Source organism: Gymnodraco acuticeps, unplaced genomic scaffold (assembly GCF_902827175.1).
Source record: "Gymnodraco acuticeps unplaced genomic scaffold, fGymAcu1.1, whole genome shotgun sequence".
Taxonomy (NCBI): domain Eukaryota; kingdom Metazoa; phylum Chordata; class Actinopteri; order Perciformes; family Bathydraconidae; genus Gymnodraco; species Gymnodraco acuticeps.
In genome coordinates this window covers 787-72,875 of record NW_022990693.1, presented here as the reverse complement: position 1 = coordinate 72,875, position 72,089 = coordinate 787, and the positions used below count along the sequence as shown (strand labels likewise).

The following is a 72,089-nucleotide window of genomic DNA, read 5'->3' as shown; positions in this document are numbered from 1 at the left end:
ATGTGCATTTTGTTGGGATAATGTAGAAGGGCAGCTCTCCCAGCAACAGGCTACAAAGGGAGAGCCGGGGGCAAAAGTCTATTCACATGTTCCCCAGCGACAGGAGAATCCTTGAGTAATGTTTCTCATTAGGGCCTGAAACATGCTGCAGGACACCGCTCAGTGTGGGCCAGGGGCGGACTGGGACTACAAATCAGCCCGGGACTCTCGACCGGCCCACTTCGGTACCGGCCCATCGGGATTCGTCCCGATGGCCAATCCGCCCCTGGTGTGGGCCTTCCACCCTGCTGGAGAGGGAGAGAGAGGCATCAGCATGGGCTAGTTTTCCTCAGGCCTTTGATTATCTGAAATGTCTGTGAGAAAGAAGAATATAGCTTTATCCATTCAATCATTTTGAATGGATAACAGTGTTAACCAGACCTTGTGACCAGGAATTAAATGTATAAATAATTCCAAAGTACAACTTAAACTTTATTTGATTCAGGTGTCACAATTTAGGACTTATTTATAGTAAGTGGTTTTATTATGATGAATTATTTAAAAATGAGACATAAAAGTGGGAGATGCCAAAATCTTATGCATCAAGGAGAGTCTAAGATAGTTCTGTTTAACTTTCTCAAACAGACTTGGAGAATTATTCTATACAAATGTGCTGCTTGGGTTACTTCAACTTTAAATCATTTTGTAATGTGGGGTGATTTTATGGAATGGTTTGGAGCAGGAGTTCAAACAAAGCACAAGCATAGTTCAGTTTAAAAGGATGTACAGAAACACTTTTTTGGAAAACGATGAGAATGAAGAAGGTGATTGAAGATGAGAAATGATCGTATAAATGTAAATGTAATTAGGAATAACTTGCATAATGATTTAAAGGACAATCATTGATCAAGTAAGGGGTGGGAATTAATAAGCATTTGCTTCCTCCTACTCCCTTTCAGACACATATGATTATTATTAATATGAAGACTTTTTTTGTTGAATATATAAATATTATCATGAATGTGGATAAATACTGTATTTTAACAATACGTTATTCTGTTTTTCACATTTGTTATTTTTTTAATCTGTTCGAAATAAAGATTGAAATGAAAATGAAATGAAATAATCTGGTGAAGGAAAAATATTTATAGTTGAATGTTGGCTTTCACCTGTTGATAGCACTGCACCAATCCTCTCATTCAGCATCATGTCTACAACCTTTTGTTTTTATGTGATAAAGAATGACTGTGTTAAGGTTTACAGAAAAGGATACAACTGCTATGCATTTATAAATAGCGAAATGTATCTTTTTTTTTATTCTTTCATTCATTTTGTGGTAATGAAATGTAAAGGAACTGGCTTTCTATGATCAACCTTTATGACTGATTTGATGTTTTGGTATATTTCGACCATCCCCGCCTGCATCAGAAACAATTCAGTGAGACACATGCAGTCCAAACTGAGCAGACTTCTATGTGCTCGAGGTGTAGTCTTTTTGTGGAGGTGCACCAGCTCTGGCATAACGTTAGCACAAAGCCTCTGCAACTACTATTTTGATAATTGTTTAATTGTGAAAGTCAGGTTTCATGCAACAAATTACCAAAAATCCTCGTTTCCGCCTCTCAAATATGCTAATATTTAGTTGCAACCCTAGCCGCTATATACTGTTTCATTTCAACAGCAGTCAGTAATGGACCGTCTCATTCAGAGTCACACACACACACACACACACACACACACACACACACACACAGACACACAGACGAGTTCTCTGACGTGGGAGTGGAGAGAGGCCTGTGTGTTCACTGTGTCGTTCTTTGTCTCTCTGCCACTTATTCCTCTGAATGTCTCTGGTCTCATGATTGGCTGCGGCTGATAAGAGGAAGTTTCACACTGTGTAGAGTACAGAGTGGAGAGCTGTGACTTAGACTGTGTCGTGCAGTGGAGATGCAACAAGGCTGGCTATTTAAATATGTCAGCTAGACAATTATCAATTCCTCATTTCTCAAAGTCCACATTGCAACATAGCACATCTTTGTGTGTTTGTGTGAACGTACTTGTGTGCAAAAAAAAAGGGAGAGAAATATAGATGCACAATCTGGATAAATGGGTCATAGGTGGACAGACCAGACACATGAATCAAACCGTGCAGCACTGCCCTTATTGGAAGAAGAGACGGAAGAGGCGAAAACTTGGTCATTAGGTTGCTTTGTGTAAATCCTTGAAAAAAGCAGCGAGAGCTCTGATTAAAAGATGTCTGACAGCTGATGAATAACTCCAGGCTTTTTGGAATATATTGTATATATTTGTGTTTTGTCACGATAACTTTGGAGGCATTTACGTTTTTTAAACATGATCAGCACCTTCTGTGATGTAAGGCATCCGCACACGGCAGCAGCTGTGTGAGCACTTCTCCTCCATGTGCTTAGCGTTCCATGACTTCCCACAACTCCCTGGGAAGCTCAGGCTCAGGGATTAATACCTGGGTTGGCATGGCAACAGTGACGCGGCCATCGCCATGGGAGATAATAACCAGGAAGAGAGGGTGAACATAAAAAGCCAGGACAGTGAAGTTATTCTGTTGGATCTCTGGACAAATGTCAGCGTCAGACATGTTTGCTCTAACCAAGAATTCTTTATTTACCAAGTGTGATAAGAAAGGATATGTCTGCGACGCAGCACAACACCAGGATTGATTGAACTGCTCAATCAATACCAGTGACTCAGCACTTCATTTCATGGCCAGCTGCTGAGCTTTTTGCTTTCTTCGTCTCTTTTCAGCCATATATCAGCCTCATATGTTTTGGAAACATGTTTGTATTCTTTCTATATCTAACATCCCAAACAACATAGGTCACAGATTGCATTACTGTGAGTGGATAATGTATGCAGCGAAAAGGAGTATAAGAGAGTGGGGGAGAGAGTGAGAGGAAGACAGAGGTAAATGGGTGTATAGGAGAGGGGGGGGGGGGGGGGGGCTTAGCCAATAATTTCCTCTTACAGCTCAGATGAACAGCTGATGCACTTAGTTCAATTACACACTCTGTGTGTGTGTGTGTGTGTGTGTGTGTGTGTGTGTGTGGTGTGTTGTGTGTGTGTGGTGTGTTGTGTGTTGTGTGTTGTGTGTGTGGGTTGTGTGTGTGTGTGTGTGTGTGTGTTGTGTCTTCCCATTTTAAATCGCACTGTGTAGAAGAACTGACGGAGGAGAATGAACTAATGTGGAGAATTATTCTCTGATTCTCCAATACAACATTAGTCTTTTCTATATGAATTCACTTCATTGGTTTAAAAGCGATTGCCTAATCATTGCATGTACATGTTTGCCTTTTTATTGGATTACATATAAAATCAGTGTATGACTGAAACTAATGATTATTTTCATTCTTGATCAGTCTCTCAATTATTTTCCGCAGGTACTTTTAAAATGTTGTTAGTGTCTGAAGTAGTGTCTGAAGTAGTTTGTGTGTGTGCGTGTGCGCGCACATTTGTGATCACGTGTGGTTACGTGCATATGCCGTTATGTGCCCAATGCACACCTGTGTCCTATTTGAGTAATGCACATCTTGTCTACATGTGTAGTATATATATTTGCACTTCTACATATCTATGACACACACACACACACACACACACACACACACACACACACACACACACACACACACACACACACACACACTCACTAATTCATTCCAGTAGGAACAGTAAGCAGGGCGTACAGTATGTTAGCACTTAGTCCCCCCTACCTGGATTAGTACGATGAACATTCAAAAACATGCACTGGTTCAGCAACCAAGGTGTTGTTTCTTTTTCAATTTTATATTACTGCTGATACAGAAATAGTCCTGACACTCTTTAGCTTTGTCCTACAAACACACACACACACACACACACACACACACACACACACACACACCATGACTCGACACACACACACACACACACACACACACACACACACACACACACACACACACACACACATCATGACTCGACACACACACTCTACCTCAGGGTCAGAATGTCTCACTTTAACACTAATAACCAAACCAGAACAAGCAGTGATGGATGAAAGGCTTGATGTGTTAAACACTTCACACAGGCTGTTTGCAGACCCTTATGTGTTTTAAAGGTTCATGATTCATTCATTAAACACATGATTACTCTGTTTGATAGTTTAAAATCCAATTGCAATGGTCATTAACTTGAGATTTCACCTGGTATTCCAGATTTTCATCATGACTGTGGTGAAATTGCGGTTCAATTAATTGTAATTAAATCTGGAGTTAGAAGCAAACATCCTTTATGTGTACATCAGCATCGCTGCATCTTCCCTGGTGCTTTTACAAATGATACATTGATTGGACAGAGAGGGAGAGGGCATCAGAGGCAGCAGTCTGAAGCAGTGATGGATGAGGGGGGGCACACCCAGGGGAGGAGGCCACGCTGTCGGCCCTGCACTATTGAGACTCTCCCTTGGGTGGCCTGGGTCTAGAGGTGGTCGGAGAGATGAGTGGGGGGGTGTATACACCAGCTGTGGATCGTATGAATGAACTGAAGAACAATGCATTGGATGAATACATGGAAAATAAATCAGAGGAAGAAGGAGAAGGCTTCGCTTTCCCAAAACTCAGGTCATGCTCCTTCTTTTAAAATGGACTGTGTCCGACAATTCCATTTTTCAAAGTGTTTTTACTTAGTAGTGTTCATTGTGTCTACACTCAAAGTTTTCATTTCATAAATTAATATTTTGTCAACAGATTACACATAACTGTATTAGGTTAGTTGAAAGCAATAATATTAAGTTGAACCTTTTTTTATTTAAACTTCATATTATTGGTTTCAACTAACCTATTATAGTCATGTGTAATCTGTTGACAAAATACATTTAATTAAGTCAACTTTTCATATATTTGTTTGTGTACGTATATTGATTTTTACAAAAAAAGACTGCTATGTATGTGATTAACCATCTTGTGTCGTATGATTGGAAAAAGCCTAACCCTAACCCAAAATGTGTAACAGCATGAGATTCAGTATTAAGTGTTCTGGTTAGAGCCATTTTGTTCTAGAACAGCATTTTATGAAGCTAACATGAGTTTAACTTCATGTCTCCTTGTGTTTTCCAGCTGTTTCGAGAGGTACGCATCATGAAAACTCTGAACCATCCCAACATAGGTGAGTTCCGCTGCAGAGGATTCATCTACGTGTGTTTCCATGCTGGCCTTTGCTAACTCCTCTTCCTCTGTGTGTTACAGTGAAGTTGTTTGAGGTGATTGAGACTGAGAAGACTCTTTACCTGATTATGGAGTACGCTAGCGGAGGTGAGTGCCCCCCCCCCCCCCCCACGCTCATGAATGTTGCCAAGTAGTGAATGGTGCAAGTTAGAATGATCACTTTGACTGAACTATATAGTGACACTGATGGACTCATTCATTTAAGGTATCAAACTAACGGGTCCAATCCTTTTATTTTCATTTCCATTTGTGACATCTCTTGTCTCTGAACAAGGCAGAGAGCTCTCTTTCTTTTCCTCTTGTTCTTCAACACTGTTCCACTTTCCCATGCATTACTCTATTTTTCTATCTTCATTATTTGTTTTTCTTCCCCCTTGTAATCCCCTAATCTCTCTCCACTGCTCTCTCTTTATGTTGCGTGATCTCTTTCTTCCAATACCTAATAAGGAGGCAGCTCAAAATGCTGCTCTGTTAAACCCAGACCCCAGCCCGTGTTCTTTGTAAGGATATTTAGGATCAAATGTATGGCTGGAGTGCATACCTGTGTACAACACACATCTATATGGAGACCTGAAATAGGATTTAAGTGAACCAAGAATGTTGAGCAGTTTGGGAGTGTCAGTACTTTTTGATGTGTCATGTCCCAGAAAATAGCACAAGGTACGCTTGACCAATTTCCCCCGGGACAGTTATCAGGTTTCACCTCTTTATGAGATTGCAACATTTGCTCCTGCAATAATCTGGACACATGCCTCACTCCAAACTCATACACACCCAGAGTGTTGGAGAACTTATACACCTGATCTCACATAAATACATACTGAGGGAAGAAACCTACATTTACATCCATCTTCTGCAAGTGTTGGTGCTTAAGATATGTTATTATGGGAAGTGGGAAACCAAGATATACATTGATTTATAAAGATAGAAGGTACACCAAAACTGTTAATAAAGACAACGTAGTCGGTGGACCTTTCTGCTTTTTAGTCTAGTCATGGAATATGTTAATACATGCTTGCCTGATAGACAGTCTAACTTTTTTTCACCCCCTTTCAGGCGAAGTGTTCGACTACCTCGTGGCTCACGGCAGAATGAAGGAGAAGGAGGCCAGAGCCAAGTTCAGACAGGTCTGTAAATCATGGTTCTTTCTGTCTATATTTCTGTCTGTCCATTTGTTGCTGGCCAACCCAGAAGGGAGCATCACAAGGGCTCCCTTGACAAAAAGCAGTGGTAGTTTTCCAAAGGGTTTTTAAATATTGCACAAATGATTTAACCTGCAATATTCAGTATGTTCACTTTTCTTGCAATAATAACCTTTATGTGAAAGACATACATTGTTATAAATGTCCCAACATTTGTACAATATCTCAACAACTTAAATATTACCAATGTCACAGTTCTTTAAATTGCTGCTCCTAATTCTTTAGCCATGGATGTGTACTTATTTGTCTTATTTGCCATTTTTTGCTGTAACACAAATCTGATTAAGATTAAATCTGAGCTACTTGAGTGCAATATTAATGATCTTCTCTCATTTGTCTTATTATTATTCTCTCCCTCTCTATTATCTGTCCTCAGATTGTGTCTGCGGTGCACTACTGTCATCGGAAGAACATTGTTCACAGAGACTTGAAGGTGAACGTTCGTCTAACTCATTAACACTTATCTAACAGACTGTATATTACATTTGCACTTTTGTTTGTTTTTATGATGCCTCCTGTAGCACCTTGGGATTGCCGTTAGCAATGTTAGCTTTACAAATCGAATGTGTTATTATTATTATTACTGAAACAGGAAGTTACAGTCATTTGCTTTAAAGCTGATATCCATAACACTACAGCTAGATGTTATCGACATAATGTTCAAACTACTACTACCATTTCAATCAGGAGAGACGGTTTTGATGTAAGAATAGTAGAATACATATTTATTGCCAGGAATACACAAATGAATGTAATGGAGTTTTGGCGATTAGGCCCCGTTGTGCAGGAGTATCATTCGGGAGGGGAGAACTGATCCGATGAAACCCCCCTGGGGTCTAGACCCTGGTGGTGATGAATGGATAGTTGGGTTCGGTCTGAAGGGGAGGGGCTTAGCTTGACCCTGGATTCAGAGGGACAGGAGGTGAAAAGGGGGGGGAGGAGGGCTGCATCGAGTCACCTGAAATGACAGCTGTCAGAGGGGGAAGAGCAGATTCAAAAGGTTTAGCAGAGCGCTATGATAGGCTTGTGAGAATAGAGCGAAGTGATTGGTTAAGCTGGGGAGTGACGCCCCCGATCACTTATTGAGAGGAGAGAGAGTAGTAACATGGAAATAGTAAATGAATGAGTAATGACGGTCTTCCTGGTTGAACTTACGCTGAGCTTCATTTCTTTATATGTGCATGCCAGCCACCTATGATCCACTAATACTTGATTACAGTTGTCCTGTTTAGTTTTCTGTATATTAAGTGTCTATATGTTGTATGGTGCAGGCGGAGAACTTGCTACTAGACGCCGACTCCAACATCAAAATAGCCGACTTTGGCTTCAGTAATGAGTTCACTGCAGGCAGTAAACTGGACACCTTCTGCGGCTCCCCGCCTTACGCCGCCCCGGAGCTCTTCCAGGGGAAGAAGTACGACGGTCCAGAGGTGGACATCTGGAGCCTGGGGGTCATCCTGTACACACTGGTTAGCGGGTCCTTGCCGTTTGACGGACAGAACCTCAAGGTGGGTGACATGTAGGCTGTGTGGGAGCAAGATATATTTTATTTAAGGAGACTGAGCTCAAAGCAGAAATTATTTTAGATTGTGTCGTACTGCACTGGTGAGCATAAGTGAAGTGTTGGGATACACATACATGTCTTCATCACTTCATAATTATTATTATTGTTATTATTACTGGCTGCTGTCCCTTAGTCAGACAATTCAACTTCTGTAATACATCTGTAAATAACTGTGAAATATATACTTCCACCTGTAATACCATCACCTGGCTCCTATATCAAAACTTAACACATGCTACACTTGTTTTTTTAAGTACTGTTAATGGCACTGGATGTGTTTTTTCTTAATTGTAAATTGATTAATTTCAATTTTTTATCTTTCATATTTGTTGCATGCTTCCTAATTGATATGAAACTATCTGGCTCTTTACTTGCTGTAACAATGTAAATGTCCCCTCGTCGGAAGAATACATGTGTTCTAATTCTGATCAAATAATAATAGAGTTGTTATTCTAATTGAAGTTTAATGATATCAGGCTATCCAATTTGAACATTTCAAACATTCCTTTAGGGTTTAATTCGATTTTTTTTATGGAATATGTTTGAAATGACCCTCCAGAGTTTCAAAAACTCTAAGGCCACCGTTAATTCTAGATTGAGCATCATCACAGAAAAACACACAGAATGACACATTGCCTAGTCCTGATGTTTCATTCATTCAGTGTCTCTGTATTCATTGTGGTTCAATGTGTGTTGCGTTCAGGAACTGCGGGAGCGTGTTTTGAGGGGGGAAATATCGCGTGCCCTTCTACATGTCTACAGACTGCGAGGGAATCCTGCGCCGCTTCCTGGTCCTCAACCCTTCCAAACGCTGCTCGCTGGATGTGAGGAAAAGACATTCATACAGCATGTTCACTTTGACCACATCAGAGTCTAAATACTGCGCCTCTCTTTCCTCACCAGCAAATAATGAAAGACAAGTGGATTAATATCGGCTTTGAAGGCGAGGATCTAGTGCCCCACACAGAGCCTGAGGAGGACCTGAACAACACCAGCCGCATCGGTGAGAAACAAACACACCTTTATTTACCCTAATCATTGATGACAACATGGTTTACTGATCAGTTAGGATAAGCTGGGAACGTCTGGCTGAGTCTCACTGACGCTTCTGGAGGTTTTTTAATTGTTTTATTCTGTTTTTGTGGTTGAAAGTTATCAGTGGAAAAGCTTATGCCTGAGATCTGGCATGTTGCATCAACCAAAGTTTCAATAATAATTTAGTGACATAAAACGTAAAATAAGATCTTTTTTTGTATTTGTCTTAACATGTTCAGTGTTACATCCACAAAGGGGACATAAATAGAAGAACCCGAAATAGAAGAGCCCAGCAGGAGCTGCTGTAACAAGCAAGTCACTTACATGGTGCTCCAAACGCATTTAAATGGAACTAAACTTTTAGTTGGTGTTAAATTCAGGTTCTGATTATGAATCAAACACTGCAGGTTCACACTCATCAGGGCACTAGGAACTTTCATAATGTAACTAAAGGTTAACCTGTGTGATAATGCTTTTTTGACTTTTTGTAGAGCTTGTGAAATTACAATCTTTGTAATGTCATTTCTCTCGTTCCAGATGTGATGGTAGGGATGGGCTTCGCCAGAGAGGAGATCAGAGACTCGCTGTCTACTCAGAAATACAATGAGGTCACGGCCACATACCTGCTGCTGGGACGCAAGAACGACGTGAGTGTATAGGCTTTTTTTTTAATGTTTGGGTTCAACTGCACAAAAGCAATCTACCTTGATACATAGCACTGCAGGTAGGGGGGAACAAGGGCACCTTGTTAGTTCTTAATAACTCTGGGTTGATACACACATCAGACGCATTCAAAACCTTATTAATCACCACCAGTTGTTTAGTAAATGTCTGTGTCTGTCTCTCAGACGGATGTCAGTGAGTCTCGCACGGCCAGCAGTCTGAGTCTAGCTCGAGTCCGACCCAGCACCATCACCAATGGTACCAGCAAACACACCACCTCCTCCTCTGCTGCACCATCCTCTTCCTCCTCTGCCCACAAGCCTCAGCGCAGCGCCTCCACCTACCACCGCCAGAGACGGCACTCTGACTTCTGTAAGGACTGCAGACACCACTTTGTGATTAGGATCATTCATTGAGACGTTATGAAAAGCTGAGGGGAGTCTTCCTCACTGAGATCTTTTCTATCCCTCAGGTGGTCCAGCAGTTCCAGTGTCGACGCACCCCAAGCGGAGTCCTAGTGGTGTAGGCGAAGTGGCGGGGCTTAAGGAGGAGCGTCTGTCAAGCCGCAAGCCGAGCACGAGCACCATTGTCTCTCGGAGCATCCCGACCCCCTCCAGCCCCATGGTCAGCTCGGCTCATAACCCCAACAAAGCCGAGATACCCGACCGGCGCAAGGAAGTCACCACAACCCCAGTAAGACCCCAGGAGGAGGACCCTCAATCCCATTACCCAGATTACAGCACACTGACACAGACATATGAAGACTGCAAACATTAACACAGATTAGAAGAGTTTAACAACTGCATACATATGAATAAGGAACTGTAAATTCGCCCACAGGGAATATGGAGATTATGGTTGTTCAGTAAGATTAACTGAAGCAGCCAGATTAACCTGAGATGAACTCTTTAATAGTCTGTAAGTGTCTGTCTGAGGCAAAACCTTCAAGGCAGGGAAGCCTTCATTTGTTCACTCAGTAGAGCTTTTCAAAAAGTCCCACATAAAGTGTCAGGCACAATGCACGTGTTGCTCTTTAGAAGCCCTCCTTTCATTGTTTCAAGTTTTAAAACACATCACATCACCAGCTCATTTATCCTGATTCTTTCATTTGATTCTTTCTCCAGAACAACATTCCTGCCAGTGCCATGACTCGAAGGAACACTTATGTGTGTACAGACCGATCCAGCACCGACAGGAACACACTGTTGCAAAATGGCAAGGAAAACAGGTGAGAATATGGACTGTAGATGCTAAGATAAATGTCCTACCCGTCAGTCAAAGTAGGTCTCAGGGGCTCAGAGAGTTGTGTTCTTTGGACCACGTGGCCCATGTCCATGAATCATATTTGTATGCAATACTGAAGATGTAAGAATCATCACAACACTTGAGAACACAGATTCACTCACTCTTCACTCTTTTTTAAGTGCGGGTGCACACAAAGGCTATTCATTACTAGCCTTAATTCAATATAGAAATAGCAAGGTAAACATGAACAAGATGGATTCATTATACAACACAGTTTGAACGTGTTGTATCTTATTTAACCCAATGCAGGAAACACATTCTGCATATTTATATTGAATACAGTGAAACTGGTTCCTCTGGTCCAGCGCGTCTCCTTGCACACAGCTCAGTGTTTGGCTCTGAGTGTTAATCTCATACATAGTATCTCTTCAAGAGAGGATAAAGGGCTTAAATTGTGCATGAGTGGGTTAGTAAGTGTGTGTGTTTATACACCCAATATGATGTGTCTGTTCTTGTGACAGATGGTTGTCCGCCACCATCTCCCCTCTCTCACTATCTCACTTTCATTCTGTCTGACCTGTTTCCTCTGTCTCTTTATCACTCTGTAAGTGTGCCTCCCAGAGGAAGAGCCATAGACTTTCTGTCTGTTCAAACATTTGTTTTGGGACTTAGGTTCTTCAGGTCGAGTAGGCAAATTCTTCTTTAGTTTCTTTACTTCGGTGATTTTTACTATTCTACAGTATTGCAATACTACATGGTACAAGTGTTTGTCTACCGCCTTAACTGTTCCACCAGCTGAAAATCTGCTCAAAGACTGTAGGTCAGGGGTGCCCAACCTTTTTTGAACCGAGAGCTACTTTTAAAGTTGCCAGTCTGCTGAGATCTACCAGTCCAAATAGAGAGGCGTAGTTACTGACAGCCTACTACCAGGTAAATACACACTTCCACTTGTATAAAACTGACCTTTGTACGATTAATACTTCATAAAATACTGCAGATCCTTTATCTTACCTCGGCTCTTTCTAATCTACACACATACAAGTATTTAACTGAAGTTACACAACAGTGTTGTTGATACAGAGTTGGAGTTTATTCACACGTCACTACAGTGGGTAATGTTTTCAAGAAACATTGAACAGTGCTGCCACATATGACACAGGAACAAAAGAAAAGACTCTGAACCCTTTCTTTGCCATTATATAAAAATAGTGTTGCTACAAAAGTATAAATGAGGCTTACTAATAAGAAAACTCAGATCTGAAGCTACACAGGAATCTGCTGCCAACGTGCAATAAAAAAAGACTAAATTAATAGAATCAAACCCTTTTTTGTTGCATTTTAGTCGAGTATAAAAATAAATGCCTTTAATAGGATGCAAGCAACACTAGTTTCTTAACCTCAATTGATAATAGACTATAATCAATTTAAGTTTGCATTCTTATACCATTTTGTAGAATAATTATAATGAATAAGTTCAAACAAACTAAAACTCAGCTGATTAATAACGGTATCTAACTTGAGTTTTTATCATATCAAAAACCTTTTTGAATGCTACTGTTATTTTTATTGTCCCCCAAAAGCGCGTCGGCAGCCTCCAGGAATGCTTCTTTCACAACTTCGCCGTCTTTGAAAGACTTCATGTGTTTCTCAAGAACGTGACTGACACGATAAGATGCTCTGGTAGCAGCCTTGCTCTTGTTGTTGGGCCTGGTGAAAATGGACTGCTGTGCATTTAGCTGTCCTTTCAGGCCCCTCCCCTTTTGGAGCGTAGGGCAGAATTAGGAGGGAATTCCGTCTCGTAGCGTTTGTGCACTGTTTTGAAATGCCGCTCCTAAATTACCCTTCTTCGATAAAGCCACGCTCGCATTGCAGATGAGACAGATGGACTTTGAATTGGAATAGATACAAAAATAATCATCCTCCCACTCGGAGTGAAAATTATATATTTTGCGCTTATTTTGCTTCTGCCATAATTGCGGTCTTGTGTGTGTGCGGACTGTCACTCCTGTTGACACGGACAACGTCAGCTAACTAGTGCCCACTGCCCACCAGCCGCGCCCCGACACATGGGGTCACGCCGGCCAATCACAAAGCTTTGATGCGTTCAAGTGCATTATTCTGGCACAGGAAGATTAAGTTATAGGACATTAACGATAAAACAGAATATTGTTGTTCTATTTTTAGACACATCTCGCGATCGACTGGGAATCTCCCCGCGATCGACCGGTCGATCGCGATCGACTGGTTGGGCACCCCTGCTGTAGGTCAACCTTTTGAGAGACTCTAGGAATCAGCCTACCATAACAACATATTAACATCATCTCTCCCCCCAACATGTCCTGAACAGAATATGAACTGTTTCCATCAAATCAGAGGTACAGGGTCCCAGGATTTGATCAAGTTAGACTGAAGCACTCCTTTGTGCACGTCAATCCTAAAATAAAATACAGATTTAAATCCCAGGTCAAATGCACGTTAGAGAAAATGGAGCTGCTGTGATGCAAGGAAATGTCAGACTTCTGAAGATCTGACAATAAAGTATTATCGTAGCTTATATGGGAGGAGGGCTGGGGGCAGGTCAGGCAAACAATGTATCCAATGCCAAAAAAGAATAGAAAAAAGTATTGAATAGGAGGGCGGGCACCATGCCGACGTTACCCTCCACTTGCTCAGAGGCCTTGTCAATGTGATGCCATGCCAGAGTGGCTGATGGGAACACGTGCATGGACACACTCAGTCACATAAAAGGGGACATGGAAAGGGTGTGATCTATAATGGCAACAGGATTGCACTGATTATCTAAAGAACAGCATGTGTGTGAGTTACTGTATGTGTGACTGTATGTGTGTATGTGTATGTATGACCCACATTTCCATCCATTTATTAAAAACACTGTTGGGTATTCAAGTCCATGAAATGATACACGGGCAGTAATCTTTGATGACTTTGGAAGTGATCTTATACAGAGACAGAGTGTAGCTGCAGATAGTAAAACGCTTCATAAAGCTGTGGACTAATAGTTATAAAATAGTTTAAATGTTATAATAAGTAAAGACTATATAGTTATTCTAAATGCTTGCCACCGAGTGCAATTGAGACGCAATCATGCAGGTTCACAACAAGTGGCTGGTGCTCAGAAAACTCTATTGCTTTTGTCCACAAACACCACCAAAAATAAAAGTTCCTCGTAGTAATTGTATTAGATTTGCCCTTTTTTTGGCAGTTATTTTTATATACATACTGTTAAACTCTCAATTTAATTTAATTATACTTCTTGTTTTATCTTTACCTAGAAATAACAATAAACCCTCAAGTATAAATGTGACTACAGGTGTGACAGGGTTTCTTTGAAGGTCCAATGCAGTAGGACTGGTAATAACCAGAATCAGAATCCGCCATTCGTCCCACAGAGGAGATATATACATTGTTACGGCAAGTAAAGAGCCAAAGGTAGCTGGATATTCATTAAGAAGCATGTATAACATATTAAAGATACAATTAGAAACTACACAATTTAAAATGTGCAAAATACACATCCAGTCCCAGTAACAGTTGTGAGATAGCAGCTAGATGATAGTATTACATTAAACATTAAACACACCACAAAGTTTCACTCCAGATAGGCTTAACCCACCAATACAGGTATACCTTTAAAGCGGAAATCTCAGGAGTTCTCGGGTAGTCCCTTTCTACCATTTTCTTCCCTTCTTTTGTACATGTTCAGCCTCTCACCCTCCTCGTCTCCTCTCGCTATTCTTTCAGTCTTCATTACTCAGACACCCCCAACCCCCCATCCGCCCCCTGTGTGCCCCCCGCAGTGAGCCGCAGCTCATATTGACGTTAAATGATTTTGCTCTGCAGCGGCTGCGCTTCAACTTAACTCGTTGAATGGCTCTGCCCCACTTGAACCTTGTGTGTGGGAGTTATCTAGAGCGTTATGAAAAGCAGCCTCAGGCCACCAGCCACAGAGTGAGGGTGGTGTGTGTGTGTGTGTGTGTGTGTGCGTGTGTGTGTGTGCGTGTGTGCGTGTGTGTGTCAAAGTGTACGTGTAAGGGTATCGAAGGGGGGGGTGCAAAATGAGAGATCTCAATTGGAGACCACAAAGAGCATTTTGGGCCAATTTTAGATTAGGAATAAGTGTTATGATGAAGAGCAGATGGCTCACTCACTGTTCATTCATCTGCACACTTCTGAACAAGTTACCTGGGTTCAAGGGGATAGAAGTATTGAAGATCTTAAATGTACTTGACTGTTATCATAAAGAAACTTAAAGAAATTGCAAGTTTAGTTTAGTTTTTGGGGAATTTATTCTATCATAGTCAACTTCAATTTACTTGTTATTCCTTTTTTTATTTATTAAAATGATTGTTATAGCAGCAACTACCACTCATTGGTTTTTCTCTCCCTCCAGCTCCATATCCCACCGCCTGCCCCCCTCCTCCCCCTCCACCCACAGCATCGCCGGGGCCTCCGGGGTCTCGTCCTCCACGCCCTCCTCCCGCCTCTCCAGGGGCTCCACGGTGAGGAGCACTTTCCACGGGGGGCAGATCAGAGACCGCCGCCCTCCCTCCCATGCTCCCCCTGCTTCCCCAATGCCATCCCATGATGCCAGCCCCCTGCCCCACACCAGGACCCGGACCACCTCCACCCTGCTCAGCAAACTCACCTCCAAGCTGACCCGCAGGTAAGGGGAGAAGCCGGGAGAAGAGGAAGGGGAGGAAAGGATAGAAGGTTATACGAGTTGCATTGTGTTCAGAGACTTTAAGTAAAACAGGAAGACATGAAATGATAACCGATAGAATCATATCTAACAGCAGGATTGTAAATGTTGGATTGCTGCTAACCCTTCACGTGGTGGAGTGAGACTGTCAACAGTGTAACTCTTTTGCTCTGAACGTGTACATAAAGATCATTGAGCTAACCTTGCTGCCTCTCTCCGTCTCTTCCTTAACCAGCACTAACCTGCCAGCCTTTGTCCTCTACTGATGCAGCTTCACAGGCGTCAGACCTGGGTCTCATAGTGTGTCAACATGTTTGTGTTATTACCACCTGCTCCATTTACTATTAAAAATGTGTCCACCTCATCACATTGAAAACAACAAATGTTATAATTGTAAAATAGTTCATATGTGATGATATATACTAAAAGCCTATGCCTTAATTAGTGAAAACACATTTGGCATTATGATTAGAAATGGGATGGAACCGTAGATTCTGACCCTTTTCATGTTGTTTCCCTTAGCAGCAATAACACACAACACTGACAACTAGTGGATTTAAATACAAACTCATTTAGTTGGGGGGGTTTATGATCAAGGATGGTCATTATATTTGAATAAGGAGAATGGGCAACACTAAGTGAATGTAAAAAAAGAGTGTGTGACAAATAAAGAGAGATATATAAAAACGAATGTCCCTAAATGTGGGACTCTGTAACATATGGTTTAGTGGATAGCAATGTATGCAATAGTTTCATCCTGCACTATTGGAAATGACTGTAGGCCCTTTCTTATCTAAGCAGTTAGAAAGTATCTTCAGTTACAGAAAATGGTTAAAATGTCATAGTTGAGCTGAACTTCTCAGCTTCTGTCATAGCTGTTTCCCTGACACAAACAAACATTCAGCTATAAGACCCAGGTCTGCTGTTCAGGAGACATACTGTCTTCTTCTCTGCTGCTTACCGTTGCTTTATCTGTTGGTTTGTTTGATTCTTTAACAACTTTTCTTTTCCTTGCCAGTCACCTGCCAATCTGTTATCCTTCTTTTCTCCTGAACTACAGTACACAACGTTTGATACTGCCTCTTCTACCTGTGCTTCTTACTGTCTGGCATCTCTATTTTGTCTCCTCCTCACTTGCTCTCTCTTTTGTTCCATGTCTCTCTGACTTTCTGCTGTTAATTTCCCTTTTTTTCCATTCCTCTCATCTTCTCGTCATCTCCTTCTCTTCTTCCTCTTCCTCCTAGGGTCACTATTGACCCTTCTAAACGTCAGAGCTCAAACAAGTCCATGTCGGGCTGCACCCTCCCACAGGGGACAAAAACAGTTAGTAAGTCTTCCTTTCCCATGTTTTCTGGCTGCTTCTGTCTGACTGTCTGACTGACTGTCTGACTGACTGTCTGCCTGTCTGACTGACTGTCTGTCTGACTGTCTGTCTGACTGACTGTCTGTCTGTCTGACTGACTGTCTGACTGACTGTCTGCCTGTCTGACTGACTGTCTGTCTGACTGTCTGTCTGACTGACTGTCTGTCTGTCTGACTGACTGACTGACTGTCTGTCTGACTGACTGTCTGTCTGACTGACTGACTGACTGACTGACTGACTGTCTGTCTGTCTGTCTGTCTGTCTGACTGTCTGACTGACTGTCTGACTGACTGTCTGCCTGTCTGACTGACTGTCTGTCTGACTGTCTGACTGGTTGACTGACTGTCTGTCTGACTGTCTGACTGTCTGACTGACTGACTGACTGACTGACTGACTGTCTGTCTGTCTGTCTGTCTGTCTGACTGACTGTCTGCCTGTCTGACTGACTGTCTGTCTGTCTGTCTGACTGACTGACTGACTGACTGACTGACTGTCTGACTGACTGACTGACTGTCTGTCTGTCTGTCTGTCTGTCTGTCTGACTGACTGTCTGTCTGACTGACTGTCTGTCTGTCTGACTGACTGACTGACTGACTGACTGACTGTCTGACTGACTGACTGACAGACTGACTGACTGTCTGTCTGACTGACTGTCTGTCTGACTGGTTGTCTGACTGACTGACAGACTGACTGTCTGTCTGTCTGTCTGTCTGTCTGTCTGTCTGACTGACTGTCTGTCTGACTGACTGTCTGTCTGTCTGACTGACTGACTGACTGACTGACTGACTGACTGTCTGACTGACTGACTGACAGACTGACTGACTGTCTGTCTGTCTGTCTGTCTGTCTGTCTGTCTGACTGACTGTCTGTCTGACTGGTTGTCTGACTGACTGACTGACTGACTGACTGTCTGTCTGTCTGTCTGTCTGTCTGTCTGTCTGTCTGTCTGTCTGTCTGACTGGTTGTCTGACTGACTGACTGACTGACTGACTGACTGTCTGTCTGTCTGTCTGTCTGTCTGTCTGACTGTTTGCCTGCATGCCAGTGGCCCTGTCCCCCCCTCATCACTGTCTGTGACTTTAGTTACACAAACATTCATCTGAACTGAGACTATCGTTTATAGTAGTGACAATACAAAGAAGCTTTTGTTGCAAAGATGTGTGTGTGTGTGTGTGTGTGTGTGTGTGTGTGTGTGTGTGTGTGTGTGTGTGTGTGTGTGTGTGTGTGTGTGTGTGTGTGTGTGTGTGTGTGTGTGTGTGTGTGTGTGTGTGTGTGTGTGTGTGTGAAAGGTGTGTGTGTGTGAAAGGTGTGTGTGAAAGGTGTAATGGGTAACCACGGGTTACCCTGCATCATTGTAGCTTCCTACCTGTGACAGTAAATGTGTGAGCCTCGGCAGAATGCTAACAGCCGGCAGCAGTCATCCCTCTGACCCGGCGTCACAGCCGTTTAAATCAGGATTAGTTATGCAACCAGGATTGATCCTTTTCTTAAACAGGGATCTTCACAGCTGAGATACGAGCAGATTGTTCTGTTCCTCTGCTGCTAGCTTCTCTCACTCTGTCTCTCTGCTCTTCTTTCTCTCATTTTCTCACTTTCAGCCGTCCTCTCTCAGCTCAGATAATCCTTAACTCAATGCAGTGTGAGAGAATAGAGGCGAGCGAGTCTGCACTACATACTCAGATAGATTTCCCCATATGTATTCTGTCTTAAAGATGTGATACCACTAGCCTCGCTCAGGGTCACCTTGGCATCCGTATCCTTACTTTCTTGACCCAGTCAAAAAAAGAAAAGGTCATTTTCTAAAATGTAACACAATCAATTCTTATTTCCCAAAACATTTACTTTTGAGAACAGGAATATATTGATATAGCTTTTAAAAATATTTGAATAGCTATTTGTTCTGCAAAAATGTTTGCGTTACTAGTCAAATATTACCAACAGATTTGCTGTAATGAAGTTTATTATTCCTGATCCGACAGGAATTACCTTCAATATGTTTGCTAGGTAATTTTTTATTTTATAAACATTTATAAATGATAATTCTCATCCCATTGATTGATTGTGTGGATTATCAGGGATTTCTCCATGTACTTTAAGAGAGGTGAGAGTACAAACATCTGAGCCAGGGTCACATTAGAGACACTTTCACTAAATCCTTATTTTTGTACATATATTTTACTGCTCAATTCTCATACAACCACCAGTTCCTGGAAAAGACATCAGGTTGCCAGGTTGGTAGCTACAGAAAACAGCAACAGGGGCCCCTGGTGGCCATACAAGAGAAGTGCAATAAGAAGCCTCAAACTCCTGTAGCTGCAGTCTGCTGGGTCGAGTAAATAGTTATTTAGAAGAAACTTGAATACAAACCTACAGCAGGCATGATGTGGATGGCATGTGAAATGCAATATTCCATTCTGTAAATTGCAAAGAATGTCAAACACACCATTTGATAATAAGATTAGACTAGACGCATGGCCCTCAAGAAAGGACAAAAAAGGAACATCCCAGGTGATTTTCAAATGTAAGGAGAGTAAGAATAGAAGTGCTTGAATACAGTAAATAGAAAAATGGAGCATAACTAACAAACCAAAACAATAGAGAGTGTCAGGAATGTGTGCTAACATCAGGCTGCTCTGTTCAAATCTGGTCACCCTCAGGGTCCTGAAGGTAGACACTTGAGGAAGCAGGGGACCACATCATAAAGGATTCAACAACAATTGTATTGTAAGCATTGTAGAAGGTTACATACCATAAACCATACCAAATAAAAACATGTCAGTCAAAACGCATCAAACCAAAGTTGTGAAATGCAGTTACAAAGACTAAATAAAACCCTTAATCTGATGTCAAAAATATTTTCTGATCAGACAAAGAGCTAAATTGTACAGTATTATATTTATTTTACACGTGGCAAAACTGTGCATCATACTGTATCAGACATGACAGCTGATACTGTGTATCAGTGTGTTCCTATCAGAAGGAAGAAATACAGTTCTGGAGAGAGGCGCTGTAGCATCTCAAACCATGCCTGTACAGACGTTAGTCCCACATCAACATCTTAGCTTGGACAGCATTACAACCATGTACAAACAATAGTAGAATGCTTGTTATATTTTTCTAAATGAGTCTGGTGTCCTCTTTTAACACACAATGTGTGCTTTAATAAGCATCAGATTTGTACGCATGTGAGTCCGGCCACCGCTCATTTGTTTGTTGGTGACTTTGACATTTTGTTGTTTCACGTTCATCTGATGTTCCTGTGTGGTGAGTGTAGTTGTGAGGACCCATCTGTGGTTTGAAGACACGTTGTTGTGTTTTGTGTTGTGATTGTTGTGGATGACTGATGTAGCCATGCAGCTATTGCATTAAACAGGAAGGGGTGAGAGGTTGATGTCAACAGGCCTATTGATTCCTAACGGATACGTTTTTCTTCCTCTTGAGGGTCACAGACGAACCTGAGAGAATCAGCAGATCTCCGGTCACAAGGTGAGTCCACATTTACGCTTTGTCTGACACCGACAACCAGAATGCAACCATAGAATACAATTCAATTCTCAGTGTTACAGGCAGCCAACTCTTCTTCATTTATGAATCAATCAACATTAAGTCTAAATAAAATATAATTCCGTTTTGAACAGTCTGTGATAAAATGAATATTCTGATAACATATATTACAGTTGATTATTTGCAACGGCAAATTATGAAGTTGGTCCATTTCTATTTATCTATTAAGACAATTTTCAGCACATTTCTGATTTCTTAGGCCCAATCCCAAACCACGCCCTACACCCTAACCCTACACACTCCCCCTCCGTAACGGAGTGAACTCCGTGGAGTGACACTCGCATCTCAACGAGGCTCTCTCCTGTCAGATGGAGGGAGTAAATACAGTGGCAAGCTTTGGGACGGCCTCCCCTCTCTCCGGCAGAAACAGGAAATGCCGTAACAACGGTTTCAAATCAGCATCTCTTTGACAAAACATTAAAATTAATAACTAAAATAAAACATCGCAGTTTATCAGTGGATGTTTGCTGGAACTACTTGTACACAGCGTGTTTCCTGACGGACACACACAACGTGGAGACCGGTCAGGTAGAGACCGGTCTCCAGTCAGCACCGCTGCAGACTCGCTGTTTGAGGGCTTGATAGCCCACTCCCCCTCCACACCGCTCCACACTCGTTGGTTTGGAACAGCACTTAATATGGCGGACCCTCCATGCGAACGCGCAAACGGAGGGGTAGTGTGTAGGGGTAGGGTGTAGGGGGCGGCTTGGGATTGGGCATTAGTTTCCATCTGTTACTTAACTTTGACACATGTCCTGACAGTATTTCATTAAAAAGCAATTGTTACCAAAAAGTAAAATGTGTCTTTGATAAGTAGTTTATATAAGAATATATTGAGTATTGACACAATGTTTCCACAAAAACATCGTTATACTTTCCTCTGTTCAGACTTAGTAAAGCTAAGCTAAGCTAACAAGCTGCCGGCTCCAGCTACTAACCATACAGACATTAGAGAGTTATCAATAAGCAAGAAATGTTCAATGTTCAAAAAACCTTTTAATAGGCGCATTCACACTGCAGTACTTTTCCCACAAAGGTTCATGTGAACTATTTAGTTCGCATGAACTAAGTAGTACAGATCGCGTTCACACTGGAAAAAGTCCGTGGGGGTGGATTAGGCAAATGAAGCCGCTGACGTCACTTGTTCTTCTTCTGCTTTGGGTTTACTGGCAGGCCGCAAACCACTTCAAGGCCGGCCGGAAGTCCCCGGCCGGAAGTCCCCGGAGTTGGAGACTGGCTTCAGTAGAAGCTGCTGGGAGTCCCAGCAGCTTCTACTGAAGCCTTCCGAGTAAATCGCCAGAACGCCGACACTTCCTCATCTCCACCGCTCCCATGTTTTGTTTTGTGTTGCCATAAGTTAGTCTCTCTGCGTTTCTGCGCTGGGATAATGCTAATGCTAATAATGCTAATTCGAGGATAATAAAATGGCGGCTTCACAAAACTTTTTGGGAGTTTTACGGGGCGTGGTTTGCAATCCGCCCAGCCAATCAGAAATATAGCTCTTTTCTCACAAAAGAGGGGGTAAAAAGGTTCACATGAACTAATTTTAGTACCGGCTCTTTTTGGTGTGAACGCGATAAAAGAGTTCACATGAACTAAGTTCACATGAACCTTTGTGGGAAAAGTACCGCAGTGTGAATGCGCCTAATCTCTACCCGACTGTTAGTCAAAAGGCAGATCAACTTTACTTTAATTGTAAAAATAATGCAAGGATATACTTTGTACAGAGAACTGTGTGTCCGCGCTGCAGCTGTAAATGTTTTCATTCTTAGGTGTGACATTGTGAAGTCAGAAGTCTACATGGAGTCACACTAGGTCATGTGATCCAACATGGGAACTGGATTACGTTTACAGCACAGATCCTGAATCATACTACCTTTTTTTGTGGTGATCTTTTTGTCTTGCATGTGGTGAGGACACAAGGAAATACAGTCAAAAGGATTGGGACGTGTTCCCTCAGAGAACGCACACTGTGTGGTCAACACCGTTGCACTTTGTCATTGCTCAGATCTCTCTGTACTAGATCTATCAAAGCAAGACACATCAACTTCATATCATTGCTATAAAAGGATAATCATCACTACCCACTACCCATTAGCAAGAAAGACAGATTGAAGACAAAAGTCTGATTATGATTATTAAATGTGTTCTCATTACAATTCAAAGTTATAACTATTTAATTTTGCTTGGATTTTCAAGCTTTACTTTGAAAAATATATATATCCTACACAACAATGTCAAGAAAGCCAGTATCCAGCTATATGTGTATGGCTAGAGATAGTGATTAGACACAATACTGAAACAGAAATGAACCACATTGTTAGATTACTCAGTTATTTAATTTTCATGTATGGGTTACATGCAACAAAAGTATTAACAAAACCTACATTGGTATTGCTTTTGGACTCTCATCTTATGAATACTATACGTTGTCAGGGTATCAGTATCATTATGTGACTAAAGGTGTGTGTAATTCCTCTGGGCCTCAGCTGCTTCAGCCCAGTCTCAGGTGACTGTCAGCAGGTAAACAGTAGCAGGCTAACAGAAGCTAACACACTGTGGGTCCTTTGTGGTAGATGATCCTTTTGATTTCAAGAGAAATCAATATATGATGTCTATAATGCATGAAAACACACTTGAAATACATTCATAAACCTATAAGTCATTATTATAATTATAAGGCATTATGACTATTGCTGAGGGCTTATAAATACATTTCTATCTTGCTATAAGCAATAATAGCGCATTACGGGAATGTTTTGAATGCGTTATAGACATGTGCGTAACTGTCACCTGAATGAAATGATCTTTTATTGTGTTAATCAGCAGCTTGTCTCTTTACCTCCATTTTATTATATTCTCCATTAGTGTTTGGTGTGATTTTATGAATGTATGTGTGTCATTGGTTCTATATATTTCATTAATCATATTTAAGAACAATATACCTGTATTATTAATCCTAGATTGCCCTATATCCCTCACATGAAAAATAAATGTTAACGTTGGTTGAATAGAATAAAAAATAGAGAATAACTTTCTGTGACCTATATTTCTAGAGGTATACAAATCAAATAATGTATGATATTAATCTATTTTCTTCTCCTCCCCGTTTCCCTTACCACTCATACATTCACACAACCATACACTTCCATCACTTATTCATCTCACTTACACTGAAACCCCATTCATTCCCATTCGGCCTGCACTCCTGCTCCTTCATACCTGATCTCCTGCTCCCCTCGCCCCTCACCATCCACCCTTCCTGCTGTTATTCCCACACTACCCTCTCCCTCTCTTTTTCTTTTAAATCTTCCTACATTTCCCTTTCCATCCTCTATTTTCGTCCTCCCAACACCCCCCCCCCCCCACTTCCAGTCGCCATCTATCTGGGCATCAGAAGGCGGCAGAGCCCCGGACCCCCCGAAGCGGATGGGATGTGAGGGTGCGGAGCCCTCGGGACCCGGCCGAGGTGGTGCTGGCGCTGCGTGAGGCGGCGCAGGGCTGCGGCTGCCAGGTGCACCTGGCCGGGCCCTTCCTGCTGTCCTGCACCCACGGAGCAGCCGGCGCCCGCGTGGCCTTCGAGGCCGAGGTCTGCCAGCTGCCCAGCGGGCTGGGCCAGAGCAGCGGGGTGAGGTTCAAGCGCCTGTGGGGGGCGCCGCTAGCCTTCAGAGACATCGCCACCAAAGTGTCCAAAGAGCTGGAGCTCTGAGGGCGGCTGGAGGCGGGGTGGACCAATCACAGACAGGACAGCTTGATACAAGAGGAGGGATGAAGAGGAAGGTCGCCTCCTCCTCTTCATCCCTGGGCTCTGCCTCATCTGATGCAGCTAGAGATGCCTCGCCTCCGCCAAAGACCCTCTTCCTCTGATGCCACCAATCACAGCCAGACCAACGGATGCACGGACAGACCGCCATCGGCAGACTTATGGTGACCTTTGACATTGGACCCTGCTTGAAACACACCTCCATATTATGTGAGCCCATGGAGTCTTTTTATTTGTTATCACAACTTCATGTTTGATGTAAGGATGTTGCTGAGAATGATGGAGACTGATTATTGTTGACATGTTATTCCTATTGTACCATATTTGTTGTCATCATTCCTTTTTAAAGAGCTGCTATTTAAAGAGATGTTTTAATGTTTGTGTTTTAAGTTTATCTTCCCTCTCTAATGCTTTTTTAAATGGGCAGAAGTTAGACATCTGTTGTCGGGAGCAGACGTGACATATTTCAGAAGTGAGGCCGCAGTCCCACCACCGGCCTCTAGAGGGAGACATGCAGAAATGCAGAGACTTGTGACGGATTGAATGAAGCGTCACAGCCTGTCTGCCCATACATTGCTCCCAGTTAGTGCTCAATTGGGATTCTGATGTTAGTTTTCCCCCTCTCTGGCCCAGTGCTGCCTCTCTGCCTGCTCCACTCTGCTGGAGCTGCTGACAGAGGAGCCGCGCTGTCTAAAGGTCACAGGACCCCTCTGAAGTGTTGTTCTTGATAAACTGATCACTATGCTCTGCCATTTACATATGTTACTTTGCCCAATGTTTTGTCCCATGCTACCTTTATTAACAAGCAAAACTCCTCTAGAAAAATGGAAAATGATACAACATGTTTTTGGTTTAAAGTGCAATGTGTGATTGGTGTTCTTATTTCACAAGTAGGCACTGTTATTGTTCTTATTTGACCTACACAGGGGAAACCGATAGTCACTTACATTATTTTCCACTCAGCAGGTTTAGTCAATTTAGTTTAGATTTTGTTCAGCCAATCAGAATGCATTATTCTGAGTCCAATATGTGCTAATTTAAAGGTTATTTAAATGAAATGCAGTCATTTTTAAATGTAACTAATGAATTGTCTACCCATTAAAAATAAAATGAAAAAGAAATTCCATGCACATATCCAAATGCTTTCACTGAGTGCCAAGACAACTAATAATAATTGTGTGCCACAAATGGTTAAAACATTTATTAATTACTGGTCAAATAGCATGGCTTTTTTCTTGACTGGTTCCAGTTTTTATCTGTTGAGATAGAACTGTTACAAAAAAATCACTTTCATTTTAAACAAATCATTCAGAATGCCACCGCCACACACCTGAGAACCTACTGGAATAAGCCTCCACTCAACAGGGCTCCTTGTTTCATTTTCTTTTTGATATCGCTGATATGTTGTTAAAATTCATTGAGCACGTTTTTTGTTGCCAGGAATGCATTGTACTGCAATGTCTGTTTTTATTCATTCCACATCGTCTCACACATAATGTCCATGATTGACATTCTGAATGTCTTTCTTCCTTGGTGCACGTTTCGGCATCTCTCACTTCTCCCAGTGGATCAGCTTCAGGATTCAGTGAGGTGACAAAGTCAGATAATGAAACTGAGGTACAGATACATCACTATGGCCATAACAAATGGTTTAGTTCTTAACCTCTGCCACGCTACAAACTGTAAACCTTCGTCGACCAATCAGGCTGCAGCACTGAGATCCAATTCCAGTATGACTGTACGAGATGTTTGACTGTTAATCAATCAGTTTCCTGCCGGAAATAAATTAAAAGCATGCAACGTGATGAAGGTTTAAGATAAGACCTTTGAAAAATAAGATGTTCTTTTATATTCATTATACACTGATGACTCCAAAACCCAAAGGTTGTTGTACTTGTATTGTTTTCTACAATGCCAAGCAATGGTAACTTGTACTTTTAAAGTATGCAGCACCTAACAGGACACTGGTCAGTGACAGGAAGAGCTGGAGGAACAGCAGTTTGGATCTTTACGGCTGTGAGGTCTACAGGAATGTCAAATGGGAGGTTTTAGCTGCAGCAGGTATCCATGACTGTCTGAAAATGTGAAGCTGTGATTTAGGGCTAGATATTTTATTTTTCTTCTTTCCGGTCCAACTGGGCTTCACTCTGAACCTGTTCTGTAGATGCAGTTAGAGCCGTGCTTTAAGGCTAGAGTGCTGTTGTATAGTATGTTTGAAGCCGTGCTGTTATCAAGAAAACTTAACTAATGGGCTGAAATATGGAAAGGATCGACCTGCATGTCTCCTAGGAAATAATGTGTGACACAAAAATAAAGACTTTCAACCTCTATCATTTCAGTGTGTCTTATTTCTTCTGTGATGGATTTTGTCTCCAATGTGGCATTCCACCAGGGTCTTTGTGGTATCGCTGAATTGTTGTAGGCTACGGTGTATGTGTGAGGGAAGTTCAAAGCTAATATACATTTTGTTATCTTACATCATGTATGTACATATCACCGTCAGTCAGTTTGGAGTAGTTGCAAGATATTCATGTATGTTTCAAATACAATAAAACATGAGAGAAAGTTTGATTGTTACGGGGCATAGTTTAATCATCCAGTTATAATTCACAACCAAAAAAAATTAGTTTTAGGTACGCACACATAGCCATGACCAGACTATGCATGGATTGATCCCAGGATGTTACAGAGAAGATGTGGAGAGGTTAAAGTGACAGGAAGTTGGGAGTGGGTTATCAGAAGTAAGAAAGGAAGTAGCAGATGGAAAAGAAGTAGGCAGAAAGTAGCCAGTTGGCTGAAACCAGTAAGATAACTTTACAACGAGGCTACCCGTTCATTTTTTACAAAGTAAAATAAATTCCACAGACAGTCAGTGAGTAATTGGTTGTCTGTTCCGCTTTACTTCTGGGCGGGGATCATGCCATCGATGGACTCTCCCTTCTCCAGCTTCTTCTCCATCTCAACCATCAGCTTGACACCATCAACCACCATCTGCACCTGGGCCACCTCGGAGGAGCCCAGACGGTCAGCGTTGGAGATGTCGAACACACCACCCACGGAGGCTGTGTCCACACCACCTGCGGGAGAAGGAGGAAGAGGAATGAGGCCTCTGTCCAACACATGGAAACATACCCTCTCCAGCCCCTGAGACTTGTTGAAACTTTGTAAGAAGGTTTCTTTAATGTATGTTCAACCAACATTTCTCATTAATTCAATCGGCAGATTCCTTGAGTTTTGGCAGGAAAGAAATGAAAACTGACTACACCCTGAAGATGTATCTCTGAATATGTAGGTGCATACGATCCATTAGGTAAGCGAGCGGGAAGATAACATTGCTATTAACCGAAACACAAAGAGCAAATCTTACAGAATAATGCATTTCAGGAAGCCTATAAGGTTTCTAATCCTAAAACAAACTATGGCAGCCTTTTCAATAGCAATTTGTAAAGATAACATAATGAATGAAAAGTCTTATTTTAATCCATGTTTTTTCATTTCTATAATGTTTTGTTCATATAAAAATGTTACTTTTGCTGATAGCTTTATCTTTCCCATCCAACTGTGTGAAGTGTAAGCCTGCAGCGCCTCTCTGAAAATATTAGCTTCAACTCTGAGACTGAACCATTTCATGTTGTTGGTACCTGTTCCACGCTTCTGCAGACGCAGTCTGGTCAGAATCTCCTCGAACTTTGCGTGTGTGCTGAGCTTGGGCAGCTTGACGTGCACTCCACCGCGCAGGCCGGTTCCCAGGTTGGAGGGGCAGGTCAGGATGTAGCCCAGATGCTCGTTCCACATGAAGCCATGGTTGTGCTTCTTGAAGATCCCCTCAATCTGACCAGTGTAGAGGATAAAGGGCATTAATAATGCATCATGGTTTAAATACAACCAGTCTGATGTAGCTAAATGCTAAACAGTCCTATTAATAATGAAGAAAGAAAAAGAGCAATGTAAGGTCTTTATGAAAATGTTTAAAATGTACGATGCACATCATTTTAAATGGCTTTAACTCTTTCTCCAAGTTTAATTGTGCATATTTAATTGTCTGCTTGACTTTATTTAAATACAACAATCTGTGATGTTTTTGCATTACGTTCTGCAGACCAACGCAGAAGCGTCTGAAGACCTCCTTCATGTTGCCGCCCTGCTGCATGGAGATGACACGCAGATGATCCTCCTCGTTCACCCAGACCAGGAAGGTCTTGTTGTCGTTGTGCCTGGAGGAAGAAATCCAGCTCAGTTTTCATTTGCGTAGGACAATGATGGTGAAATGTTTACCAAAGTGCCTCGCAGAATCTTGACGGACATTTCTAACATGTGTCCTGTAATCTGGATAATCTGAGCTACACAGTGGTGGATTTAAAGGACATCAATTTTAAAGGGCAGTTGTGCTGCAGCTTTACATACTGTGCTTAATTATTCATGACACACTTTAACAGATGTTTAAAAGCCGGAATAATCAGGATTTTCATATTAGGGTGATGAGACAAAAGAGACAGATGGTGTTAGTTTGAAAGGTTGGCTTGGGAATGGCAGATGGGAGCTCCAGGATGGGGTTTGTTTAGAGTTTGTATTTATGAGTTTACATATACCTGTTTATCTGGGAATAAAGTTGAATTTGTTATACGTTTTTCTATTTCATTTCCATTTTGTGTCTGAGTGTCTCTCACCAGATGCCTCTGCCGTCGGGCCAGTCACGGGCCATTCCGGCGCAGGTCAGCAGGGGGGACACGGGCTTGTCAAACAAGAAGTGATCGTTGATCAGCAGGTCCTGCTCGGCGTCGGTCATGCCGCTCAGGGGGAAGTACTTTCCCTTGAACTCACCATCCAGGCTGGCCAGAGCTGAAAAAACCAAGGAAGGCACACAGGAAAAGGAGTCAGCCTCTGACAAATACATCTTGCCTTCTACAAACATTTGTGTAAGATTGATAGATTATTGTCATTAGGTTGACATTCACCCTCAATGGACAGCTTCTCAATGCCTCTGCGCTCGCCACGGCTGTTGTGGGGGGGCAGGGTGAATCCCTTGATGCTGCGGCCGGTACGCACACGGCTGGACAGCACGTAGTTGGGGTCCAGGTCGTCACCTCCCTTAGAGAAAGGACAGAAAAACACAATAGATACATTATTTTTATTGACTTGCACTTGTGTGAGGAACTGGACCTTATGAACGTTTTATGAGTAAATGTACTTATTATGTTGGCCAATGAACAGTGTCTGGAGTTATTCATCATGCCTTGGTGTGGCCATAGAAGTAACCAGCAATTGGTTTTACAATCAACAAACTAAGAGTCATTCATTTGGTGTGGAAGCTGGTCAATAGGTATGTTTCCTTCCTTCTGATTTTATACAAATCTATCTCTAACAATACCATCATGCAGATCATGCAGCTCACCTTCAGGTTCTCAAAGTTCAGGTCGGTCGCATGCTTGTCGGTGGGCTTGTATCCACCATGACGGTCAGAGATGATGGGGTCCAGCAGCTCCTTGAAGGCTTCATAGGACTCCTCGTCACCAGCAACGCAACCAACAGTCATGATGAAGGGGTGACCTTTTGAACAAGAGGGATGACAAGGGAGTTGGTAACAATGCTAGTTAGCTAGTTCAACTTTCAATATTTATAACTTTGTAGGAATATTGTTAGATCCTCTCACCCCTGTACCCCATTTGCTAACAAATTCTTGGTTACCAAAAGACCTTACTAAAAAACATGCCAGAACTTTAGCCCCAATCCCTAAAGATTGAACAAAAGTCCTGTGTCACCTCAGAGGTAGTGATCAATGCTAGCATGGTGGGCTTCAGCAACAATCCATAATCAGTACATATTCACAACCCATATTTGGCTACATATAGTTGTTAATTTACTTCATTTATGTCTGTGAAAACAAAAGATTCTGGCATGTGTTAATGTCAATCCTGATTGCTGAATGTCGATGCTCCTTCTTACCAGGGTTGTCAACACCAGTCTGGATGACATCATCCACGGTGAAGCCGCTGGGGGTAGACTTTCCCCTCAGCTTGGCATAGATCTCCTTGGTCAGCACCTACAGCAGATGACACGCAGGTCGGTGTTTATCCAGTCACATGATGTATTTTAGTACATGCTGTGTTCGATGAAGTATCTCAGCACAATGATAACAATAAAGAGACTTTGGTTGGTGTATTGCGGGTGAGTGTCCATTGAGCAGCAATATCAGAGTAGATGTTGTACCTTAGCCATATGGTTGTTGTGCAGGGACAGGTCGGGGAACTCCTCGTCCCCGGAGAACTTCATCTTGTAGTCGTTATGACAATTCTTCGCCATGGTTGCGATTCTTGCTCCACCTGAGAAGAGACACGAAAAAGAGAAGAGGACCTGTTATATTCCAGAATTGTACTGTTCGTTACAATTTGTCCTGACTGCATTTATCGGCACTTTGTTCCCTTATTGTGTCGAAACAGAAGACTACTAAAGAAACAGCCCTTCAAAAGGCAGGTTTCATTGTTTGACTATAATAGTGAATACCATATGTACTCTCTGGTATTTCTCCAAGTCTTTCAAGTGCCTTGTCTATGAATCTTCTTGTGAGGAGGAGACACCTTTTCATTCTGTCCTTCTGTCGTCCTTTTTTTCTACTCTAATTTCACTGTCTTTCTACTTCACTGTCACGCTCTCCCTCGCCCCCCCCCCCCTGTTCTGTCTACATGCTTTTCTTCCTGCAGCCCTCCCCTCAGACTGCCTCACCACCTGTCTCTCCCTCACAGCTGTGATTATAAATAGTGACGCCATGCCCCCTCTTGCCATGCACATGATGATGAAGGATTTTCTCTTCTGTCTCACTTCGTTCAGCCTTAGAATAATACAAACTTAGTGGTCGACCTACGCTGCAATACATGAGTGGAAGATCAAATACATTGGTTCTAACTAAATCGACTTTTTAAAGACCAAAAATAGCTCAAACACTCAATGCTTACAAATGGTTACTCTAAACGATATAGCCTTCTCCCATTGTTCTTGAGACATGGTTTTGTACAGTAATTGTAATTGTGTCCTGCATTTTGATTGAACTTGAAATGCCTAATTTCCACCCCAAAAAAATCACACAAAAATGATTAACACAAAGTGGAACTAATTTGAGTGAGTAGAACTGGAAGTTAACACAAATTACTTGGAAAACAATGATCATTTTGGAGTTGCAATCAACAGAGCTGCAGAATCAGTCAGAATATCTGATCTCTCTGTCCGAGTTGAGAATCCGTCAGTTGAGGTGCAGTTGATTGATGACACCTGGTGCGCTCAAAGGTCAAAGTGGTGCATGCCTCACAGATGGCTGCACATGTTCCATGGCTAAATCAAGCGCTCCTAAACTATTCAAAGACACCTCAGGTCTGCCCTGCCAGCATAAGCAACAGCAGACAGTCACAACTGTTTCAGTGACCCTTGACTGTTGTATTCTAAACTAGCCTTTAAACTGCAGTATAGTGCTGCAGATATCCAAAGAAACATCAAGTCTTTCAAAGAGAACTTTCACTACAGTGTGCAGCGATAGAAGAACGATCAGAGTAATAATTATTAGTTTCCAGTTCACGAAAAAAGATGCAAAGCTTAACAGGAATCCAACACAGAAATGTGATAATAGAAAAATGCTTCTATGGCTCCAGGGTTCATCAATGGAGGAATCTGATTGACACATATCTGGTCAAAAAATGTTCCTCTATGATTTTGATAACGGAAGGTTTGCTCAGGGACAGGTTTCTGTTCTTTCTTTATGTATAAATACCACCACAATCTTTCCATTGGATTTATCAAAAAGCTTGTTTACCTGCTTAGGAGAAAAGAAAGAAGTAACAGTCCCGGGATCAGATCCTGTTCAACAATTGTAGGGATGCCCAACTCTTCAACATGATGGGCTTTAGTATTTATACCCGGACCTCTGTTGCTATTGGCTCACTACACTCAGGGTCCCTTCATATGATTGGTTACAGGGGGGCTTCTATGCCCGGGTGAGTTTCTAAAAGGCAAGAGAACTTCACACAACACTCGAGACGAGAAGCAAGAAACAGCTGCAAAGCAACCTTTGAACTCCTGCCTGCTCAGAGCTGCTGTCTGCAGGACAGAAGAGGTGGACAGCAGCCCATACACTCTATCAAACATATGCACTGTGGGTTTGTATTCACACATAACTGCAGTGCATGTGCAGCCAGTGTACTAACCTTGCAGACTGATTTAAATGAGAGTGACTGTAAATAAGGCTCACACCCTTTGCACAATAGCAACGTAGGATCCAGAGTATGAATGTCATTGTCATTGAATGAATCATTAGGTCAAATGTCCAGTATTTACAGTATAATACAATTACATTAAAGAGCATTTCAAATGTAAAAATGTTAATTTGGAATCCTTGCTGTGTAGGGAGGTTTGCATGCAGCTGGACAGTTAAAGAGCAGCAGGTGGCTCTGATGTACCTATTGTAGGCATGCACACAGTGTACTGCACTGAAGTGTCCCCTATGGGTGGATGAGCAGAGTAACTGGAGTTGTGTCTGTCATCAGATTAAGGAGTCAAAAAAACACTTGTCTTAGATAACATCATTACAATATTCATTACTGGTTGGATTTCATTGACCCCTCTAACTTGCCAATTTTTTTACAAGTTTAAGTGTTTGGATGCGAGTTTAAGGTGTGTGTTACAGCTCACTGTTTGGAATGTTAGTAAGTAATGCATGGCAACCGGCTGCCCAAACAGAAGACATTTGGCAAGCCAGGACGGCAAATGTTAAGTGTTTAACAGTGTTTTTATATGTCTGTATCTAAATGTGTCATTATTTGTTTAAGTGCACAGCTTTCTCATCATGTCATGTGTATGTGTGTCTTCTTGTGTATTCATATGTCATAATAAATATCCTGCCTGACATGTTTGAGGTTGGGATCGCTTTTTATCCAATATACTGTAAATGTGTTAGTCTGGGCTCACTGCAGGTTTTACCAGATCTGGCTCTCTTTGTCAGACTTTGAGTTCAGGTCTTTACTGTACAATTGCCAGCATCATTACCCCCCCTCTCCCCACTGGTAATGTGTCAGTAATCCATCCACAGACAGATATTAAATCACACCCACATCATGTGACAGTAAGTATCAATTGTGGGGTGGAGCTGAGACTCTCTGTGACGCAGACAGCAGCCTCACATGAGATTCAGGTTTCCCTCAAACACAACAGTACAAGAGCTCAGAGGTTAATCACAGTTTTCATGATAGCTTCCCTTAAAACTCTCTGGCTTTAAGCAACAGAGTCCAAAAATCATGGGACACTTCATTTGTAATCATCTATTACTATCTCAACCCACCCCAACATTTCTTTTTTAAATAACTAGAAACCATCTTGCCGTTGGACCACACCAGCTTCAATGCTAAAACTGGCCAGGCCTGTAAAGTGTAGGGCCAATGACCCCACTTTCAAGCCCCTACTTCTGGCCCCCTAGCCCGGGACACGCCCATTTCGGGATTGCGCCTGCATTTTGATCTTAACTACACATCAGTAAAGTTTGTGGCTGCACACAAAATCTCTCCCCAGAATGGCAGTGCAACACTTTACAGCAGAAATAAACATGTCTACAGCCTGCTGCTAAATACTGCTGGACAATTTAATATAACTCAATTATTTATAGTAAACCTTACATTTATGAATGATTAACAGGGTGTGGCCGCTCTGAGTGACAGGTGGCTGCTGTCTCAGGTCCCCAGCTGTTTGCAGCTCTGAGCTCAGGGTCGGCTCTAGAACAAATCGAATGGGGGGGGCAATCATTTACCAAGGGGGGGCACACACTGCCGTCAACAACCAACACACAAACACCAACGCAACTTCAATTTCAAAAAACATGCTGTAAAATCTATTGTCTTTCACACATATTGCAGGGTGTAGTGCTATTGTATAGCGCACCTATGACTTGTGCATACATGCACGGTTGTGGCACGACCACCAAAACAGAAACATATGGACATAGGCCACCATATAAAAAGGGTGCAAATGTATTTAGTATCCTATCCATGTGAACATGTTTTAGGTGGGTGTGGACCTAACCTCCTGAGGGTCCGGGGGCATGCTCCCCCGGGAAGATTATTTAAAAAATATTGAAGTTAAATGCATCAATCTGGTGCACTTTGAGAGCAACATTAGGAGATCTATGGATAGTCTACATCTCTCAGCATCCATATGAAACAGAACTGTACACAGATTTACTTTTTCTTTATGGATATTTTACTAATCACTCCCCTTTTAAACTGTATTCTTGTGTTACTGTCCTATAGTATTTCATACCCGTTTTTCATTTATTCTCTCTTTAATAACTATAATGATCATATAAAGGTATTCCTCACAAATACTTGTTTACATAAATGGTGACCAAACCGTTTGAGACCCACTGAGATAACTTACACTAAAGTGAACTATCTAAACACTGAGAGACTCCTTACCTCACTGAGCTGAGGTTATACGATCCTCTCAGTCTGACAGGAGAGGACTCTCCTCCACCTTGGTGTAGAAACAGCTCTTTATATCCGTTAGCATAGCTAGCTAACCAGATGCTAACAACAACATTCCACGTTACCGCTCGCGCACTCACAAAATGCGATCGTGCCACACACACACAGCCGAGCTTGAATGAAACACAGAGACCCAGAAGTAGGCTACTTGTACTGTACTGTATATCATATTATTTTCAATGCTTTACTGTATAATCAGTGTAACAGATGAACAGATCGCCACCGGGCTTTCATCTAAACACACAACCACGTAATGATAACAAAACAAAAGTCAGGGGTCATTGGTCAAGCAACACACCAATCAGAGAGCAGCAGTGAGCACACCTCAGGCTGTGTTTTTTATTTGTATTCTTTATTTCTGACGTATTTCACACAAAAAACCTTTAGTGGAAACGTTTTCACTTATATGATTTTTAAAAGAAAAAAACGGCAAAGTGGCAAGGCTTGCCCACCCTGCGTTGGGGGGGGCACAGTGACTCATTTGGGGGGGCATGGCCGGGAAACAAGAGAAGGAGAGTGGTTAAAAGATACTGGATGTCAGAGAAATCAACAAAAGAAGACAGACAGGAAGTAAACACTAAGGTAAACAGCAGAAAAAGACAGACAGGAAGTAAACACTAAGGTAAACAGCAGAAAAAGACAGACAGGAAGTAAACACTAAGGTAAACAGCAGAAAAAGACAGACAGGAAGTAAACACTAAGGTGAACAGCAGAAAAAGACAGACAGGAAGTAAACACTAAGGTAAACAGCAGAAGAAGTGTCCATGCCAAGTTGCTTATTTGTCATTTCCTCACTCCTAGTTCGAAGCGGATGTTGTTCGGGTGCCATCTTAAAGAGCCTGTGACAGCATCCCAACAACTGTTGTGCAATGAAATATTGGGCTACTAGTCATCTCGAACCGTCAGTTTAAAAAATAAAAAGCGATACCGTTCCGTTAAATATCAATAATTTCGAACATCGCGGGGAAATTCCTTCGACTCATTTTAAAGTTTTGGGAGAAGCCGGAAGTGACGTCAATGCGAGAACGCTTCACTGTGCGGCGAGAGAGCCAAACACGGACAAAGTGTGTTGTCATGCGTAGAAATTGTGAATTACTGAGTTTAGGCACGTTAATAACGTTTTAATGAAGTTGACTACAGTATATTCATATTTGTCAGTGCTTTCATGTCAATTCGGCGAACATAAACATAAATGATCGTGGTGAAGATGATGATTACATTAGGATTACAAATCGGTAGTGAGAGCTGCTGAATTTCCTCCCGTAGGATGTGATATAAAAACAAATCGATTATTTTTGTAGTTGTAAACTCAAGTGGATGAAACTACATTTATTAGTGCTTTCATGTCAATTCGGCGAACATATGATAGATTAAATGATCGTGAGAATGATGATTAAAAATCGTTTGTTTGAGCCGGTCTGCATTTCCTGATGAGAAAACAAACCGATGCTTTTTGTAGTTGTAGTACACCAACATGAATTAAACGTGTGTTTTTTTCACCACAATGTTGGGGAAATTAATGGATAAAATGCACGGATTATTATTATTATTATTCCCACTCCGATCGGGACACTAGGTCCACCGTTTCCCCGCAGCGAGGCTCCCCCGTTGACAGTTTACGTGGGCTGGGTGCAGTGGCGGACTGGCCATCGGGACGAATCCCGATGGGCCGGTACCGAAGTGGGCCGGTCGGATAGTCACTAGCACATCCCCCATAGGCGGCGCGTGAGGCTCAGGTTTGGGAAGGCTAAATAACTTTTTTTACCTGACGCTGCCCGCCTCCGGCGTCTATAGAAAAGAGATCAACTCAGTGTGCGGAGTTTACATCTCTCAAATCATATTACAGGATAAAGGAAATACAGTTTAAACTGCCGTATGCAGAGAAGACGCCGACGTGTCGCACTTATCATTCATATTACATCATCAATCAGATCATCGATCATATAATATATCATATATTTCCTTATCTGTGTCAGCTTCTCCAGCCGTATCTGGCCGTGCAACACTTACAGTGTCACACACTGTATGCAGAAGTATTATTTTAAGCAACACATTATGTTGACGAAACACTCGAGTCAAATGTAATTAAAGTCAGATCCACTCGTGTCTTAGACGTGAACGCTCTCAGCTGGAGAGAGAAACCCTGGCTTGATTTACCGAGTTGATAACCAGCGTCGTAGGACCGCTTAGCGAGATCTCGTTTGTTAGTTTGTTGTTGTTAGTTAGTTTGTTACTCAAACATATCCAGGGTCTGTTGAACTGGCTTCGTAGTACAGGGCACAGGTGGCTAGCAGCGCTAATGTCAAAGACACAGACATTGCATTATATTTGTATTTTACCAGGATGCAGTGACACAAATATTTACATATTTACATTTACTATCTACAGCACCCGCCGCCCCTGACATCCCCCACTCCCCCCGTTGACAATTTACTAGCGGTACCGAAGTGGGCCGGTCGAGAGTCCCGGGATGATTTTTAGTCCCATTCCACCACTGGCTACATGACCGTATGATCGCCCATATTGACGCACCTAATTCCTAAACTTCTAACAGATACAACATAAAGCGATCCTTCAGCCTCATATGAGCTCTCAGACACGTTCAAAATTAAACTGTCATCGCTGTCTGAGTTTGCTGCTGTGTGCACCATCGTGCGTTTACATGCAGATGCTGGGATCCTGAACGGTGCAGCTGGAGCGCTGTGCCCGCAATGACGTCACACATCATTTGGCGGGACTTGAAGAATCCCCGAGAAGATCCAGAAAATGGTCAACATTGATTGATTGATTGAAAAGTTTATTAACAGCTTGTATATTGGGTACAGTACAGTACAGCTCAAAACATACAATTGTTAAGGGGATGCAGACCAGAGAAAGACTTTCGTCTTGTTTACATCAGGGTCCCCCATTTCCAATTCATCATATCATTTAAGACATAAGACATATTTGACATACAGATGGCTTATTTACAATTTACATACAGGTGGTTTTTTTACATACAGATTGCTTGTTTACAATTTTCATTTTAGATTTCGTTCTAATACATCCTAACCGGACATTTAAGACATACCAAGTCTACAGATATACAGTTAGTAACAGAGTCTAAAATGCGAGTATATACATAGATGGGGGGGGGGGGGGAAGCTGTCCATTGAACGACAGGTTGAGATTTGTACCATTACCGGGGACCAGTTTTGCAATGCTCTCCCCCGAAGGTGCTCTTTAAGAGAGGTTTTGAAGGTAAGTATAGTTTTACTTTCCTTTACAGTTGTGAGAAGAGCGTTCCACCTTGATGTGGCATAATTGCGAAACGTGTATTCCCCCTTTTTGTGCCAAATCTGGGTTTCACATGATTTGTGGAGCTCCCTCTGGTGTTATGATCATGGTATTCCTTGACCTTTGGGAAGAATTTTGACATGTACATGGGTAGCATAGAGGTGTAGTGGATCTTGTAGACCAGGCCCATTGCAAGTAGCTGTACTCTGTCGTCTACTCTAAGCCATCCTAGGTTGTCAAAGTGGGCAGAGGTGAGGTGGGTTCTAGATGAAAGGTCAAGCAGTAGTCTGACCAGTTTATTTTGCGATGTTTGAAGTTTTATTTTTAGCGCCTTGGAGGTGCTATGGTACCATGACGTGCAAGCATAGTCATAGTACCCTTGAATGAGTGCTCCTGCCAGAGTTTTCAGGGTGTTCTTGTTTACCAGAGAGGAGATCTGGTATAGGAATCTAGTTCTTTGATTGACTTTTTTTATTACATTGGATGCCATTTTGTCACAGGAGAGGTTTGCCTCAAGAATAGATCCTAGGTATGTAATTTCCTTCTTACTTGTGACAACAATGTCGCCCACTGCAACTGAGAAGTCGTCGGATTTGCTGAGATTATGTTTCGAACCGAAGAGAATGGACTCTGTTTTACCCAGGTGTAATGATAATTTATTATCGGCGAGCCAGGTGCAGATTCTGCCGAGCTCGGAGCTGAGGGTTTTTTCAACCTGCAACCTGTTCCTGTCAGAGACCAGCAGGGCTGAGTCGTCCGCGAACAGGAACAAGTTGCAGTCACATGCTGATGACATGTCATTTACATAAATTAGGAACAGTAACGGACCTAATATGCTTCCTTGTGGAACACCACAGCTCACTGGGAGGGGGGGGGACAGAGTACCGTTTACCTGGAACCGAGGGAAACTCTGAAAGAATACGCCCATTGGCTACAAATCAATATATGATTGGTTGATCAAACTGTCAGTCCAAACGTACGCTCTCATTCAGTGCAACGTCCAGGGCATTCTATCAAGGATGTAGAATACCTTGGTTGAAGGATATTCTACCCAGAGACCCAGAACAAGATCTGATTGGTTGCTTTCTTTTCTAACACAAAACCACTGAAATGCGTAGTGCATGGTCCGAGAAGGACAAACAAATTAACGTAACACTGTAATATTACAGATCAACAACACAGATACGATTCTCATTTATTCATTTTATATACATTTTATTTATATAATTAAATCGATTTTTGTTTGTTTTATCTGAGTGTTCCAGGGTATTCTCTGAATACCTTGAAGGCCCTGACGGTTCGACACTGGCTCTGGCAGTGTTCAAAGACTGGTTCATGGAAAAGACCATTTAAACAGACTTGGACGGTGTAGAAAACCTGGATCAGCCTTTGGTACAACGTAAAACCAAAAAAAAAAATCTTAGCAGAAGCAATACGATTTCTTTAAAGTCAATATGTGGCAGTGCAATAATCGGGATAATGTGCAACATGGCATAAGTCATTGAATGTATAGCAAATGGCCACTCCAAGTTTCTACACCCAGGCCACAGTGTCAGCTGTGACCTGCACACACACATACATGACATTCCAAATTGTTTTCAATGTCAGGCCATGTTACTCACCCATTCTAAACACAATCAAAACCACAAGTCTGCTCCTGTACGAGTTGGACACTTTTATTATTACTATTACATTTATCCAAAGCGACTTACGTACATTCAGTACTGTGGACATTCCCCACAGGAGCAATTTGGGGTGAAGTGTCTCAGGGACACAACGACATGCTGACTGCAGGGGGAGTGTGACGTGACGCAACCACAGCACATACCCTTGTGATTATTTATCACTTACAAACACCAAAGATGCATCATGATGTATGCAGGTATAAGCTTCATCTTTAAAATATTGATACATGTTGTGTGTGACACCAGAGCCGACGCTGTGAACTACCATCAAAGACCTGCAGCATCCTAAATGAGTGTATTTTCATATTTTCAACAACGCTGCTCCCCAACTATATCTTTGACCAACCCCCCCCCCCCCCCCCATAAACCTCAAAGGTCATGCTGACTGTGATATGTGCTGTGTGTGTCTTTTGCTCATTCAGACCAGTTAGTTCTGTCGTAGTTTGCCACCGCGGCACAGATCCAGTATCCCAGTTTAGACTGTCATTGTATCCTTCAGCAATCCCCACACCCATACACCCCCCACCCACCCCCCAGAACCCTGCAGCTGCCCCGGGAAACAGGCAACAAGGACAGTTATGCAACTGGGAACACTGTGAATCTTTTATAATGTTTCCATCTGAATCGCACAAGCAGTGTGAAAATAGTCGAACGGTTTCATACTCTCATGATGCTAGTGCTTTCAAAATTACATTCAAAAATCCATTGCAACAACCTTGTATTCAATTAGTATTGTAGCATTCAAGATCACCTTTATCTAAAACTGCTGCTAGCTTTTAGCATCCCATTTTCCAAGTTGTTCATCAGTGGTTAAGTGCAGGTTTGTAGTTCTGCAACCTGATTCCAGATCAAATGTTCATATATATTTCCACACTATTTTACTGAGCTTCTGAGAGCTGGCCTGCAGTCTGGTGGCAGATTCTTTTTCGCAGCAAAGCCTTCAGGGAGCAGTTGAAGGCTACATGCATTCACACATTCACACATGGGTGTTGCCAGGAACAACAGGAAGACTTGGTCACTGACGGCTGTATAATGTTTCTATGTACATTACTTCCTGTTTTGAAAGGAAAGGGAGTTCAAAACACTGGGTGTGGATGTATGTGTGGTCTTTTTTATGAATATGTTGTAGTGTGTTTTTTGTTGGTGTTTATCAAGTCCCCTTGACACAGGTTCTTTAAATTGATGCTGATGACGTCTTTACACCACATATCAAGACATCACTTCCTCACCTCATAGAAGAATCACTTATCTCAGGAGGCAGCCTTCTCTGGATTCCTATGATTTGAACTGGACTTGAGTCATTCAAACGTAACGTCCTGAGCCAGACCAGGAAAATAAACCATGTCTACTGTGTGAAAAGCACCACAAATAGACCCAGGCATGTAAGACGACTCTGTTAACGTGTGCATGTTAAGTCTTACACACGGTGAGATGTGTTGGAATGAGTGGGGCTAAATAAAAAGCAGGATGTTGTTTCAACCAACAAAATGTAATACATTGTGTTTGGTTGAAAACAACAGTGAATAAATAAAAGGAGATTCAAATGTTTCATTATTGTGTGTTTTACTATAGGAATCAGCATTTAGCAAATGTGTTATGTAGTAAAAGTAAGTATTGCCCCCAGGGGAAGCTGTTTACATTGCCTCAACTGATGTCAATTCATTCAGCGTCTATACGATAAGTAAAATGTTATCTTAAGCAATGGACAATGGGCACAAAACATAGATGTATTAGTAGTTAGAACCAGTCATATGAGAAACATGGCAGATCATCAAAGGGTTCAGAGCTTTGAGTGTGGATGCTAAAATGCGTGAATCATTGAGTGAATCCCACTATGGACTGTCAGCCATCTGCACTGACCAACAAATGTGTTGCAGTGATTTGTGTGTGAATGTTGTGAAGGTGACAGCAGTGCTGAAACATGAGCTACATGGGTAACTTCTGGAGTGGGGGGGGGGGGGGGGGGGGTGTTGACAGGGGGGGAGTGTGGATTCTATCTTTAGTGCCTCCTCACCAGGTCCTCCCATCTCAGATACCAGTTCAACCGATTGAATTGCATGGACTCAGCTGCCTGCCCCCCCTCCTTTCCTCCGTCCATTCATCTGTTCATCCACCTTTATGTGATCACACTGAAGGAACCTATATTTCTTCAATAAAGCAGCAGAATGGATAAGGAGAGGCCAGACATCTGTCAGTCAACACACACACACACACACACACACACACACACACACACACACACACACACACCCACACACACACACACACACACACACACACACACACACTGAAAACTGCTGAACAAGCTGAAAACAATGCAAGCGGTGGGAACCAACGATATAAACGTTTAGGTGGGACAAACGTTATGACAGGGTGGGGGGGGGGGGGGGGGGTACAACAGACTAAAACGATTGGGAACCATTGACTCGAATCATAGGTCATCATGAATAAATGTGCTCCTGGAGACCCCTAACTGAAACTACCTCAGAAGCTGTTTTGAGTACGTTGACAGATTTTGTCACCCTCTGTGCAAAATACAAGTGATGTGTAGATGAGTCTTAATGTAGGTGAAAATGAGCAAGGAGGGCCAAGGGGCTGGAGCCCCCACATACACATATTTTAACCAGCTACTTTACGCCCCTGGCCAAGGTGGTCTTTAGCTTCTAATTTTACATCAATGGGGGAAGGTGTGACATTTTAAACCTGCAGCTCTCCTCTCTGTGTGTGTGTGTGTGTGTGTGTGTGTGTGTGTGTGTGTGTGTGTGTGTGTGTGTGTGTGTGTGTGTGTGTGTGTGTGTGTGTGTGTGTGTGTGTGTGTGCATTTGCGATCACGTGTGGTTACGTGCATATGCCGTTATGTGCCCAATGCACACCTGTGTCCTATTTGAGTAATGCACATCTTGTCTACATGTGTAGTATATATATTTGCTCTTCAACATATCTATGACACACACACACACACACACACACACACACACACACACACACACACACACACACACACACACACACACACACACACACACACACACACACACACACACACACACGTGGCGTACCCTGTTCCTCGGACCATGAAAATGTGTTTGAAGGTATGGAAGGTTTATTTTTGGTATAATCTGATGGCCATTAGCATGAACAACAAACTAGCCCTATGACTGAATGGATAAAGGAAATACATCTGAATTAAATAAACAAATTCCAAGTTGTAATCATCCTTCTGCAACCCTGCTGTTTAGAATCTGATATTGTGTGTGTGTGTGTGTGTGTGTGTGTGTGTGTGTGTGTGTGTGTGTGTGTGTGTGTGTGTGTGTGTGTGTGTGTGTGTGTGTGTGTGTGGAAGACAATATCCGTTGGAAAAAGCATTGTTATAACTGTATACATTTATTATTGAAGAAAATAAAATGAAAAAAAAGGGAATCAAACATTAGTGTACATTGAAGACTTGTCTAGAGTTATTGATTCAATAATACTGCACCTAAGAACAAAGACTTAGCAGTTATTATAAAGGTCAGCGAGGTTTATGAAGAGATTTAGAAGGCTGAACTAATTTAACAAGGCTTAGCTTTTCATTCAGGAGATAACACTTTAAAGCAGCTTGGTTTCCCTCCAGCCTTCAGCGTAGACAGACTTCTAAACGTATATTATCTCAGTAGTGTCAACTGTACAGAACAGATAATCCATTAGTTAAATAAAACACCCAAGGCATTTCCCTTATCACTTGATCTTTCATTCTTCATAAATCATTGTTCATGTAGATGACAGTAATACAGTTTTGAATCATATCTAACCCTTAAAAGTATGTTTGTTTTGGAATATTTAGGCATCACCCTTTCCCCTCATCAAATACATGATTCCTAGTTGTAGTGCTGACTCTAATGTTATCCTGGGGTTGTGTGTGTTCCTGTAGGACCTAGTAACCCCTGCTGCCAGCCCCTTACCCTTCTTCCTGCATCAACCACAACACTGGAGCCCAACAGCAGCGGTGGTAAGCAGTCAGAACCGTCCCCCTTTGGCACAGGTATACAGAAGCTAATCATAGCAGACAGCTTATAACGAATCTCCTCATTTTCTATCACATACGATGAATACTTGTGTTTTAATATACTGATGCATATGTTTTTATCTCACATGGTTGGTTGAGCACTGTTGACTGAGGAACTTCAAAGTGAATGTGTAGAAAACTCCCTTTCCCTCTTGTCTCTTCCCTAGCACCATCCACTGCCCCAGCTGCATGTCATTAGGATGCATTGACTAAGAGTGTCTTTCTTTCTATCGAGCAGTTGGTTTCATCCAGCAATCTTCCAGTGTGTTATGACAAATGTATGAAACAGTTTACAGTTTGAATAACACCCATCATTCATTTTTTTGCAAGACTGAACATTTGTTTCCTGTAGGTGCTGATAGGAAATACAATGTGTACGGTTTGTCATTGACAATCGAGACCTTCAGACCAAAAAAAGGTTGTTTTAGTATCTAGAAATCTCTTCCCTGCAGTTTGTCAGAAGTTGCAGAGAGAAGTTGGTCCTCTGACCCCGATCTATTTACCCGTGAATATGTGGTGAGCAGCAGGTATTGGAGGGAGGTATAGAAAGGAGTTTCCCCGGGGACCGTTGACCTTATATGGCTGGCCTGCTCTCCCACAGTCAGTTGCTGGAGCTCCTCTGCTACCTGACAGCTGAGCCGTCCATCAACCCGCTCATATAACTGTCACACACACACACACACACACACACACACACACACACACACACACACACACACACACACACACACACACACACACACACACACACACACACACAAACACACACACACACACACACACACTCTTAATAGTTCCTGTTTGGGCTGTATCTCTCTCTGTGAATTAGTGTTTAGTATTTAGTAGATAATTTAGAAGAGTCTTTGTGAATATGCTTTTGAAGGTATGGAAGGTTTAGTGTAGGTATAATCTGATGGTCATTAGCATGAACAGCAAACAAGCCCTATGATTGAATGGATAAAGGAAAGAGCGCCATCTATAGAAACTCAAAAGAAAAGGAGTCAAAGCAAGGATGAACAGCTGATTGTGCGTAAAAGGCGCAGGCCAGGGGTTTCTGGGCCAGGGGCCTACCTCTCAAATCTCTTGTGTAAAAGTCACAGGGATATTTTGTTCTAGTTATTTTGTTGTTCTAACACTGACCACATTCTCCTAATATTGAATATCTGCCAACCAAACCAAGTATTGGGGGAAACATTTGTATTATTGAATGAAGGGATATCGTGATGCCATCCTAAAAGAAACACCCCACTACACATGAAAGTCTTGCAAATGTCCAGCTTAATGTACTAAAGTATGAAATGTATGTATCTGCAGCAGAATGGCCCCCTGTCATATTATTAAATACGTGGATCATTATATTGTAGCGGTGGAGCTTTAACTACTTTATATTTTTCTGGGTTTTTAAACATATACAAATAAAATACATATTATTTTAATATGTTTTTATACAATTGTATTCTGAATGACAACTCCAGCTGTGAGACAATTGTAGTGCAATAAAAAAGGAGAATATTTATCGCCAAAATGTAATGGAAAGGATAAGTAGCATAAATAAATAATAATAATTAATAAATAATAATATATATAATAATAATTAATAGTAATAGTTAATAAATTATTATTATTATTATTGTAAAATGATTTTACTCAAGCAAAGGACAAATACCGTCTTGATGGTTTCCAGGAGTATTTTGTATAGTGAGCTGCAGAGCCCTAGAGAGATAAGGGCTCTGGTGAGCTGTATATTATAATTGGTCCAACAGTGGGGTGTAAGTTTGGATCTGTGAAGCAGAATTCACACAGCCAACAACCGACTGATGTCCAGGTGCAGTTTTTACATTTACTTTTACATCTTTGTGCCGAGGGAACCATTGTGTCATGATCAGCTCTCAAGTAACAGAATTTATCTCGACACTGTGACCCCCATACACTCAAACACTCACGGTGTTTGTTCTTCAGATCCTACTGATCTGTACTCTGTACTTAGGCTGCTGTGCTGGGCCACGGGCACGGCCCACTGACTCCCACGAAATGCTGCTGTAATGAATTCTAAATGTAACTTGAATTGATTGTTTCCTAAATCCTGGTCCGTCCACTGGCCGGCTAATGTGAAATGAATAAGATTATTGCTGCCCCCACCCTGTGACCTCTCGGTCACACATGGAGCACCCAGCTAATCTGGTTGAACAGACCAGCTAATCTGTGACATGGGTGCATCACTATAATATAAAGGAACAAAGTGCATCAGAAAATATGTTTAGATAATATATAATATTCAGTTATATGTTTTTAAACTGAGCACATCTGTATTTTAAAATGATGATTGATTGATAAACATGTAGGCCACATGTACAACCTAATATGATGGTGACATTTCCATGTAATCACAGTGATAGGACTGTTCAAATCAAATAAGTTATTTATTATTTATCAACACTCGAGAAAACCTCTGATAATCTGTCTTTGACAAACTGATATTCATGTGTGTGCCCCTCCTGCAGGCAGTTCGTCTCTCCGACAGATAGATGTCCTCCCTGACAGGACATCACGGCCAGCCCGGGCCAGCCCGGGCCAGCCCTGGTGCCTCAGTGTATTGTGGGAAATCTGGGATCAGGTAAGCTCCTCAAATGCGTCAAATTCCGTGAACATAACTGGAAAGATACAGGAAGTTGAGCCTGTGTCTTCAGAATAAAAGCAGTGTGTTGCGTGAGTCAAACCTAACTAACTTTGTCTGCCTATTTTAGTATTGATTCATTTTGGAGTTGTGCTGATGTCTTGTTGTTTTGGGATAAACTGGCCATCAACACAAAGTTGAACCTGAATTGAAGCATGAAAAAATATATATCTGATCCATACATTTGTAGAACAGTGAGTGAAACTATAGTTGAAATACTTATGGTTGATTTATCCTGGTTTACCTATTGGTGCATCCCATTCCATACCTTTGAACAGTGACAGGGTGCAGAAAAGGGCAGTGGTTGAAGAAGTATTCAGATACCTCACTGTAAAAATGCCCCACTGCAAGTGGAGGTCACGCAAACAGGGTTCAAATATACGAAGGCCTAAATATCAGCAAATGCACTTTAATATGAAGAAGAATCAATATGAAAAGCTTTTTGGGCATTATGCATTGTGCAGCTGACTTTCTGCTGTAGATGTGTATGTTGTTTTTGCTACAGCTATGCATCATATTCTACAAGATCATTCTTTTGTTATGCACTGTGCTGGGAGAGAATATTTACAAAAGTACACTTTTCATGAGTTTTCAGAAAAACAGCTTTGTGAAAAGTTTTTTCATCTGATCCAATATATTCGTTAAATAGTATATCTGGCTTAATAGATAAGAACAGTTTCTCAAAGGACCATTTCACAATTGTTCAGTGTCAGAAACATGGTTTCATTGGACAACAAGTCAATAATAACTTAAGCTGTCGGACAAAACAAGTTGAATATATATCCCTGAGATATAGGAGAGTGGAATGATTGATTGATTAATAAAAACTGAAATAATCAAGTAAATTACAACTTTTACTTCAATGTACTTAACTGAGTACTCAAGTAAGTAAGTGTACTTAATGTCCACAACTGAAAACAGTTTTTGACAAATGTATAGCATACCATGCAGGCAAACTATTCTTTTACCATAAACCTATTATTATGTTTACTGAATATTTCCAGGAATCAAGCACTTTTCGCTTCATATCATTTAAATGCACCTTTATGTGCGTTGACAAGACTTTTATTCTGAAGGTGAAGCCGGAAGTGAAATGTCTTGTTATGCTAGTTTAATGCTAATGAGTTTGTGATGACAGGAGGAGCTGAGCGCCGAGGAGCAGCAGGTGAATCTTTAACAGTTCCTAGTTTATCACCGTCCCAACAGTAAATAACTGACAGACACTGTACGCGAAAATGATACGCTGTATACCGGTTCCTCTTTCCAAATTAAAATAATATTAACAGCTCAGAGTGGACAAAAAGACGCCACCACGCCGCCGGAGCCTGGAGCCTGGATTTAGCAGGTAGCGTTACGCTATAAATAACTGTGGATGTGATCTGAATGAAGCCTTCATGTCTGCCTGTGTTTACATCGTGTTTCAGACCCAATAGTTATCGAGCACTGTTACAGGAGAGCTGTTAACTATTGTCCAGTATAGCCAAGGACGTTTTCACAACAAACTGGACAGAAATGTCTCTCAATGTGACGCAGTCGTCATTATATTATCGGAGAGAGGCTGTAGGTTAAACATGAGCGTGATAAATACATTGTTACCGACACGATGGTGCACTGACCGGAGGTCTGCTGCACTGACCGGAGGTCTGCTGCACTGACCGGAGGTCTGCTGCACTGACCGGAGGTCTGCTGCTCCGCCCACAGTACACACAGAACACACAGAGTAATGCGTGTTTCATATCTCAACAGAAGTGTAAAGTAACAGAGTACATTTACTATGTAGCCTACTGTACTTAAGTAAAATGTTTTGCTACTTTGTACTTCTACCCTAGTACAATTCAGAGGTAAATAGTGTACTTTTACATGTATTTAATACATTTAGTTACTGTTCAGATGTGGATGAATGATGTGAAATGTAATCAAGTGTTGAATCAGACTTTAGTTCCACCTGGAGTAAATCCACCAGCTACCCTGCAGAATACAAAGTCATTCAAACTAGCTGCACCTTCACCAGCTTTGAGAACACTTTCATGATCAATCATTATAATCAAAGCTGGTAAAGGTGCAGCTAGTTTTAATGGCTTCAGAGAATTGACACTTTACCTGGCATTACTACTGCCACTTCTACTGGTATTAATAATACTAGCCTACTATTTTGTCTCTAACAACTAGTACCACAATGACTGACACGCTGTTACTGCTAGGCCGTCTGCTACTATTATTATATGTACTTCCTTTTTTTAAATAACATTTTCCCAAGTAATCACAAGTCATCATGATAACTACTTAATAATATATACAATCTTATATCCACTGTTGGCCAAAATGTATCCAATGTATTTTAAAAGACTACTTTTGCTATCCCTTAACTTCCACTATTACAACTGTTATTACAACTGTTATTACAACTGTTATTACTACTGCCACTATTACACTTGTATTACTCCTATTATTTCTACTACTAATCTTTAATATTCTACTACTATACTTTTAATACCACAAGCCCTGCTTTTACGGTATTTCCCTCTCTCTTTTACTACCATAACTGTGAGTACCACTAAAATGACTTTCCATTGTTTGACCCCCTTTGTGCTGCTCCCAGGTCAGTTGCTGTGAGAGAGGGAACCTCAGAGTGGCAGCCATGTTTTCGGCGGAGGAGATTCTGAGCAACACGCAGCAGGTGATCGCCGGGCTGGAGGCGCTGAGAGGAGAGAACCGCAGTCTTTTGGACAACCTGCAGGAGGCGCTGGAGAGCCGGGCGGCGCCTGAGAGCGGCAGCGTGGAGCAGGAGAAGAGCGGCATCATCCGCCAATCACTGGAGAGGATCGAGCTGGGGCTGAGCGAGGCACAGGTAGGGACATCCATAGGGACGTACTCTTTGTGGTACTTTAAAGAGCCTGTGACACGAGTTTCCCCCATCATCCAAACCCATCAATTTGAGTAAATATTGTCCCCTTGAAAACCGTTACTGAACTGATTTTGGATATTTGTACTTTGATAACCATTAATTTGCCCTTCAATGTTGACCATTTTCTGGATCTTCTCGGGGATTCTTCAAGTCCCGCCAAATGATGTGTGACGTCATTGCGGGCACAGCGCTCCAGCTGCACCGTTCAGGATCCCAGCATCTGCATGTAAACGCACGATGGTGCACACAGCAGCAAGCTCAGACAGCGATGAGAGTTTAATTTTGGTGGGAATAAGAATAATAATAATAATAATAATCCGTGCATTTTATCCATTAATTTCCCCAACATTGTGGTGAAAAAAACACACGTTTAATTCATGTTGGTGTACTACAACTACAAAAAGCATCGGTTTGTTTTCTCATCAGGAAATGCAGACCGGCTCAAACGATTTTTAATCATCATTCTCACGATCATTTAATCTATCATATGTTCGCCGAATTGACATGAAAGCACTAATAAATGTAGTTTCATCCACTTGAGTTTACAACTACAAAAATAATCGATTTGTTTTTATATCACATCCTACTGGAGGAAATTCAGTAGCTCTCACTACCGATTTGTAATCCTAATGTAATCATGATCTTCACCACGATCATTTATGTTTATGTTCGCCGACTTGACATGAAAGCACTGACAAATATGAATATACTGTAGTCAACTTCATCAAAACGTTATTAACGTGCCTAAACTCAGTAATTCACCATTTCTACGCATGACAACACACTTTGTCCGTGTTTGGCTCTCTCGCCGCACAGTGAAGCGTTCCCGCATTGACGTCACTTCCGGCTTCCCCCAAAACTTCAAAATGAGTCGAAGGAATTTCCCCGCGATGTTCGAAATGATTGATATTTAACGGAACGGTATCGCACCTTCTTTTTTAAGCTGACGGTTGGAGATGACTAGTAGCCCAATATTTCATTGCACAACAGTTGTTGGGATGCTGTCACAGGCTCTTTGAGATGCTCTTAGCTCTTCGCAGCATTTTTGCGTCTTTTAGCTTTTGCTTTTTTTTTATGGGCCAAAACAAGTTTTTGAACAGTAGCTGTTAATAATGGTGCCACTTCTGATTTGAAACTAATGGGCCAACATTTAAAAGGGGTGTTTCTCACTGACAAACACAAATAAATCCCTTTGAAATGTGTAGCTTTATGGAGTCATTTAGCCTGTTTTAGCTCCTAGGTGAGATTTGACTGAACATTGACTTCATGGTTCAGTCGCAATACTCTTATCAAGCCCATTCCAGCAAAGCTATGCATCTCTTTTCATCAAATAAGCTCTGATTAACCACCGCATTGGGAAGAGTAAAGGCGACACAGTAAAGACCTCATCCTAAATGAAAATCTTTGTCTCAAGGAATGCTCCGTTCAAAGAAGAATTACATTGATTATCAAATGACGTTAGAGTTTTAGATTGAACTCTGTACCCTCCAGGTGATGATGGCGCTGTCGGCTCATCTGGGCTCTCTGGAGGCGGAGAAACAGAAGCTGCGTGCTCAGGTACGTTTCTGCAGGACATTACATTTAAAAACCCTGAAGAAAAGTATACTCTCTCAAATCCTCCTCCTTCATGCTTTTCTCCTCAAAACCAAACATCCTTCTTCCAACCCCCTTTCACTCATTGATCCTCTGTTACACTTATTCCTTCATCTCCAACCAATCATTCTCCTCCTCCTCCCTCTTTCTCTCTGTCCACATGTATTCTCTTCCTTACATTCCTTTCCCTGTTCACCCTCATTGTCTTTTGTCTGCATGTTCCGTTCTCTCCCCTACATCCTTTCTACTTCCCCTTTCTCATTCCTGTGTCCTCTCTCTATGTCTCTGTGCCCCCCAGGTGCGGCGCTTCTGTCAGGAGAACCAGTGGCTGAGGGAGGAGCTGGCAGGAGCCCAGCAGCGCCTGCAGGACAGGGAGCAGGAGGTGGTGACCCTGGAGGAGCAGAACAGACACCTGCAGTTCATGTCCTCCATACGCAAGTACGACCTGGACGAGCCGCAGCTGGTGAGCAGACAACAAACACTAATATGTGTGTGTGTACTCAGGAAGACTTTACTATGACTACATGTAGTTCTTTAAATAACAAATGATCCTACGAACCTGCCAGACCTGTCAGCTCGTTATGGAAGGTAGCCTGAGGTATATGCTATTATATATTCTGTCCTGTAAGTCTTTAATGACTTATTGTATGGAAGCCCATTTTTGGTTGAAAAAATAAGACACAGTTGACAAACACATAGCCGAAATACTTTTTTACATCTATATATCTAGAAGATATAGCAACACCTTTGCATTGTGAATTAAAGGCCACTATTCACCACTTCTAGCTTTAGCTTGGTCTTGATTCATTCTTGAGGGGAACAAATCCACTGTGTCCTCCAGCTACTTATGAACTGGTGATGAATCAGTGTATTTGCTGAAATGGGCTTGATAAGAGCACCGAGACTGAGCCATGTTATCAATGTGCCTTGTATTCAAATCTAGGAGCTCAAACAACTCCTAAAATTCATTTGTTTGTTAACGTGGTCCATTAGTTTAACATCTAAATTGACACCACTGCTGCTGTGTAGTGTAAATATATATATATATGATGTTGTAATTGGTCCGCAGTTGCGTTGTTTGCTGAATGTGTCTTCCTCACCTCAGGATGACAAAGACGCGTCTTCAACCAAAGAGTCCCTGGATGACCTCTTTCCTACTGAGGATGAGGAGCAGTCACAGAGTAAGACTCTAGTCTTTAGATCTGTTACTCATTCACAACATAAATGTACATTTCCATTCATCCAGATTGTCAGGTCGGCAAAAGAACACTCAGAAAACAGAACTAAAACGGCTCGAAAGTATTTTTGGGAACGAATCCTCTTAATGTTCTAATTAGCTATACATCACACATGTTGTTTATGTGTGTGAGTGAATTACACATCCTCTGTTTTCATAGAGGTGTGTAGCAGATACACTGAAGAGTGTAACTGTGTTGCTGCTGGGTATATTTAGCGTTTTCACACACAGTAAAGACATCTCCAGGTCTGCTGTCACATTTCTGTCTTGTGTAATAATGCACGATGGCATCTCTTCACAGAAATGCATGATGTCAGCCAGTGAGAATAATCTAAAAGCCATTTCCTCATCCAGCTAAATGTTTTCTTTTTAAAAGCAAGTTGGGAATGTATTTATTGTCTTGTATGGATGTATAGTATAACAGCACCTCGAGTAACACCTCGTCTTTATATTTGATGTAATGCTCCAATATAGTCACATTCTGTCAACAACACTTTGAAAAGAAGTGTTAAATCATTCACAACAATATCAGTTCATGAATCAAATGTTTACTTCAGAATCAAGTTTATTGCCAGGTACGTTCACACATACAAGGAATCTGCTTTGGTGTGTGGTGGTGCCAACAGAAACAATCCAACAAGACAGGTTGTAATGATAGGTAATCATGTAATATGTAATATGTAGAAATGTGTGCAGAATGTGTTCAGAGAGCTGAGTGTGAACATGGCTTTATACAAAATAAAGAACAACATGATGTTCTTTCATGTAATGCATGATGTTTGTGGGGTGGATACAAAGTTGTTAATGAAATGTAATTGAAATATCATGATGCTAGTATTAAATAGTGCATGTATCTGAGCTGAGCGTCTCTGCCCTCTGCTCAGTGTCCCAGCCTCACCACAGCAGTGCAGCGGCGGCAGCGCAGCAGGGGGGGTACGAGATCCCCGCCCGGCTGCGCACCCTGCACAACCTGGTCATCCAGTACGCCTCCCAGGGCCGCTACGAGGTCGCTGTGCCGCTCTGCAAACAGGTGGGAGGAGCCTCACCTTTAAACTGCACTAGCTCTGGCTCCTTGAGTCCCTGAATCCACTGCCTCTTCTGGAAACTCACTGCAACCTCACCCTCTGCATTAGATCAGCCCAAAGTAATCGCTCCCAGGTGCACTGCGGGGCTGAGAACAATCCTCCTAGGGATCAGGACAGAGAGATGATGATAGAAATGCAGTCTTTCCAAGATAGAAACCACTACGTACGGATAGAGATGGGAAATGACACTGAAGCTTTAATACAATGTGTTCACAGCTTGTGTCAAATGAGGAACACACAACGTTGCAAACCTCCCTGGTGCTTAAGACAGCGCTTTATTCCGTTTTTAAAAGTTTTACAGCTGAACTTTGTTATGAGCTCATTAGTAGAAAAGAGGAGAAGAATTGAGAAGTATCAGGATGTCCATTAGAAACACTAAATCAACATAAGAACATATCCTCCTTATATAGTAATAATGTTCCAATATGCTCATTGAATGAAGGTCCCATCGGATGGCAGTGTCACAGATATGACATACATAGAAGCCGTGAGCCTACAGTGAGCAGTGAGCCCAAACAACAGCAACTTAAAGAGCTGCTCACGTTTTGCAAGCCTCCGGATCTCTGTGTCTTTCTTGGGTTGAAACTTCTAATCTTTATCTGCTCAAATGATCAAAAAGCCAGGAGTGATCGTGTAAATCTGTCATCCCTATGTACTGATCCAATGCTTATGTGTGTGTCAACAGGCTCTGGAAGACCTAGAGAAGTCCTCAGGTCACACACACCCAGACGTAGCCACCATGCTGAATATACTGGCGCTGGTGTACAGGTGAGGTCACCAACAGAACACTTTTATAAAGATTATACACCACAATTAGATAAGGTCACTGGTATTGATGACATCTAGCAAATTCATTTGAATTGCATTGTTAACTGACAAATGTCTCCCATCTGTTAACGATGCTGGATAGAACATTGTATAACATTGATCTGCTGTGTATTTATGTATCAACCTTTATCATCAACAGCATATCATACTATTCTAACTACAAACTCATTGTTTTGACTCTTTTTATAATATTAAAGGTCTTACTATAATAAAAACAGAAGGAATGAAAAACCTAATTCAGCATTACAGCTCTATTCGCCAAAACGATGTGATCATATCAAAAGTTGAGTCTGAGGTGACAATAAGTGCAGTGTGTGTTTCTCTACAGAGATCAGAACAAATACAAAGAAGCAGCCAGCCTGCTGAACGATGCGCTGGCCATCAGAGAGAGGACTCTGGGGATGGACCATCCCGCTGTGAGTTTCTGCTCTTTGAATTCATTCAGTCTGCTGTACCCACTGACACACTTTAATTACCGCCACATACTGAATAACCTGGAACAAATGCTGCTGGTATTTATTCCACTTGCTTTTCACTTATCATTGTGTTTGTTTGTAAACTTAAAAGGTATCATTTCTACTGGTCATAATTCCATCGTTGAGGTCGACTAGAATACATTTACACTGTTCAATGTTCCAAACTCACATTGGTTCTCACAGCATCTCTGTATAGTCTGTGTGTTCACTCTCTGTGCTCCACGGCTTGATGGAGCTCCTGCCCCCCCCCCCCCCGTGAGCCCAGTGGCCGTCTGCAAGACAGCGAAACCCAGCCCGAACACACACACACACACACACACACACACACACACACACACACACACACACACACACACACGCAGACGGCTGGGAGTTTGTGTGTGTGCCCAGGCTGAGTTCCGCGGTGTCTCGCTGTCTCGCCGACCCCACACCAGTGAGCCAGCTCACAGTGTCCGCTCCTCGCAGCAGCGAGTCTCGCAACATCCTGCCGAGTCTGTGTGTGTGAGGAAGTCCGCGGATTGGTCCAAGCGTAACGGCTCCGCGGACGTAACGTAACGTCACTATACCCGATAAGAAAACAATGGGAAAAGAGAAATGTCCAACGAGGCGTTCTGGGGCAGCACAGACAGCTCTTCTCTGTGTTAGAGTGTTACTCCCTACAGGGTGCACTTTGAGGGTTTGTGACTGCAGACCGTTTACATGCAGAAGCTACAGAACACAAGGGGACGGGTAATAACCAGAGAAGCATGACATGGGCCCTTTAAACACATCTTGTGTGCACTAGTATTAGTAGAAACATATATTTAAGTCTTGTCGCTGTGGGTGAGCAGTCTATACAACCCAAACATGTGGTTTGTCTCAGTAGTTCAGGTCAGACTCACTGAGCTGGTGTGTATGATGAACGCGTGTGTTTTTGTTTGTCTGTGCAGGTGGCAGCAACGCTCAACAACCTGGCAGTGCTTTATGGGAAAAGAGGCAAATACAAAGAAGCAGAGCCGCTGTGTAAAAGAGCTCTGGAGATCAGAGAGAAAGTGAGCGGACTCTCTTGTTTTACTCTTCTTACGAAAGCCTTCAGAGTCAAATGATTCAAATGTTTGCTCTTCAGAGATGTATGCACCATAAACCTTTATATCTCCTACACATCTTGATGTAAAGGCATTTATTCTAACCAAGGGTTTCACTACAAGTACAATAGATAGAGAAAGTGGAACTCTTTCTTGTAAGAGTGAGTTATGCTATCTTTACTTGAAGAAATAAGTTTGAAGACTTTCATTTTACTACAACACGTCTGCACGGTCTTTGGCTGAATGAGGCGATTACACTGGCTCATTAAACTGGCTCATTCCCAAGTCATCCTCAAGATTCTAGCTCTGCGTAAATGATCTTAATACATCTTCAGCATCAGACACTGATGGCTTTGGAAAGAATCATGTATGTTGTGTGCTCAGTGTATCTTGTGTCCCCCCCCCCCCCCCAGGTGTTGGGCACTGATCACCCCGATGTGGCCAAGCAGCTGAACAACCTGGCCCTGCTGTGTCAGAACCAGGGGAAGTACCAGGAGGTGGAGCAGTACTACGAGCGCGCTCTGCACATCTACCAGAGCAAGCTGGGCCCGGACGACGCCAACGTGGCCAAGACCAAGAACAACCTGGTGAGAGATTTGTTCTGGTGCTCCTCTGACTTTCCCTGTTTCCTCAACGACTTCATTACTGTCAAGATCTTCAGTCTAATGGAACCACACAACCATTATTGATTTTGTACACTTTCCCCTGAACTCATCTGTTGTCCTGTTCCTGTGTTCCCTCTCAGGCATCGTGCTATCTGAAGCAGGGGAAATACAGACAAGCTGAGTCTCTGTACAAAGAGATCCTGACCCGAGCACATGAGAAGGACTTTGGATCTGTGGAAGGTACATATTGCTGGGGGTTTTTGTTTTGTAAGCACAAGTTTTATTTTACAGTGAGCCTTTTGGAAAGTAATGATAACTCTTAATGTTTTACTTTGATTAGGTGTTTCAGTTAAAGCCAAATAAAAGTATCGGTTATGATGATATCTGGATTTGAGTGCTTAATAAGAAGAGTTCTGTTTTCCCATACGATCCTAAACTAATACGTTGGTAGTGAGAACACAGGCACAGTCACTTTTATTACAGTTCATGTTAAAGTCTTTGAGTTGGCAAATTGAATGAAATTGAAATACACATTATTATATAGTGCAGACGTTGTCCCAGTTAATAGATATTAATATCAGACCAAATAAGGCTTTAAAAGGAAAGCCACCAAGTGTACTAAAGTGAGCAAAGGGGGTTTGAATTGCTCATACATTTGACATTTAGTTTAGAAGAGAAACGTTCTCTCAAAAGTTCCACAGCCTCATTTAATGGGCAGAATAAGTAGGATTGTCCCATGATGGACTCGTACTCTTATTTATCACTCGCCTACTAGAAGTGTGTGTATCTGCAGAGAAATATAGAAAGGTTTAACACAAGTGGACAAAGCAAATCAAATCTGAGTGAAACTGAGGTCACCTTTCCGTAACTGCTGTTAAAGGGAATGCACTTCTGTTGTCAAGTGCCTTTAAAAGACCCCAAGTGTTCGTCAGTGACCACGAGGAAGTTAGCTTATAGTACAAAGAAATACTGGAAAGAATCCAAGAAGGATTCCCAACCGGAGTGGATCCTGTCTGGCCAGGTCTGCTGCAGACTGCTCCTTGTTATTGTTCATACTGCTTTGTTGCTGTCTGTCCTCCAGGGGACGGTCGTCCCAGCTGGTCCGGGACAGAGGACGGTGAGGCGGGTCAGGACGGGCTCAGTAACCTGAGGCGCAGCGGATCCTTCACCAAACTCAGAGAGTCGATACGGAGGAGCAGCGAGAAGCTGGTCCGCAAGCTGAGAGGAGTCGGAATGGAGGACAATATTCAGAGCAACGCTGGGTACTGTTCTGTTGACACGATGTTAACCTCTCACTGTAGCTGAAGCCCGTACACGCCTCATAGCTCGTCCACACAGATGCAGACCCTGATTTATGTCAAAGGAATCCTGTTTAATCATTTTACAAACAAACAATGTGAATAAGAAGATAACATATAAAGTGATTTCGTTTTTAAATGGTGGATACCTCATTTTTAAAAGAAAGGTTTCCTATTTAATATACAACTCATTCTGAACGTGTGTGTGTGTGTGTGTGTGTGTGTGTGTGTGTTGTGTGTGTGTGTGTGTGTGTGTGTGTGTGTGTGTGTGTGTGTGTGTGTGTGGTGTGTGTGTGTGTGTGTGTGTGTGTCTGTGTGTGTGTGTGTGGTGTGTGTGTGTGTGTGTGTGTGTGTGTGTGTGTGTGTGGTGTGTGTGTGTGTTGTGTGTGTGTGTGTGTGGTGTGTGTGTGTGTGTGTGTGTGTGTGTGTGTGTGTGTGTGTGTGTGTGTGTGTGTGTGTGTGTGATGATATGATATCCCTTAAGAGTTCATTATTACTGTCTCCCTGTTTCAGGATGAAGAGAGCGAACTCTCTGAATGTGCTGAATGACCGGGACAGAGAGAGTCAGGACGAGGCCCAGGTGAGAACACTGTGGATGTTTCCTTCGGTTTAACAGCGATGACCTGAATGAGTAGTAACTGCGTGTGATTGTTGTGATGTGTCTGCACAGCACAATGTTCATTTTGTGGATTATCAAACACACTTAGAAAATATGACCAATTGAGGAAGAACTATTCATATAGTATGCCACTAGAATATGTCCTTAAACTTAAAGGTGGGGTAGGTAAGTTTGAGAAACCGGCTCTAGATACACATTTTGTTATATTCCATGGAATGCTCTTAACATCCCGATAGCAATGAATATCTGAAGTGCTTTGACAGAAAATACATAAAAAAAACATCATCTGTGGAAGCCGTGGTGCTGTAAAAAGCACGACCAATCATCTGAGCCGCGTTCCTGTGTGTTGGAGGCGGGGCTCTGTGAGGAAGTGGCACATTTTTTCCGGTCGTGTATTTTCTAATTCTAGCGCACTCGAGCCGGTTTCTCCAAAATGACCTACCCCACCTTTAAGGGGACATTATGTCATAACAAATTACAAGTCATAGTATGCCATAAAGAATGTTATGAAAACGTTAGTATATATCATATCATTCAAATTAAAACTAGATTATTTCATTAAAATGTCATGAAAAGGTCATAGTGTAGTCGGCCACACAGAATGTAAAAGTGTATGAGTTTGAGGATGCCTTTAATTGTCATAAAGAAGTTACAGTATAGCGTATCATAAACAACTTTAATCTAGTATACCATAACGAATGTAAGAAAAAGTCAGTTTAATAAATCATACGAAAAGTCATAATAGGGTCTGCCTTGTAAAAATCCTAGTCATAAAGTATAGTTGGTATAAATGTTTAGTTAAAAATGCCATAGTATACTCATAAATAATCATAATAATTCTCATGAAACATGTTGTGGCTCATGAAGACACAGGGATTTACAGCCATTCCATTTTCATCCAAAAGTCACATTGTAGTATATCATAAAGAAATGAAAAGTCATGCTATATAGACTGTCAAAAAATGTAATTAAAATATCCTAGTAAATTAGGCCATAAAAATGAAATATTGGACACGAGGTGCAGAGGCTAGCTAGCCTGTAATGCTGCTGCTCACAAACAGCTGTTATCTCACTGGTTATGCATTGCCTAGTGAGAAAGACAAGTAGAGCAGAGGGGTTTTAACTCCGGTCTCTTTGAGAGACTTGGTGCCTCTGACTGTCCCACGTTCACATCCTCGTGTCTCTGTTTGTTCCTCAGTCGAGCCGCTTGGCAGATGTTCGAGGACTGAGCTCCAGCACACAGAGCCTGACGAGAAGAGGCTCACTGGGTGGTACCAGTTAACACACACACACACACACACACACACACACACACACACACACACACACACACACACACACACACACACACACACACACACACACACACACACACACACACACACACACACACACACCACACACACACACACACACACACACACACACACACACAACACACACACACACACACACACACACACACACACACACACACAGCTATCGCTCTCATCAGGTGTTCTACACTAAAGTGATTCCCCACTTTTGGAGATAGTTGTCGCAACTGCAGACTTTGTCAATAATCTAATGTGTACAAATATTCCTAATTGAAAGAATGTATGATGTAATCTAAGCTATTGAGAACATTTCAGTTAGCACAATAATGACATGTTTGTCTCTGGTGATGACAATTGTCTCCAGAAAGCGGTTAGAACATCTCCTTCCTTCCTGCTCACTGAAGAGGTCATCTCATTATGTCTAGTTTTATTGAACTCAGTTTCCAAATGTCCTCACCAGGACTAAGACTGTTAGAAAACAGTGTTCTATATTTCATTTCTTTATTTGAACCATGTCATTAGCAGATTAACAATAGAATTTCATCTTTCATATTAGTAACATTTCTATTAACAACATTATTTATGTTTAAATGCTCTGGAGACAAACACTCGTATCGACATTAAGATTGATCATGTTTATACATTTTTATAAATTCACAGAAATGTAAAGTTGTTTGCACGATAATCAAAACTATGATGCGTTGTCAAAATATAAAATACTGTTGCATTTGGTTTACAAGGGAGAAGTGAAGCTATGACGTTGGAACTGTTTGAGTTCTTTAAATGTGTGTTGCCTTTATGATGTGCAGGTCCTTCTGATCATGTTGTTCAGCTGCTTTGCTACCCAGTCCACTTTTGACATTCCACACTACGAGAATAAGGACCAACTTTTTTAAACTTGAATAAAAACAAACTAGCTGCACAAAATGAACACATATAAGATTTTTTAAATTGTACTATTGAATATGGATATTTTTGCACATTGATCAAAAATATATGAATATATATTAACTGACAATCAAACTCTTAAGCTGTGGTAAATCAATCAATACTTGAATATTAAAGTACTAAAGTGCACACTTCCATATCCAGCAATTATGTGTCAGAGTTCGAACTCTATTCAGAAAAGTGTATAACAAAAGTACTGCTGTGTGCCTGAGTCGGTGTTTAACTCAAATCTGAGACCAGCTCAAAGGCAGGAGAAGGATCTCTGACTCTGAGCGCTGTCAAATCAAAGAAAGTGGAAACCATGACATACAGCAGATGTTAGAGCAAGACTGTATAGAAAAGGCTCTATGCTGTACACATTCAGCAATTATCCTTGTGTGTAAGTTCAGAAATGTGTCAGACAAGCTTTGACAATCCAACATGACAATATGTGTCCAGAGCCAAAAGCAGACAGATATACTTCTAGCAGCTGAAGGGCAACCCAGAGACACAAGGGGCCACGAGTCTGCCCATATAACACTGCAACTGAAACAAATATCCAATGTGGGAATTCATATTCATTCCTAAACTGAATCAAAAATAATATTCAACCTGAAAAACCTTTTCATATTATCTTTTTTAAAACATTCAATTTACTTTTATTCAGGATCAAACTTTCAGATTGTTATTTTTCACATGATCAACATTGTTGGCCTGGATCTATCTCCATAGTAACCCTGGCTGAGTGTGACTGAGGAACACATTTAAGGTGCCAACGTAATGTCTGTCACTGATGCTCATTCTCTGAAAGGCCTGAAATCCATAACTAGCTGCATCATACTATTGAAAATAGTAAACTAGCTTTTAATTTAACATGTCATTTCATTGTGATCTTTTTATAGAAAGACTTACCTCCAACTGGTGATATGACTACAACACAGCATGGACTAAAAGCACTTAATAACTATAATTGTATGCATACTCAAACCTCTGGAACGTTCAAAGACATGGACGCAAAAACAGAGAGTGCTGCTTGGAAATCTTCCCTCACTGAAAACAGCATTACATACTTGATGACGTGGTTTCCCACGGTGGAGAACTACTGATTATCTGCTGTGGCAGAGGATGTAGGGCTGAACGCGCACACTAGTACCTGTAGAAGCTAGTTTGATATGAAACACGTGTGAGAATGTTACGTATACAATGGGGAAAGAAGTATGTAGAAAGTGGAATATATCTCCTGATGCTGTTTATTCTGGTAAATATGTTTGTATTTTATATTTGCAAACCTGAGCTGAAATAAATGACCTTAAGATGTAAGAAATGTGTATTTGTTGGCATTGCTTTGTGTTTTATGTCTTTTAGAGTTTGACAATTTGTGTTTTCTTTATTATTAAGGGCTGCTACACCAATTTCCAGCTTGAATAGCTCCTCAATGAAAGATGTCATTAAGATTCAAACGCTTTCATGAAAAGGAAACACAAGTCCTCCTCTGTTAGATACAAACATTTATTCTCCGACATCCTGGTGGAAAACAGATTCAGTAAAAAATGGGACTGTACAGTTAGAGGAAACTAAGTCGTTCTGTCTGTATGACAGACGCTTTATGACCGCAGTGACACCCAGAGGAATCTTGATTTGTAGTTAAAGCAACGTGTTGACCTAATGATGTTTAGAGTTTAGACATCCTGAATCTCACTAAATGTGTTACATTTGTATAAAAGACAAACACTCCATCCTATTTTTCTTTTGTTTAGTGATGAGCTGATTTCCTGACCCATAGTCTGAATGTCCTGATGTAGTGAACCCATAACAACCTATGTTGCCTCTGCTGGGCGACCGTGCTCTATCATAGTCACAAAACAATCGTTTTATTTCTCTGCTTTTCAGGATGCCATTGTAAATACTGCTGATCCCATTATGGGTGTTGCCACGGTGATGACATTATCCACTGCATATATGCTACTCTCAGCTCTGATGAGCGATCTGACTGATCTTTTTCAGCATCTCCTCAGACTCCAGCTGCTCCAGAGTCAGCAGAGAGAGACCCAGCTGGTCCTCCTGCAGGGAGAGAAGACAGACAGGTGGACATCAGTGTGAGGATCAGACTTTCAGTGTCCTGCTTAGTGACACTACTATGGATGTCTGGTTCTGTTCACTCTGCAGCTGTGAGTGACATAAGGGTTAGAGTAGAAAGCTGCTACATGTTCAAACTGCGTGGGATAAAGTAGGTAGTGAAATGACTGTTTTTCAATCTCCTGTTTTTTTGTATCTAAACCCAGTCAAAATTAACTTCTGATTAACTGGATAAGCTCAAATCTTTCCCCCTTTTAGTAAAAGGTTGAGTGCAGTACAGTGTATACTCTTATTATTCTATTAAAAACCAGAGCAACAGCAGTGCAGGTAATCAGACAACTTTAAAGTACATGCATGTGCTCTGGGTTAAAACCCCGAGCAAATATATAAACTTGCTTCGTTAGAATCAAATAAATGCCCTTTATATGTAAGCTTACATTAGACATGATGACTACCCAGGACAGCAGCAAGACATTTCAAACACAGGCTTTGCTCTTGTGCAGCAGCAGCGCGACTCACCTGTCTGAATGGCTGGGCCATCTGCCTCAGGAAGTGTTTGGAGAGCTGCACGGCCTCGTCCACAGTGAGGTTCAGACTGCCGTCTGTGATGTGCTCCTGGATCCAGCGAGGCAGCTTCCCACGTTTGTCTGCTCGGGCGTACCGCTGAGGAGGCAGACATCACATACTGTTTGATCTTTGCTTAGAGAAATAACCCAATAAGCCACCAACTGCTCCAGTGAAGCTACTTCAACGCTAACATCAGAAGACTGTGGATGGACTGGGACAGGCCAACAGGTCATGTGCAGCACAGGGAGGCTGGGACATTGTATAATGTGTAGATACTCATGTCAAAGTATTGCAGGGTCAAATGAGAGAACACTGGCAGAAGGATCACGTACCTTGTCAGCAAAGATCATGAGTCCGTAGTCGGTCTTGCCTCTGATGACTCGGCCCACACACTGGGCTGCGTGACGCATGGCATCGAACGTCAGGAAGTCGTTCTCTCTGACCTGGAACTGATCCCGGAGGTACTCCAGCCGGGCCTGAAACCAAACACGAAGATGCAGAAAATATTATGAACCTGAGTCAAATCATGACTTCACCATCATGAAAGGGAACGGACATGGGATTTGTAAAGGTACAATGAGCTCGGAAATGTAAATAAAAAGGGAAATCAACATTACAATCAAGCAGATTGCATATTTTGTAAACCTCATCACTTATTTAATGTTTCCACGTTTTCAGGACCTGAAAAGTACCATTTTAGTTCAAGTTACAATTGTATTAAGTACACTTAACCATAAATAAGGCAGTCTAATCAACCAATCCTGAAGAAAATAAAAATAGAGAGCACGGTGGTTGTGGAGGATGCAGTTCGGTGTGCTGTTGAACTGTATTACATTACACAAAGAGACCTTCATTGAGATTACAGAGGTGATACACCTAAGCAACTGAGCGTATGCTGGCAGTGTGTGTTGGATGTTCATTGGTCAAAATGTGTTGTTTTTTATTTTGAAATGGCAGAGGGTATAGTAGACAGTTCTGACCTTCAGGATGCGGCTCTGTGTGTAAACATACGGCACCCCGAACATGATGACTGCACGCCCAAAATGGTGCACTGAACAGGAGACAGAACAGTTATAGTTACAATGTTGGAAATACTTAAATCCACATACTGACATAAACCCAGCGTAAGCTGCATTACTAAATCTTTATCACATGTGTAGCATACCAAAGTCTATTCCCTCAGACACCTTTCCTCTGGCCACAGACAGCAGGATGGCTCCTCTGCCGTTCTCACAGGCCTGCACAGAAGATGAAACATTATCATGAGTTTGCTTTTATTCTTTTTTTACACTGCTAATGGGAAATAGTACAAATCACCACATTGATTATCTATTTGCATCTTAGCAACATTAAATGTCTTTTATGCCTCAAATACAGATAGCTGTGGTCTATATAATAATAATAACAATAATAGTAAGAGGTTAGCGAGTCTGACCTCCTGGTATTTCTCCAGAGCCATGCTGGTCTCTGCAGCGTCCGGAGTCTCGATGAAGATCAGCTTGTTCCTCTGGATGTTCTCCAGGATCCCCTGCAGACAAACGTCTTTTCAGAATCAGATGATGACACTGTGCTCTCTTCTTTATACAAAGAGACCATGCTCCATTCTGCTTTAAGGAGAAAACCGCTTATACCAAATGACACAAATAATAAATGATGTTCCATGTTAAGGGTACAGTGCTGTCACCCAGGGGTGTGTGTGTGTGTGTGTGTGTGTGTGTGTGTGTGTGTGTGTGTGTGCTGTTTTTCTCCACACACTGACCTGTTCATACCACGACGCCACGATATTCTCCATGTAGACGTAGCTGGTGAAAAATGCCACGATGCCATCGGGAACGACTGCAGACATCTCAAGGAGTAGGTTGCCATAGTTACGAATCACAGCTGGAAGCACAAACATTTTCAAATTAAATATTGTTTTAGCTTCAGTTTTCACTGAATAATATTGTATTTTTTTGGTTAAATGATATCATCCTTTGATGCTGTTTTTGGGCCAACGTGCTTTTATATTAGTACTAACCGAAGTCTTCTCTGGTCTCAAACTTTGAGCTCAGGGCCACCTGATCGTTCCCCCTGCCAACAATCTGGGGAAGACAGAATGGAGGAAAAAAAGAAATAAAATTCAGTAATACAATTGGAAATGATATGATTAAAGGATTTTTATGACACAATTTGTCAAACTCAACCCTCGACTAATTCCATAATTTATTTTAGAATCCAGAGAAGTGAGTGCGTCTTTGTGTGTGTCTGACTGTAGTTACACACCAGAGGACAGAGGCAGGTCCTGGCCAGTGTCATGGTGAAGGATGCCATGGTAACAGGGCGGAAGTCGAGGATTTTGGGATAGATGTCCAGAGGAGAGAGAGTCTGGAGAGGTCAACCAGAAGGAGAGGAGAGTCAATATGAGAGCAGTATTCATTTATCAGTGCACACCTACAGTAAGTAGGGAACACAGACTGTCATGTATTATCATGTCATAATACAAATATATATATTAAGTGTGAATAAAAAAGCAATAATTCTCTACTAACTGTGATTTTTTTTTTAAAGAAATGTATTCAGGAACAATAGCCGCTTTCACACCGCAGGACTTGCCGTACTTTAGTGCCGGCACTAAAGTACCACGGCACTGAATCCGCCATGGGGCTAGTGCCAATCGCATTCACACCGCAGTACTTTCCCTGAGGCAAGATTACGCTGACGTCACTTCGTCTTCTTCTTCTCTGGGTTTACTGGCAGGCTGCAAAACCACTTCACGGCAGGTACAAAAAAAAACGAGAGAAGAAGAACTACACGGGGGGAGGGGGTATAAAGCCCACCCGCTGTATGAGGCGTTTGTTTACTTTCCGACCTCAGACATGATGGAGTTCATAAGGGTAATTTACAAATAAAATACCCCATTATAACAATGGACTTTATCTTTATGTATTTATTATATATTACCCCCTCAGGCTGATTTTGGAAAAGGACATTAACCCTTGTTTGGTGTTTTTCCCTTATTTATCTAAAACAAATGACATGATAAATTACTTGTGTTTATGTGTGTAAGACTTGTGTTTCTGCCCCTGCCATTGCTGCACAAGGTTGCAACATTGTAGATAAATTCAACCACCGACACCTGTCTGCTCTCACATTCTTCTATTCTGCACATTTGGGGTGGGACACAATAAATAAAGCTTCGCCAGTTTGTTTGTTTTATTGCACAGTCAAGACATAACAATAACGGCATCACGCTGTTCCAGGTGTGTCGTATGCATGTACATTGAAGTTAAATAAAAGTGTGAAATGTAAAATAAAGTGTAAGTAGTTTCAAAACAATGTAACAGTGGCAATATATATAGCAGCAGACACACCTTAGTGCAAGTTAGGTGTCAGTATTAAAAAACAGTGGCAATATATATATATATAATAACAATAGAACATCGTTACCACTCTTATTATTGTGGTCTTTAATTTTTGTATAGTCCTGCCTGAGTTTCTTTATTTTTACCCGGCATCCGTGTGCACTGTGTACGATTCCCAGCTCAAGTAGCTTTTGCGAACATCGCTCAAAACATTTGGAGTTGGGAACTGCTTTCTGTAGAAGCTGCTGCATCCCGTCCTCAGAGTAAATTGCCAGAAGCGCCGACACTTCCTCATCATTCCACCGCTCCGGTGTTGTAGTACGTGTGGTCATAACTGCTTTAAAGTACAAAAAAACTACTCGCTCAGGTGTGGATGTGGATGTGGTTTTGTAGCGAGGAAAAAAATGGCTGCCTAACGAAAAAAATTCAGAGTCTAACGGGGCGTGGTTTGCAATTCGCCCAGCCAATAGAAATAGAATAGAAATTGGCACTCTTTTATCACCAGGTTCGTACCACCTCTCTAGCAGGGACTGAAAATGGCCAAAAGAGTTCCCGGCACTGAGTAGTCCCGGCGGTGTGAACGCAACATTATTGGTACTAATGGAACTAAAGAACCAAAGTACCAGGGAAAGTCCTGCGGTGTGAATGCGGCTAATGAAATGAGATGGGACTAAACAGGACTAAAGTGAGCAGCGATGAAAGCAGAGTATAACTCACCCCAGAGGTGATGATGACCGACTGAAACCTCTGGAACACTGGTTTGATGGCGATAGACGGGTCCATACAGCTGGGAGGAACACAGAGCACGTGTTAACCTGATGTTTCAACGTTTATCAATCAGATTTAGGGCTGCATCGTCTCACATGTTTGTCCCACTGTAACCTGTTATCATTACATGTTACATTACATGCTACTTGTTAGACGCTTTTATCCAAAGCGACCTACAAACTCAATACTGTGGGCAATCCCCAAAGGAGCACTTTGGGGTGAAGTGTCTCAGAGACACAACGACATGCTGACTGCAGTGGGGTTTGAACCTGAGCTCTATCCACTGCGCCACACGCCTCCCTCAACTTATTAAAGATGACATCCAACTTGTTGATTCTATTTCACACAGGCTATAGAATCTATACAGCACAACCTATTCGTAGCTCCTTGAAAACAGAATAGAACCTAAGGAAGAGGAACTGATATGGATCCTTCTCCTAGGAAGGAGAGACAACATTATATAAATAAAACTACAGGCAACAGCTGTGTCAAATTGTAAAAGAAAAAGAAAAGAAAAAAAGAACTGCTTTGCTTTTCTGGCCTTTAGTATGAAGAAACTTCTTGTCTTTGTTGCTGACATTTCTCAAAACTTGGTCAGCTGCTCACAGCAAACACAAAGTCTACCAACATTTGACCCATTTTCACAATCATCAGTGGATTGCTTCGATAAAGATTGAACTCTCCCCACCTGAAGTGCAGCACGGGGTTAGCGATGGTGGGAGTTCTGTCTTCAAAGGGCTCAATGATGATGGTGAAACCTTCAGAAAGAGAGAGAGAGAAATGCAAACAAAGGATTTGTTGAAACATAATATCACTTCACTGTGATATTGATAACAGTGTGTGATGTTCAGTAATTCAAGGTAAAGTGTTTGAGCACCTTGGCTGTAGGTGCTGACGAGGGTAGCAAAGTTGGAGATGAGAGTAATAGCTGAGAAGTCTGCGATGTCTGCGATCTCCAGGGTCCGGAGCAGCGACTGTAACCGCTCTGCACAGAACCTGCAGACATAAGGGGGGGGGGGGGGGGGGGGAGAGACAAGACTTATTCAAGGTGTGGTCTGAGGAAACTGCTATGGAAAGGTTAGAGAATGAAAGTGATTGGTTCTGATGTCCAGAGCCTGTGATAGTTTGGTAAGTTTGGCCAAAGACAGGGCTTTCACTGACCTGAGGGGCTTGCGGTCGATGCAGACTTTGTCGAAGATGTCTTTGAGGAACTGCGGGGTGCTCTCCTGTACCACATGATGGACCCTGAGACGGGACTTCAGATACTCCAGGAAACGTTTTAGGAAACGGACAAAGTGCTCTGCTGTGCGGATAGACCCAGGGACGGCCTCTGAGAGAGAGAGAGAGAGAGAGAGAGAGAGAGAGAGAGAGAGAGAAGGAGAGACTTGAACCTGATGTCATAGACCCACAGGGCAGCCACCATGTATTTGGTGAACCCCCCCCTGTTTACCACACCAACCGTCAGCCATCGGAACAGCCTTGACTCTGAAATCAATCAGAATGGCAAAGAGATAGTGCATCTCTGTCGGGCCTTAGGCCTGTACATAGTGAACGGGAGGTTCAGAGGGGACTCTTTAGGGAGATTCACTTACTCCTCAGCTCTAGGGTCTAGTGTAGTAGACTATGCAATCACTGACATGGACCCCTCCACTATCAGTACATTCACTGTCAGACAGCAATCCCCCTTTTCAGACCACAACCAAATCAATGTGTTCTTTAAACTCTCAGGTCCAATGAGTGACACAACAAGGGAACCCAGTAAGCTGCATTACATCCTACTTACAGGTGGGCCCCAGACAGTGGAGACAAATTCACCATGGCCTTGATCTGATGAATGACATGTCACTGTTTGACCAAAATCAATATGTTCCTACCAAAGATGGTGTAAACATGGCCATTGATTATATCAATATGATATTTCACAAGGCAGCTATTAAAGCTGACCTAATCAAACAAAAGCGGAAGCCTGTTAAAAGGCAAATGGTTTGACCAGGAATGCAAGACCATCAGAAAAGACCTGAGAAAAATAGCAAATGAAAAACATCAGCAACCAAACAACCCAGCCTTACGCATTAGATACAATGACGTTTTAAACAAATATAAATGTACAATAAGGAACAAAAAACAAAATGATACCCACATGAAACTTGAGGATATTGAGAAAGCCATTGATCAAAATCAATTCTGGGATCTGTGGAACAACTTCAACACAAAACAACCACAAGCATTACCCATCCAAAACGGTGACATCTGGAGAGAACATTTTGAAAGTTTGTACAAAGACATACCAATAAATCTAATGAATTCAGATCAATGTATTACAAAAGAACAACTCCAAACATTAGAAGAAACTATTAAAGACAACCAAAAGCCCCTTGATTTCCCAATGACTTGGGAAGAGTTGACCACACAGACACAATCTCTCCGGCCAAGGAAAGCTTGTGGCCCAGACAACATTCAAAACGAAATGCTCAGATGCAGCACCCCAGAGATGCAGGTACAGTGTTCAAGCTGTTCAGTATCGTATTGCAGTCAGGATGTTTTCATCTGGTGCAAAGGGCTCATTTCCCTCATTCATAAGAGTGGAGACAATCAGACCCTAAGAACTACCGTGGCGTCTGTGTCAGCAGCTGTCTGGGGACATTATTCTGTAGCATTCTAAATAAAAGAATACAAGATTTCCTTAACCAACAATCCACCTTGAGTCAAAATCTAATTGGCTTCCTTCCAAAACACCGCACCACCGACCATGTGTATACCCTTCACACTTTAGTTAACTAACATGTACACCAAACACAAAATGGTAAGATATTCACTTGTTTCATTGATTTCAAAAAAGCTTTGGACTCTATTTGGCACGAAGGGCTCTATTATAGACGTCTACATTGTGGTATAGGGGGCGAAATGTACGATCTGGTTAAATCAATGTATTTAGGGAATAAGTGTGCTGTTAAAATTGGAGACAAACAAACTGAATTCTTCACCCAGAGAAGAGGTGTTCGTCAGGGTTGCAATTTAAGTCCCACTTTATTTAATATATATATAAATGAACTTGCTGTTCAGTTGGATCACTGTGCTGCTCCTGGCCTCTCCCTCCTAGAGAGAGAGGTGAAGTGTCTGCTTTATGCCGATGACCTTGTTCTGCTGTCTCAGGGCACAACGCTAACTTTTAAAAGTGGTTGCCAGGCTGGCAACCAGGCATCAACTGTTGGTTGCCAAAACTGAAAATACGGTTGCCATTTTTAGTCACCTTATATTTTAAATAATTAAGATACTATACAGTTATACATCAACTTAATAATGAACATGTGACACAAAAGAATGTTCAAATGCTTTACAATAAGTAATTAACACAATTATTTGAAACTTAAGTGGCAGTAAACTTGTCCACCCTCAATTGCTGGTATACTAAATGCCAGTAGTGCAGCTGTTGTCCTGTTCTTCACAGATCCCTCACAAATGAATTGGGCAAGTCACTAGTTTATTGACCTTTGTGCTGACCCCCACCATAGATCCACTGGCCCTTCAGCATCGAAGTCTTGATTGTGGTTCTGTCATTGGCCAGACTAATACATTTCTAATGTTAAATAAATGAAAACCATTCACAGTTAAGAATTAGATATGAATTATTAATGCTGTAAATTACCTTTTTAATATGTCTAACTATATTTAAAATGTGTTACCTTTTTATAGAAGTGATTATATTTGTATGCCAATATTTTCCCATGGTAAAGTTTCGTTTAGCACTTTTATTTTGGTAGTAATAAGATCGGGACTCTTATTTTGAAGGAACTTTTACCGGAAGTGAATGCACAATGGAGCAGAATGTAAATATATATTTAGCATCCCAAGACTTTACACATTTCCTCTTTGCTTTTCGTTCGGGTTCACCTTACGCTTTATCAGTTGAATCACTTTGAACATTTGTTTGAGAAGTTGACGGGTTGGCCGAACTTTTTACCCCACAGTAAAACAACTTAATTTGCTTCGCCATTTTTTGTAAAACAAACACACGGCGCACCCTGGGCGCACCACGCACGCGAGTAAACGTGCATCGCTTTCTGTCTCCGTAATCACACCAATGCACGTGCAACTTAAGTATCAGGTTCCGACTGGTCACAACAATAATTAAATATCACTCTTAATACAACAAATAATTAACATGTATCTCTTTTGGGGTGCACATTTTGCTGTTTGCTGTCCTTATTTATTTATGTTAAAAACTGGTTGCCACTGATAGCAACCAAAGGCCAAGAAGTGGTTGACATTTTTTCTGAATGGTTGCCAAGGGCAACCGTTACTGTCGAGCCCTGTTGTCTCCTACTGAACAAGGACTACAACAACAGCTGGACATAGTAGACCAGTACTGTAAGAACTGGGCCCTGGCAGTCAATATGAAGAAAACTAATGTCATGGTTTTCCAAAAACGCCCCAGATGTCAGGAGAACAAATACCAGTTTATCATAAACAATCATATCATCGAACATAGTATGAGTTATACCTACCTCGGTTTAACCATAACAGCATCAGGAAGTTTCAACATGGCAGTGAATGCACTCAAAGAAAAAGCCAGAAGAGCTCTAAATGCAATTAAGAGAACATTTTTATAATGTCCAAATTCCAATTAAAATCTGGCTCAAAATCTTTGATAGTGTGATCCAGCCCATTGCGCTGTACGGTAGTGAAGTGTGGGGTCCACTCAGTCACCAGAGCTATACCCGCTGGGACAAACATCCAACAGAGTCTTTACATGCAGAATTCTGCAGATACATTTTATGTGTTCAGAGAAAAACATGTAGAGCAGAATTAGGCAGATACCCACTGATCATTAACACTCAAAAGAGAGCACTGACAT

The 72,089-nt window shown here is 41.9% G+C and overlaps 4 protein-coding genes across 5 annotated transcripts in view; 2 read left to right on the top strand and 2 right to left on the bottom strand.

The window, feature by feature from the left end:
* The window catches only part of LOC117555585 (MAP/microtubule affinity-regulating kinase 4-like), a 66,564-nt gene extending 39,899 nt beyond the window's left edge, over positions 1 to 26,665 (top strand). Inside the window, 16 exon segments of the mRNA XM_034230500.1 lie at positions 5,109 to 5,157; positions 5,238 to 5,303; positions 6,273 to 6,343; positions 6,795 to 6,851; positions 7,690 to 7,926; positions 8,686 to 8,709; positions 8,711 to 8,806; positions 8,886 to 8,985; positions 9,555 to 9,664; positions 9,866 to 10,052; positions 10,153 to 10,373; positions 10,805 to 10,908; positions 15,337 to 15,609; positions 16,890 to 16,972; positions 20,458 to 20,494; positions 23,948 to 26,665. Of these exon segments, the coding sequence (XP_034086391.1) occupies positions 5,109 to 5,157; positions 5,238 to 5,303; positions 6,273 to 6,343; positions 6,795 to 6,851; positions 7,690 to 7,926; positions 8,686 to 8,709; positions 8,711 to 8,806; positions 8,886 to 8,985; positions 9,555 to 9,664; positions 9,866 to 10,052; positions 10,153 to 10,373; positions 10,805 to 10,908; positions 15,337 to 15,609; positions 16,890 to 16,972; positions 20,458 to 20,494; positions 23,948 to 24,281 (2,049 nt within the window). The 3' untranslated portion in view covers positions 24,282 to 26,665.
* A 236-nt stretch (positions 26,666 to 26,901) lies between these two features.
* On the bottom strand, positions 26,902 to 32,237 carry ckmb (creatine kinase, muscle b). The gene is made up of 9 exons (XM_034230523.1): positions 32,134 to 32,237; positions 30,543 to 30,655; positions 30,279 to 30,375; positions 29,728 to 29,882; positions 29,291 to 29,423; positions 29,003 to 29,174; positions 28,426 to 28,549; positions 27,977 to 28,166; positions 26,902 to 27,412 (listed from the first exon to the last, which is right to left on the bottom strand). The coding sequence occupies exons 2-9, from the start codon at positions 30,633 to 30,635 to the stop codon at positions 27,234 to 27,236; spliced, it is 1,143 nt and encodes a 380-aa protein (XP_034086414.1). The 5' UTR covers positions 30,636 to 30,655; positions 32,134 to 32,237; the 3' UTR covers positions 26,902 to 27,233.
* Positions 32,238 to 47,653: 15,416 nt separating this feature from the next.
* klc3 (kinesin light chain 3) lies at positions 47,654 to 61,802 on the top strand. 2 transcript variants are annotated; one of them, XM_034230532.1, is made up of 14 exons: positions 47,654 to 47,694; positions 49,129 to 49,377; positions 50,926 to 50,991; positions 51,326 to 51,490; positions 52,133 to 52,208; positions 53,149 to 53,294; positions 54,035 to 54,117; positions 54,506 to 54,593; positions 55,583 to 55,684; positions 56,131 to 56,304; positions 56,463 to 56,562; positions 57,404 to 57,584; positions 58,134 to 58,200; positions 59,438 to 61,802. In XM_034230532.1, the coding sequence occupies exons 2-14, from the start codon at positions 49,168 to 49,170 to the stop codon at positions 59,519 to 59,521; spliced, it is 1,542 nt and encodes a 513-aa protein (XP_034086423.1). In that variant the 5' UTR covers positions 47,654 to 47,694; positions 49,129 to 49,167; the 3' UTR covers positions 59,522 to 61,802. The 2 variants fall into 2 exon arrangements, with proteins under 2 accessions (XP_034086423.1, XP_034086422.1); XM_034230531.1 differs by having other exon boundaries at positions 47,656 to 47,874.
* A 170-nt stretch (positions 61,803 to 61,972) lies between these two features.
* On the bottom strand, positions 61,973 to 68,564 carry LOC117555613 (general transcription and DNA repair factor IIH helicase subunit XPD; the record flags this gene model as incomplete). The annotated part of the gene is given in 13 exon segments (XM_034230530.1): positions 61,973 to 62,543; positions 63,078 to 63,221; positions 63,458 to 63,601; positions 64,106 to 64,176; positions 64,291 to 64,363; positions 64,561 to 64,653; positions 64,885 to 65,006; positions 65,143 to 65,206; positions 65,388 to 65,489; positions 67,184 to 67,253; positions 67,923 to 67,992; positions 68,112 to 68,230; positions 68,396 to 68,564. Coding segments are annotated over 13 exon segments (1,334 nt in total), but the record flags the coding sequence as incomplete, so codon positions are not given.
* Between the last annotated feature and the right edge of the window lie 3,525 nt (positions 68,565 to 72,089).

Coding starts and splice junctions, on each gene's coding strand:
- ckmb (XM_034230523.1), bottom strand. CDS start 30,635: ATGGCGAAGAATTGTCATAACGACTACAAGATGAAGTTCTCCGGGGAC. Junction 29,424..29,727: donor TGAACTTTGAGAACCTGAAG/GTGAGCTGCATG, acceptor CCTTTCTCTAAG/GGAGGTGACGACCTGGACCC. Junction 28,550..29,002: donor CCCGACGGCAGAGGCATCTG/GTGAGAGACACT, acceptor TTCTTCCTCCAG/GCACAACGACAACAAGACCT.
- klc3 (XM_034230532.1), top strand. CDS start 49,168: ATGTTTTCGGCGGAGGAGATTCTGAGCAACACGCAGCAGGTGATCGCC. Junction 50,992..51,325: donor AACAGAAGCTGCGTGCTCAG/GTACGTTTCTGC, acceptor TGTGCCCCCCAG/GTGCGGCGCTTCTGTCAGGA. Junction 51,491..52,132: donor ACCTGGACGAGCCGCAGCTG/GTGAGCAGACAA, acceptor TCCTCACCTCAG/GATGACAAAGACGCGTCTTC.